The sequence below is a fragment of the Lygodium microphyllum genome, chromosome 23 (genome assembly GCF_053477565.2).
Source record: "Lygodium microphyllum isolate KBCC chromosome 23, Lygodium_microphyllum_v1.1.10, whole genome shotgun sequence".
In the NCBI taxonomy this organism is placed as follows: domain Eukaryota; kingdom Viridiplantae; phylum Streptophyta; class Polypodiopsida; order Schizaeales; family Lygodiaceae; genus Lygodium; species Lygodium microphyllum.
In genome coordinates, this window is record NC_141157.1 from 23,880,202 (window position 1) to 23,952,290 (window position 72,089).

At 40.4% G+C, this 72,089-nt stretch overlaps 1 protein-coding gene across 2 annotated transcripts; it reads right to left on the reverse strand.

Annotated features, from left to right (window-relative positions):
• Nucleotides 1-8,756: 8,756 nt before the first annotated feature.
• LOC148015973 (ETHYLENE INSENSITIVE 3-like 1 protein) lies at nt 8,757-12,320 on the reverse strand. 2 transcript variants are annotated; one of them, XM_087664051.1, is made up of 2 exons: nt 12,168-12,320; nt 8,757-11,794 (listed from the first exon to the last, which is right to left on the reverse strand). In XM_087664051.1, exon 2 carries the CDS (start codon nt 11,705-11,707, stop codon nt 9,731-9,733), a length of 1,977 nt encoding a protein of 658 aa, XP_087520177.1. In that variant the 5' UTR covers nt 11,708-11,794; nt 12,168-12,320; the 3' UTR covers nt 8,757-9,730. The 2 variants fall into 2 exon arrangements, with proteins under 2 accessions (XP_087520177.1, XP_087520178.1); XM_087664052.1 differs by lacking the exon at nt 12,168-12,320 and adding an exon at nt 11,921-12,138.
• Between the last annotated feature and the right edge of the window lie 59,769 nt (nt 12,321-72,089).

The following is a 72,089-nucleotide window of genomic DNA, read 5'->3' on the forward strand; positions in this document are numbered from 1 at the left end:
GAATCTATGAACGAGATGCATGGCAGTAGTAATTATCTTAGTTCAAAAGTGTTGTGGTAAGTCTATCTAACTAAGAATACTATGGATTCTTTCTTGAATAGTTCTATTCATGCACTCTACAATACCATTCTATGGTGGAGTGTATGGGTTGGTTAATATCCCTCTCATCACATAGCTACTAAAAAGCCTTAGACACATATCCACCCCCATTGTCAAACCATGGGCATTTCAACCTATACCTAGACTAGTTCTCAATCTTCACAAGAAAGCACCAAAATGTAGGCAAAACATTTGATTTTTGCTTAATGGGATAGGCCCAAAACTTATGCAAAGCATCTATGAATGTAACAAAATACTTCACACCACCCAAGAATTGACAAGGCATGGAGCCACAAACATCTTAATGCACAAAAGTCAAAGGCTCACCCATACATGTAGAACTAAATTCCTTATGCTTATTACGAGTCTTTTTGCCATACAAACAATGATCACATGAATCAAAACAAGAATAATCCAAGGACAAGAGATATTGCAAACACATTAATACTTTCATTCCTTTCAAAGACATGTATACAAGGAAATGATGCCATAAAGATACATGTGGAAGATCGATCATAGCCAAAAAAGTAGAAACATATGCTCAAAAAATGAATAAGATGGGAAGTGCCAAGGTTTGAGAATGCCCGGATCCCAAGAAATAATTTGAACAAAACCAAAAACAAGAAAATGATAGAGACTGCCAACATTGGCACCTCTAGCAAAACTAAGACTGGCACGTGTGATCTTCCATGAAGAATTGCCAAAAGATACATGGTACCTATCATCATCCAACAGTCTAGCTAAAATATGACTTTTGGTCAAAGTTGGGACATAACATACATCATGAAGCACAAATAGAGGACCAATACCAAACTACAGTAGTCTATCATCACATGTGCCAATGATATCCAATACAGTGTCATCTCCCACTCTAATAAAACCTGTAACAATATAGTAGCTATGAAACTAATAGTGATGTAGGGTAACATGGAATGAATCCTCAAATCAAGAAGCCAACATTGACAATAAGTAGATGGTGTATTGATCAACTAAGTAGTATCAAGAGATAAAGGTACAAGAATGTAGTAATCAAAACTATACTCCAATGTATTTTTCTCCTTTATCTTCACATTGGACTTATCCACAATCTTAGTGGATTTTCCATTTTTCTTGTACTTTTTTCCTTATCTTTCTTATTACACCTATCATTGCGCATTTTATGGCACTATATCCTAATGTGACCCTATTATCCACAATAATGGAATATCAAATAGGACATATGACTGTGGGACTTACATCACTGACAAATTGCTAATAAAGGTATACATCACTGACAAATTGCCAATATGCATGTATATATCACTGACAAATTGCTAATAAAGGTAAATGTCGATGTCCAAAGCATATAGAGTCAAATTAGCCCACAAGTGGAAGTAACTAAATCAAGTAGCATAGATGAGAGCATAGACATAAGTCAAAAGAGTTTGACTATCTCAAAGAACCAAGCTTTGCCAAATAAATACAAGTGTCTAGCATCCAAGAAGCCCAAGTACATCATAAATAGCTCAAGTCCTAGACATGATTGCTAAAGCTTGGCAACCTTATACTACTCAAACAAATTAGAATCAACCTACCTTCTCATTGGAATATTCACAAGACTTTCTACATTAGCCTTATTCGACCTTTTAAAGGCACTTTAGTTGTTCATCCTATTTATGAGTAGCCACCTTTATTAGAAGGGGACACTAAAATTTTAGAACATGAACCTATCATGGATACTAATCAAATGGCCACTTGGGCCGATAATACTTATTGTAGATAATTAGTAAAATTCAAGAGCCACCATGTTGAGGAATTCCAATGGATGACAACCCACACACATTGTGCTCTTATCATGCTTTGTTCTCTATACATCAAGTTACAAGCAATTAAGGATAATTGTTATGCCCACCCTAGAGATATATTGCTAGGAGACCCATTTATTAGCCTATGTGAGGCATATTTATTAGCCTATGTGAGGTGTATTTATTGGCCCATGTGAGGCATTTATTAGCTACAAGGTTCTCCTCTATGCACTAAGAAACATTATTAGTTAAGTACCTTTAGGTTATCCTTTGACTATTTGTTTTGGTAACAACAAATGTTAAAATAGATTAGTGTTGTAGAGAATGATTCATTTGTAATGATTCTTATACTGACTTTATTTGTTGCAAGACTTGATTGAAGTGTAGAGACAAGCGAGAATGCATCTGTGGTGTTAGAGTATGAGTAATTAGTCAATTTTGGACTAATCACTCTACATAGTGGCACCATCAAATTTATTTTATTAGTTTGGAGGCACATCAATGGACATATTTATTTTTATGACCTTATTTTTTATTATTATCTATAAGGTATAACAACATCAACATCAAACAATTATTTAAGCTTAGAGTTTGATTATTTATTTAATATGGAAAATGGTCAAAATACGTACTGCAAATTAAGCAAGCATAAATCTTGCTCTATTTTTGTAAAAATGGATATTTTTGGGAAAAATATAAATCAAATCACTAAATTATGTATTGACAAGAGCCCTCTCAATGCATGGCAAGAGATTGTACCCCATCTTGTGTCATGTACTCTCTCTTACTTTTTTCATGCTTCATGCTTTCTTGTGAATTTCCTTGGTGAGAGATTTCCAATAAATAAGAGACCAAGAAAATATAGTCTTGGAAACCTTGGCTTGGCTTTTTTATTGTGAATACATTTGTAACCTTTTCTTTTTGTAATACAATGTATTAACTATAGAGCATTGTATATTGCCTCTAATTAAGTTCTCAAGAGAGCTATATTGTAGTGAGCTTCACCTCTGTGAGAACAAGGTTTAAGTCTAATAGTAAATTAATTTAATCAACTTCTTGGAATTTTATGTTCATGATTTTTGAAATGATAATGATAATTAGATAGGTACTAAGAATCTTTAATTCATGCTTTTGATAAGCTTTGATGGCAAATGTACTACATACCAAGTAGGTGGTTGCATACTAATGAGAGCTTGAAACCTATAGGTATATTTTTTCATGGTTTTAATCTTGATTAGGAGTATTCTTGACAATCTCATGGCATCAAAGACTCTTTTTGATTATGGATCTTTAGAGAAAATGCTTTTCGGATGTTTGTGAGTGCTTGACTAATGGAAATTTTAGATAAGCTTTGATGGTGGCAAATGTACCACACACCAAGTAGATGGCTACATATTAATGTGATCTTTAAACTTATGGCATATTTTTTCATGGTTTTATCTTGATTAGGAACATTCTTGATCATCTCATGGCATCAAAAACTCTCTTTAACTATGGATCTTGAAAGAAAATGCTTTTGAGATGTGTGTGAGTGCTTGCTTATCGTTCTCGTCGTTGATACACAATGAGAATATGCAAGCTAGAATCATGGAAAAGTCCTTTCATTCTATTATCAAAGATGATGACAAGTACAAATACTAGAAAAGCATTAAAATCTTGAAGAGGATAGGTCTATTAGTATTTAGAGAGATCTTACTATGATCATTGATGAAAGCATACTTCCCTCCAAATGTGTTTATAGAACAACATGATATTTCTGTTTTGATGTGCATGCTAAGAAAAGTAAGGTGCTAGTAAGCATCCATAATGCAATCTTGATTTGTTTCTTGAAGAATTGTCTAGAAAGGAATTGAACATGGTAGTTAGTATGAGAAGGTCCATAAACAATTGATTTAATGGAATATACCTAGAGAAGACAAGTTTCAATTTCTTATAGAGGATCTTGGTAGTAAGCCTAAATTTATGAGTGTAGTGTGATGAACATGGAATGCCATAGACCATGGCCTATTAACCACTAACAATTAACTTACAATTTCTTGTTCAAATTCTTGAGAACCCATATTTTAGAAAGTTAAAAGCACACAAATGAAAATTTTATTATCAAATACTAGCGATCAAAGATTCAATCTTCACGAAAATAGGGCAGAGGACACTCGAGATGATGTTGATGATGTAGTCATCTTGCCTTCTACTAAGAAAATGAACACTTCCAATGTTTTTTATGAAGGTGACATTTAAAACACAAGATATTTCTAGTGGTCTAACTTTATAGGATTATTTCAACTTTTTGAAAGAATCATGTATGGAATAAACAATCCAACAAAATCTTTCTAAACATTTTTATGAGTGTGACGTATTGGAGGAGCAAGGTTTGAAGTTATTGAAGCAACCTTGAATCACTATATTGATCAAAGTCTAATGAGATTGGTGTGCAAAGATGATGGAAAAGGGCTATTTCTATGTCCATAAAGTTCAAGTCTACGAAACATCTGCCATAGCATATCAAGAAAAGGCTCACACCACTACCTTTAGTAAGAAAATGGCATAGTTTTCTCCAATGTTATCAAAATTTGTAGGTTAACTTAGAAAGAACTTTGACAAGGATCCATGGTAGCAATCATTAGGAAGATTTATTGAACCAAGAAAGGAGTTGAAAGAGGTGCAACCGAAATCTGGTGAAACAAAAGGCCTATGCAATCCTTTAGTGTAGTCATTCTTATCTTCCGCACATGAAGCTTATTTTTATTATATCATGCAATCATTATAAGGAAATTTCAAGTTAGTGTTTTTTGTATGAGATTATACAAATTGCCAGTGAGAAGAGAGGAGAAATGCAAATGGGTAAGGGAGACGAATGAATTGCCTTACAATTGAAGAGCTAAAAAATGTTGCAATTGGTTGTGAGAAACATTTGAATGGAAGCAAAAAGAAATTTGGGGTGGGCAAGAGCAAAAGTCTTTTTGTTCTTAGCATGGATTAGAACTTTGAAAGAGTCAAGTTTAGAACGTATCAATTGTAAAGATGTTCAATTCTTTTTGTAACAACATTATTGAAGCTCATACACAAGCAAGATTCCGTGGAAAATTAGCCTTGTGGGACTTCTTGTAGGAGATTGCACAAAATGGTTGTCGATTAAAGCAAGCAAAAGTTTTAACAAGTGCACAAAAACCATATTTGAAGTTACAAAGCTATTTGATAGCCCACCCTACATGACTTCTTGAGCATATGCTTTAGGGGACCATCTTTGTCTGCTCCAAAAAGTCAAGAAAGAAATGCGGCTTGATGTATTTGTGATGAGCAAGAATCTATATTTGATGTTAAGTGCATACATGTGGGTGCAAAGGAACGACATGGAGTTCTTTGTATGGTACCATCAAGCATTGCATAAGGTAATTTCATCTTTCTAAGCATTTAGCTTCAATTCGATCAACATCACCATCAACATGTTTGAATCATGAGAAACATAATGCACTCTCAAATCTTCTATACATGCAAAAAACATCCACAATCATAAATCAATCATTGTGATATTGATAACAACAACTACGTAAGAGCGTAATAAAACCCTCAAGTAGAATATAATGTCATAACTCACCAAATATACTCCTTTGTTATAACCTCCTACTTGTGATATCAATATCATATGGAAGTCAATATGCATTCATACTCCAATATCAATTGGACACAAATGATAAAAGAAGTTGAGCCCCAATATTTTCCTACTAAGGATTATACTTGTGATAACCTAAACATATTCCAAGTCTAAATGCTAAAAAAGCAATCAAATGTACTCTCTCCATCTCCATGGAGCCTCTCATTATCTTCTCCCAATTTCTAGGACTACTTAAACAACCCCAATGTAACCCCTATTTATGTATTTTATATATTCTACATTGAATATTTTATCAATAATTGTAATGCAAATTGTACTAAGATTGAAGTAATACAAATAGCCTTACATGAAGTCAAACTAGCATGTGTGCCTAGAGACCAAACAAAGAGCTTGCATGCTTTTTTTCCCCCTCCTACACTTGTCACTATCAATTGAGGAAGAGACTACCCTTAAGGATCTAGGGATAGCTCACAATCTACATTATTTTCATAGGAACCTAAAAAATCTTATATGTTTCCTTTTTTGACAAGCAAGAGCAAATCATGTATGACAAAACATACAACTTATGGCATTGCGTGATACATAACAACTAATATAATACACACAATATTGGAATTTCCATAAAGTTACTTTAATGGGCCGCAAATCTCAAATGCGCACTCATTAATAACCAGCTCTAATGTTCTATTCTAGATATTTATTTACTAAAAAAGAAACAAAGTTCAATAAGAACTAAATATGCAAATTCATAAATAGGATACAAGTTCTTCTCTTTTTGTTATCACAATCCAATCAACAAATCACAAGGATGAAGATTTAAAAATCCAAATATTGGTGTATTTCAATTTCCACAAGCCTTCTAGACTTATTGTTCTTTTCGTCCTCAAAATATGTTGGAGAACTATAGGGCATAATATCTTCAAAATGGCTTTTTGTAAAGTCTAGTCCACTACTTTTAATGTTCTCTTAGTCCTCAAAAGGTATATTGGAGGACTTAAAGAGTGTAGTCTTCTCAAGATGTGTTGTTACTTTGAGATATGCACTTTAATGAGAGCATAATATTTTTGTACCATCTAGTTTACTAAGTGCTAGGAAAATGTCATTTTAACAAGAATATGGAAGTATATTTTTCTCAATCTAACATTAATCTTATGTTCCAATAGTCTCCATTAACAAAGGCCTTCACTACGCTTTCTAGTTTGGAAAACAACACTATGTTTATGGACTACAAACAACTAGTTAAATGCTATGAAATTGGAGGGAATTGGGAGGTGAAAAGAGAAGTGATGCAACTAAGGAGAAAATCCCCTAGAGTTGATTTTCCAAGGCTTTGAGAAGGCTAATTAAAATATATATTGTCTAATGCTTACTTCTTTGTTCAGCTAAATGCATAATGGGGAGTTTTGGGCTTCTCTCTTATTTAAAGAAGCCACCTTTTTACACTTCAAAATTTCTTAACCAAGATTCCTTCTACATGTTTTGAAGTAGAAGAGTTGCAAAATTCATTACTAATCGAGCTAACAAATGTCATTCACCATATAGTCAACATAGGAGTCCATCACATTGGAAGAAATGAAAGTGTTTGCAAAGAAAAAGGAAGAAATAGTTACTACTTTTATTAGGAATACCAAACATAAATAGTAGGAAAAACTATTATTCTCCTCATGTGGCCAATTTATGATTTAACAAATTCTCAATTAACATGCATGTGGCAATAAACACAAATTTTCAAAAAACGGTTTTTTGGATGGATTGCTCCTAAAGGAAGTGCTACAATCTAAAAATTGTGGTGCCTTTTTCTATTGTGGACCATTGCATTTTAAAACTCCACATACCATTGAGAAAGGTTTCCAAACTATTACCATTGTGAAATGTTTTGTCATAGACGTGTGTAAATGTGCACATCCACACATTTTTTTCCATGATTATTATTTCCCCGTACCAAATATATTTGTGACATATGTATACTATATTGACTTTTTTTATGGAAAGAGAGACAAGATACACACTAACATTACTACAAACTCTACTATGTCGATCTATCTCTTGTCTCGCATCAAAGAGCATAGCATTCTCTCTCTCTCTCTCTCTCTCTCTCTCTCTCTCTCTCTCTCTCTCTCTCTCTCTCTCTCTCTCTCTCTCATATACACCTTTGAGGGATCTAGAGGGACGATACCACTCTCTCACACACACACACACTCTCTCTCTCTCGCAAAGGTGTTAGTAACGTATAGCCCTCAAGAGGAGGATCACAACCTTGCCTTTAGTAAGATCACTTGCAAGCTAGCAACATTTCACTTAGGTGGCACTATGATAGATTGGTGGATTTGGATCTTTCTCTCCCCCATGGCTTGATATGATTTCACTTTGGTGATACTATGATAAATTGGTGGATTTGGATATCTTTTCTCACCATGGCCTAGTCTCTTAGTGGCACATTGGGATTCAAAATCAACAACTAAAATATCAGAATAAGATTAGTACATGTTGGATCACTTCCACGAAATGGAGCAAAAAATCAATCAATTAACATCATAATCTAAGTATTTTGTCTTGTTTGATCTTAAATTGGAGCCAATTACCCTACTTCAAAAAATGCAAGGACAAGAATTGAAAAAAAGAAGTCTGACTGACACCCTAAGCTTAAAAGAGATGTCCAGCAAAAATTATACTTTTAACATCTTATTATGTGGTAGTGCTCCAAAGTTATTTTATAATGCGGTTTTCATTAATAAAGATAAGGTATAATGTTGTGACCAACAGGACTTAACAATCATAGCCAATGAAGGCACGGTGCTCCAAAGCTAACTCTCCTTGGCATTCATGAGAAAATGTACACAAGTGATCAACTGTAATGCTTTCTACTATAGGTTATAGAATTCACATTTGATTTTCCACGACTACAACCCTTACTCCTTGCCACCCAGCCTTGTTGCTAGAAAATATCAAGGGTACAATCATGGGGAATATGAATCCCCCTAGGTACCCCCTACCCTTGCTCATATAAAAGCACTATCTCCATGGATTAATAATCAACTTTGACAAGACCTCAAGAGAACTTGTGTGGTGCCAATTCCTACCAATCGTACTTAACCTCCAGTGCTCAAACATTGTTGGACGTAATTAGGAAAAGGTGGTAGAAATTTAACAGCCAAACCCAAGTACTTTGCAAGGCTTCCAAAGTAGGCGTATTTTTAGTAAGGAGGAAAAAGAGCGTGGCACATCATGTTCATTTCACTTGCGAGATTCTCACAATGTGGAAATTAAAAAGGGCTGTCCAAGGCACCTACCTTGGTAGGTTTAGCATTCACGGGCCCATTCAAGCATGCAGATCTTAGATATTTATATTTGTACTCACGGATACTAATCATACAAAGATTTATATTCTTACTCGTGGATACTAATCATGCATTTAATAGAACAATCACGAGGGTTGGCATGCATGGGTCCATGCAGGCATTGCAGATCTTGCGGGATGCAAAGTCAGTGAAGTCAGTAAGGACAAGATACATAAAAGCTTCTCAACGGGTATACAAGCCAATGTTGTGCCCCATGTCGATAGTAGACAGAGAACCTTAGTGGACAACACACAAGGATTTTACATGTGCGATGAAAATTGCACAGCCAGGTTAAACCTACTTAAGCTTTCATTGCTGCAAAAGCTACTTCAGCCTTACTTCAAGATGTGTACACAATTTCAGTGCTTCATGTTCGATTGAATAAAGCACAAAAGGTGTCTCTAAATCTTTCTCTACTATTGCACATATCAAGCATACAGTCTCCGATCACGGAAATGAGGATTTTGAACCGCGCCCAAAAAAGACAACGGTTCTCTTAAAAACCAGGGTGTTCTTGATGCTCAACAGCAACCAAGGCATTGATAAGGGTCACCAACATCAACAACTGGTGACCTGTTACCCCAGATAGTTTACGATCACTTTGTATGTTCTCACCCCCAAAAGCCTATCCAGGCCCCCTCAATGATGCGCAGAGTCGTTTTCCTGCTGTGACATCCACTGTTGTACGGATGGACAACTTCACTGGTAGGAACCAGTGACAAGCATCAGAAGCCTTATGAAGGCAAACCACATCCATAGTTTGTCTTCCTTTGTGCTGTCACTCTGCAGCCCAAGGGCCAATAGATGACTGATTTGTGTTCAATAATTACCCCTCGGTACCCATCGACATAGAAAGTACCAATGCTGATCAGAGAGACAGACAAACACTGTCAGATCTATGCTCCAAAGTACCAGATTGAGTCGTCTTCATGAGGATGACTGACAACAGGCCTGTCCACAGAATCAGCCATGTCCACACAATAATAGGAGCTGAGAGCAAACTCAGCACGAGTTCTAGAGTCAAAACCATCTAGCAACCTTCTAGGCATATCACCAACCTCCCTTTGACGTGGCTGGATGATAGTGTGATTGTTGCTGCTCCTCACATCCCTTTGACATGACTGGATAGTACCATGGTTGTTGCTCATCACATCCCTTTGACAAGGCCGGATGGTAGTGTGATTGTTGTTCATCATCAAACCTTGCCCAAAAGGCAGATTGTCCCCAATCAACACCTTTGATGTACCCTTGTCATAAAGATCCAGCCCTGCTGTCACGTTCACATGGTCATTCCCATTGGAAATGCCCACATTTGCCACATCTAACGGTTGTAGGTCCCCAGAATAGTTGAACACAAAATCAGATAATGGCTGTTGCCCCCCAGAAGTAAGCAGATTGGAGCTCTCTTTTGCTGGAATCTCCGCTCCCAACTGGACACAAGATGTAGTCTCCACATTTGAAAATGCCTGCTGCGAAGCACGCCCAAAGACAATGGAGTTTAATGTACCTTGAAAGTCTTCCAGGTTCTGGAAGACTGAACCTTTTGTTTCCTCCCTGTACACACATCCCATTTGATGCAGATTTCTGAGAGAGCAGTCCATGAACCCATTAGTCTTCTTGGAGAATGGACACTGCTCATAAGCACATGTATAAATAGGTGCTAAAGAACCTATGAAATCATCAGGACACTTTCTCTTGTTACTTAGCTGGGAGTTCTCAGCAGCAGTATGCAAGGCAACTGAGCCCCTATCTGAACTATAAGCAAGCACTTCATCATCTAAATCAGCTTCTTGCTTGGCAGCCCTCATAACAACAGGTTCAAGAACTTGAGCTTGCACATCCCAGCAATCCTTGGCAGTCGGCATACTTGGAACATCATCAAAACCTTCAACATCGTACTCACTAGTACTGCTGAGTGAGAAAACCCCTGAATTTGCAGCTGTTGACGCACCATCACTGTTGGTCAATACACCTGCTACATTGTTCTGCTGGCGTGCCAATGCCTCTTCTTGATTCAAGACAGCAAGCCATGTTGCAGTCTCTTTTGCCGTCATCTTGTCCTGGAGGCATTTAGACTGCCTAACGAGTTTGCGGATCTTGGCAACATCTGGAAATATGTGCTTGATGACAGCAGTGAGAACTCCTACTTTCCAGGCCTTCTTCAAATCATGGGGCTTCTTGTAAGGAGGAGGACCCTGCCCCTTCTGCAGACCCACGAGGGGCCACCAGTCTTCATCCCCAGTGGGCCACCATGGAGGTGGTACACCCTTCTCAAGGGGGTAGCGCCTCTGTGGAGGATCACAGTGTTGCATGAGAGCTGATAAAAGCGACCCCAACGTCGTGTCCTGAAGCTCCTGGAGGGTGTGGGGTGTTGAGACTGCACACATATTACCTTCAGCCTTGTCTGGCGCACCGTGCTCGGCTTGATACTTTGCAATGGCCGCGGGCCCGTTCCGGTCGAATCTGACTTTCTCCTTCCACCATGCCCTGATGTTGTCAGATGCACCACTTACAGGCTTTCCCTTCTCTGGAATGATTCCATATACAAAAGCCTGGGCCTTGCAAACTTCCATCATCTTCAGCATGTACTTGAGGATTCCGTCCTGAGCTCGGGACATCTTCTTTCTGCGTGCCTGCTCTTGCGACTGCTTCTGGAGCTTGGGCCTGTCGCCGTAACCCTTTAGCCTCTGTTGCTCCTTCATTCTCTTCAGCCGAATTCGATCCCTCCACATCCGCTTCTCGAGCTCATCCAGATCAATCTCATCGTCGCTGAGGTCGTCATCCGGGAGTCCATCTCCATCATTTTCCCCCATGAACTCTGGTTTCTCCATGTCGAGAGTCACAGGACATCCGGCATCAGCGAAGCAATCCATGGCCGGGGGAGGGAGGGCTTATTGGAAGTCCTCAAACCAGTCTCAGGGAGTTTTTAGCAGTTTGAAATGGAGCCAGCTTCAAAGAAACTGCAAGAAAGATCATTATTCTGTTAGATTGGCGGATATTCAAGTCCCTATAAAGACGCATCACAAAAACCCTATTTCCAGGAAAGGAAGGTAAAAGCAGCAGATGGCTATGTCGCTGGTTATTACTTCTGGGTTGCAAACCGAGCTCCGAGAAGTTAGTCAAATGCACAGGTTAGCAGGCATGTTAAGCCTCACAAATCATGGCGTGAGCACGACGAATAGATTTCAGGCATGGCTATAGGGAAATTGACAAAAATGGTGCTGAATATACAGTAATCTCTGAGAATTTAGTACAACTTTCAGACAAACCTAGCAGATAGACATGAAAGCAAGGACGAGGAAGACGGGAAGAAGAAGGAGAAGAAGAGCATACCTGGCGTGCACGAGGCTGGGAGGCTGTCACAGACCACGAGACTCAGACTGACACAGAAGGAAGGGAGAGAGACGGGAGGGGGAGAGAGAGAGAGAGAGAGAGAGAGAGAGACTGTTTGTGAAGGCAAGTGGAGCTCACGTAGGATAAGGTGGTTTAGCTTACAATTATTGTTTTAAAAAAACAAATGCCATCGCTATTATGTATTTCTTTATTATATTTTACTTCGATTGGTCTGGGCAGAAATATGTAAATGCAATGTGTGGCCGTGGGGCCCATGGGAACATGGAAACAATTTAACAAAGTCGACAAAAAAGCCACCAGGAAAAGGAGGAAAAAGAAAGGAGCCTCCCTTCTGCCGCTAAAAATAGCAGGTCGTTTCAAGGGTCCCGCCCTATCCAATCCCCATCGCTACAGGTGGAAGTGGCCTCCTTCCGACCCTGCCACGTTTACCCCGGGAAACGGCCTTCCCAGTTCCCACTGCGCCAATAGAAAACCGCCCTCGCAGAAATGGCGGGCGGTTTTGAGAATATATGCAGACTCTGCCACCGGCGTCCACCGGCTGTAGCCCGTCAGCCGACAAACCACCAGATTTTATCCTCTTGCAGCCGGGTGAAAAAGTGGCACGGGCGGTCCGCGCGCACATGGGGGCGAAAAAGACTGTGTGATGGGATGGGCACCTGCAACCGGGCCAGCCGGTAGCCACACCATTGAAGTTTGTGAAGTATTAGAGTTTCCATCTATGATCCACGATCACCTACGTGCAGGCTTTTTACACCGTCACGCCAGCACTGCATTTGCTTAACTTTCCTGGACTTGTGTTCCCCACCTTTAGTGCTACACTAGGACTTCGGTAGACTTTCATAAAGTCTGGCTGGTAAAGTCAGCTTGGACTTTTAAAATGAATGAAAGCCCTTGGATGTGCCTATTGAGGCTGAGTGCACTTGCAAGACTTACAGAAAGTCAAGTGAGCTCATACATGGCCCTATCGTTTCCAATCAGCAAGGCCTTACAGCGACGACTTCGCACAACTGATCAAGTAGCTCATGCTGAACTATGGACTAGTGAGTTTTGCAAGCATTTGCAAGTCCAACAATGGACACCATTCACGGGTCATAAACTGGCTCATGTCGAACTATGGAGTAGTGAGTTTTGCATTCATGTGCAAATCCAATAATGATGGACCCAATTAGCTACCAATGCTATGTGGAGGAGAGAGAGAGAGAGAGAGAGCCTTCAGTTTTTTGCCTCATTCGTCATGACTTCTATGTGAGAGATGAATCTATGAATAGCACTCTTCCATCTCTGCCAAACTTGCTAAAGTTGATGAAGTACCCTCACTTTTGGAGATCAACCAAAGATAAGCCTCAATCCCATGAATCTCAAAGTGAAAACCTCAATAGCACATCTCCACGTTGATGAAGTACCCTCACTTTTGAAGATCAACCAAAGATAAGCCTCAATCCCATGAATCTCGGAGTGAAAACCCCAGTGGCACATCTCCACGTTGATTCTTTGCGCCATCTAGACTCGCACAAGTCAATTCAACTTGCATTCTCCTTCCTCCTAGTGTGAGTGTTGTGGGTCACACCCAAGGTTACTAGGGGGGCCCATTAGAAAGGGGGGTGCTAGTAATGGGCTAGTAGTGTTAAGCACCTACGCAAGTCAAGCATGGCTTCCACCTGTAGGTGCAAAAATAGGAGGAGCCCACTAGAATGGTGTGCGTAGATGTGTGTGTGTGTGTGTGTGAGAGAGAGAGAGAGATGGAACATGTGGAGAAGAAAGAAATCTGTATTTATGTGAGAGAGGGGATTGCTATAATAAAGCATAAGTCACTTTAGTCTAGAGTAGGCTAGGGTTAAGTATAAAAGATGGAGATGTAACTTGTGAGGGATATTTTTGCCATTTCAAACAATACATACTTTGAGGTTCCTTTCTCCCACCAACTAAGAGGGTGCATGCTCTTAGCCACCGAGATATGGGATACATACCATGTCCCATCTTGACATGAGGTGAGTATTCATATTGCAGCTTACATATTTGATTCTCAGTCTTCCATGGCAATATTATTTCAAGCTTAGCTACCTTAGCTATACCTACCTTGCAAACATGGTGTATTTCTTTGCAAGAATGGTGTATTTCATGAATTTCCAATTATTTGATTTGCTGTGAGAACTGGTTTATTACATTGATATCAGAGCTTAGACTTTGATCCATGGGAATAGTCATTTTCTTGGGGAATTTAGTCACAGGGACATGAACCAATTAATTGAAGTACCAAGATTTGGTCACATGGTTGTATAGTTCAAACTGAGACTAGTCAGAGTTCTCTGCAACAAGTCGGGACTAGTTTTGGAGGTTTCTTGAAGAAGATCTTGAGGAAGATGAAGGTTCTTGGCCGAAATAGCAAGACATAGTCAAATGGAGGTCCATTTTGAAGGTTTTTGACCCTAATTGGAGTCTAATTGGGGCTACATAAGTTAAACTGAGATTACGTTTTGGGAACCAGTTTCTCTCTCTTCTTCTTCTCAAGCTTTTCTCCAAGAATCCATGGCTTCTACTACTTCAATCTTCTTCCAATGACCATTTCCCACTAAGGAGACATTAGAGCTTGACTCCTTGTGTTATGAGCTTCATGTAGAGTAGCCTATGACTTAACCTTGGTGAGCTTGATCTTCCAGGACAGGAGGAGCAACTAGTGCAATTTGTGCTGAATTTCCAGCCTCTCTTCCTCACGAAATCAGCCATGTCAGCAAGGCATAACAAGCTTAAGCAATCATTATTGAAGGTCTTCAACAAGCATACATGGTTTCTTCACACCTCCTTGATCATTCTTGAGCTTTCAAAACCCTAGCTATGGCAGATTCAGGACAGCAATGAGTTTTTTCTGAAATTTCTTCAAAATGTCGAAGGGCTTTTGTTCTAACAAGCATCCTTGAGCTTCTTCAGCACTCATTGAACCGACATTGAAGATTTCTTGCAAGATTAGAGCATTTCTACTTGAATTCTCATAATTTTTTATATTTGAAGCATGTTATCATGGGGCTTTTGGTTCTTTATGCATCCTAAAGCTTCTATGCACGTGATTATATCAATAATTCATGATCTTGCATCAATATTGCAAGAATAGGGCTTCTTCTTGGCATTGCAAGTGTATGGGCAACATATGCAAGTTTATGTGCTACAATGGAAGAGTTTTCTATCAAGGATTGAAGTCTTCCACCCCTTTTGATGCTTATCATTGACTCTCTTACAAATTTCCAGTCACATTTGGGCTACAAGGATTACTTCTATCAAGCTTTTGGATATTGGAGCTTCCTTAAAGAGAAATTGGAGTCTATGAACTACATATTCATCATGGGGATTGTACTTTGAGAATATTCTTGGCTACATCAAGCGAGAGTTCAAGAATTTCAAGTCTCATATGGGTATTGGAGCTTCCATAATTATCTCCTTCAACAATATAAGAGAATACTAGATCTGCCATGTATATTCCAACCGAGGAAAAAGGTTGAAGCCAGATGAGATAACAAGACAAAAGAGAGGTGATCCTCCCTTGCTATTTAAGACTCCATAGGGGTACACAACTTGGCCCGGAAGGAACTTTGTACACCTTCCAGAGTTTCAGAGCCCATTTAGGTACTCATCATACCGTTTTATACCTCACTATAGGTGGTGGACCACTAAAGACCACTTGGGAAAGAGTGGATGAAGATTTGAAGACTAGCGGTACCGAACAAGGCAGTTTGTGACAACCTTGGGCAGATTTACAGGTCTTTCCACACAGGTACCTATCAGTTGCAGGTGTTTTACTAGATACTTACAGGTGCCTTACAGGCCATCACAGGTCTATTAAATACTTTGAAGGTCTACACGTAATACAAGATTCATTTCAGGGTCAAACAGGACTCCTACAGGTTGTTAACAAGTTGTAGGAATTCTCTGGACAGGTACACAGTTCTTATCATAGAAAATTCTTTCATGATCTGATTTGGGATATTAATAGCTTGATTTGAAGAGGGGATGTTAAGCTTTCATTTGAATCAAAAATTTTAGTAATTGGACATCCGGAGCAAAAGTTATAGCCAATTTATTGACAAGGGGTCTAGTGGACTGCACCTAGACAGGCTGACATGGGTGCACTGTTTGAGTTCAATCTACCCATATACCCTATTGCAAGCTGAGATATTACTAAATCTAGAGTATCCCTGATATATAAGCTTTTTTTGGATCAATAAACCATTGGTATTGGTGCAATACTAAGCAGGTTATTGATAATTTTCTCTCCACAGTCATTTTGACAGCACCTATTTTTAATGGCCAAACACAAGAGAAAAGATCAAGTCATGGAGAGCATAAAGAAGATATCAAAGAATACATTAACGATCAAAACAACAGTAATGAAGCCCTCAATCATGACCAACAAGATGATGATGTAAGCGTTGGTAATGCCCATAGTGCACGATTGGGTAATGATGAAAATCCCTTGTCTCACGAACTTTTTGAAGAGCACATGTTTTCAAGAGAGATGCATATGTTGAACATTGGGATGCATGATCAATATGAGGAACTTTCCAAATCCTTGGGGAAGATTGAGAATACATCCAACAAAGTGGATGAAGGACTTGAGCGGTTAGTCAAGTTCATAAAGAGTGGATTTGAGGATATAGTAGTAGCTATCAAGGATTTGAAGACTCAGTCCACATTTTCTACACCAAATGAACCCACTATTCATATTGAAAATACTTCAGTCTAGCCCTCAGAAAGAAGGGGATGAATATAAAACATCCTTTAGGACTGAAAGAGGGTTATATCACTTCTTGGTTATGCCATTTGGGCTTTCAAATGTGCCGCTACTTTTCAAGCACTCATGAATAAGATATTGCAGCCTTTCTTGTTCAAAACAGTCCTTGTATTTTTTGATGATATCCTCATTTATAGTAAATCCAAGGTTGAGCATTTGATGCATGTTCGAGAGGTCTTTGACACATTAAGAAGACATACACTCTTTGCCAAAATGTCAAAGTATTCTTTCATGAAAGATGAAGTGAAATACTTGGGTCACATCGTGGGAGAGCAAGGCATTCGTGTGGATCCTAACAAGGTGAGATGTGTCAAAGAGTGGCCTACTCCTTCTAATTCTACTTCCTTGAGAGGTTTCCTTGGATTATCTTTATTTATAGGACATTTATAAAAAATTATGCTCATGTGGTAGCTCCTTTGACCGATAGGCTGAAGAAAGAAGTTTTCTTTTGGGACTCCATAGCCGACAAGAGTTTCAATGAGCTAAAGTCTCTATTAATTTCAGTACATATTCTTGTATGCTCGGATTTCTCTAAGGAATTCATTATATGTGCAGGTGCTAATGGAAGAGGAGTTGGGGTTGTTTTGTATCAAGGCCATGGAATTATAGCCTATGAAAGTCACAAGCTTGATAACAAGGAATGTCAACTACATGTCTATGAACAAGAGATGTTGGCAATTTTGCATGCTATCAAAAAGTGGCATCACTATATATATGGCAGCCATTTCAAGGTGAAGAGCGATCATCGTGTGCTGAAAACTTCTTTTTCCAACCAAATTTATTCCCTAAACAAAGGAGGTGGTTAGCTACTCTTCAAAGCTATGATTTTGAAATATCTTACATGGTTGGAAAATATAATGTTGTGGCAGATGCTTTATCATGTATGTGGGCATGTTCTTTATCTTCAATTTCAATCATACGCAAGGATTGGATTCATGACATCCAAGAAGAATATTTACTTGATGAGCAAGAACCAAAGATGATGAAAGAATTTTAGCAAGGAAAATGAGAAGAGTATCCCAATTTTAATTGACACAATGGTCTTTTATGGTATCATGGTAGAGTCTACTTGACACCACAATCCTCTTTCAAATACCGTATTTTGCATGAGATGCATTCTTCACCTTTAGCGGGTCATCATGGGTTGTTCAAAACATTTGACAACATCCATAAGAGCTTCTATTGGAATGGCATTTGGCGGGATGTTAAGGATTTTCAATGTCTTCCGTGTCAACAAAATAAAGGCTCATCTCTTCTACCCGGTGGCTTACTTCAGCCAGTTCCTATTTCTCAAAGAAAGTGGACTAATATCTCTATGGATTTTATTGTCGGATTGCCTACAACTAAGCATGGGTGGAATAGCATTTATGTAGTAGTTGATCGGTTAACTAAATTAGCTCATTTCATCCCTACTAAGGCCTAATTTACAGCAAAGCAAGTGGCTCAACAATTCATGGAATGTATTTTCAAGCTTCATGGTTTGCCAATGAAGATTGTGTCCGATCGCGACACTAAATTTATGGGTAGCTTTTGGAGGATTTTGTTATCTTCAATGGGGACTCTTTTGACTCCTAGTACCGTATATCACCTACAAACGGATGGGCAAACTGAAAGAGTTAACAAATGGCTAGAGGTTTATTTGAGGCACTTTTGCCATGAGACACAAAATGCATGGGACCAATGGCTCCATCTTGCGGAGTTTTGTTACAACAATACTTACCATATGAGCATTGGAATGTCTCCTTTTGAAGCTTTATATGGCTACAAAGTACAAGTACCCTCCGCATTGTTTCATGAAAATGTAAATCCACAAGCACGTGAGGAGTTGGAAAGGATGGAGGCCCTTATGAAGCAATGCAAGGACAACATTCATAAAGCTCAAGAGATAATGAAGGTCTATGCAAATGAGAAAAGAAGACATGTGGAGTTTGAGGAATATGAATGGGTATTTTTGAAGGTTCCCAAGTCACGTTATGCTTCTCTTTAAGGAGGACACAACAAACTTGCTCATAGGTTTTATGGTCCTTATTGTATTGTCAAGCGAGTTGGGGATCTTGCTTATCAACTAGACTTACCTTCAAACACAAGAATCCATAATGTCTTTCATGTGTCTCAGCTTAAAAAGTATGTGGGACCTCAAATTCAAGTTCTTGAAGTACTACCTCCCTTGGATGATGATGGTTTAATCATCTATGAGCCCGAGAAGATTATTGGCAAGCGAGAGAAGGTTCTAAGGAACCGTATTCTTGTTGAATACCTTATCAAATGGAAGGTTTTTCCTATTGAAGAATGTTCATGGCAACAAGCATCATATTTGGAACAATTTCCATGGCTTCAGCAAGAGGACAGTTCATTAACAGAGCAGTAAACAACTTGTTGTATTAAATTTCTGTGAGAAAGTAAATTGTCTTATTGGCTTCAAAATTTGATTTTGAAGGCATGGCTAGATACTACATGTTGTCCTTTATATTTCTATATCTCACACATGGAAATCAGCCACTTCTAGCTCAAGATATGGCCCATTTTGTACTTCAACCTGTTTTGGACAGTTTACAGCAGTCTGTTCCATTTATGTGGTCCATCTTCATCAACTTCTCTTATCTTCATTGACATGGAGCTTTATTTCAGCATGATTCCAAATACTTCAAGCTATCTTTGTAATCATCCTTGTAATTTGTTCCCAATTCAACTTTGAGAACAAAGCTCTTTTAGGCTGGGATAGCTTATAATAAAGCATAAGTTACCTTAGTATAGAGTAGGCTAGGGTTAAGTATAAAAGGTGGAGATGTAACTTGTGAGGGATCTTTTTGCCATTTCAAGCAATACATGCTTTGAGGTTGATGCCAGGAGGCATATTTCACAGTGGATTCCGTGCCACGGTGGATTTCGTGAGGTTTTACGGTGGATTCCGTAAACTTTGTTGACCGGGGCTCATACACAAAGTGGATTCTTTGTGCGAGAAGTTGATGGGGACGCTTATCTTTTTCAGGCGTTTCATTAATTTAGTGTGTACATGGGTGATTCTATAGTGGGTGATTCCGCAAAATACATATTAAATTAATAAACGTTTATGAGTTTAGAGTACGCACTCGTGATAAATTAAGGTTAGGATTGATTTCTAACCAGTTGATTTATTTATGTAGCTGAAGATTGCTAGGTATTCGCTTTCGTCAGTTTAATTGTATTATTTTACTAATGATTGTGAATGCTTCAGTTGATGTGTAGAGATAGCAGCAGTGGCGGAGGGAAGCATTGGAGGATAGCGTGTATTCGGGTTATCACTTATGTTTTGATGGGCGCATACCTTAGGAATGGTGCCTATATTTTTTCACGCCTATTTATTAAGGCGTTGGATATTTATTTAGTATTTTGTATGCGCATGGGCGCATGATTATGATATTTGTATTTGGACATTGTATTGGGTATGCCTGACTCTTTGGGCGCCCGCCCATTAGCTTTATTTCTATTTGGCACTAAAGCAAACTCAAAAGCCAAAAGCGTGCTATTTTGTAATTTGGGCTATTATTTGAGCTTGAAGATGATTAATACATAAAATACATACTTTGTGGAGCACTCACACAAGGCATGGGGGGAGATTGCACCTAATTGGTCTCTTGTTCATGTCGTGCATGCTTTCTATCTTGAGTTTTGTGCAAAAATTAGAGTTTTTTTATTCTTGGGGACCTTCCGGCATTCACTACGTGAGCATACAGCATCCGATCTGCGCACCAGAGGTTCCTTCCTCCCACCAACTAAGAGGGTGCACGCTCTTAGCCACCAAGATATGGGGTAATACCATGTCCCACCTTGACATGAGGTGAGTATTCATGTTGTAGCTTACATATTTGATTCTTAGCCTTCCATGGCAATATTATTTCAAGCTTATCTACCTTGGCTATGGCTACCTTGCACATATGGTGTATTTCTTGTATTTATTTGCAAGAATGGTGTATTTCATGAATTTCTAATTATTTGATTTGCTGTGAGAACTAGTTTATTACAATTGCACGACCTGTTCTTGACTACCACATCACACTAACTTGTGAAGGTACTTCATAAACTTCACGAAGAACCTATCTTTTCAATGTTAAACTCAATAAGCATAGGACACACACAACTAATCAATAACTTTGATGACTTGTGGAATTCAATTAGCTTGTATGTGTCTTGGCCCTAATTAGTTTTTGTTGGTCCACTAAATCCTTGCTGCATCATCCAATTAGAATCCACTAATTAACAAAATAAATGTGCTTGCATTTCAAAGCTTTCTCCTATACATGTCTCTACCACTAGACCGACCACCTCACCCACATAGTCATGGCCCAACCCCACTAGCTTGGCTTGTCCTAAGTGCAATGGGGATTTTTAAAAAATGAAGAATATTTTTGCCTTGACTACAAGAAGTATGAACTTTAAAAAACAAAGGGGTATGTTTTTATTGGTTAGAATTGAGTGTAATATATGGTCATGGGACCATCCCTCTCTCTTCCTTTAATGTGAAACCATCTTTGCATATTTCATTAAACAAACAAGGGCCTTCTTTTTTGTTTCTTATTATTAGACTCTCTCTCTCTCTCTCTCTCTCTCTCTCTCTCTCTCTCTCTCTCTCACATAGGTGACATGAAGTGTACTTATATAAATGCTTATACATATATCCATTTTCTCTCAAAATCCCAAGCTTACAAAATTATATTTTAGGACTATAGATAGTTTGGCTAATCAAAAAGGGTAAAATCCAAGAATTGATGGCTTATCGATGAACTTTATAAATAGTTCTTTGATTTCTAAATCTCCTCGTTATTGAGTCAATAGATTTGTCATGGACTCCATTATCTCTTATTGGGAAAGAATGGACTACGCTCAAAAAACCAACCAAGTCTTTGTCTTCATGAAGATTGACTTTGATAAAGCCTTGGATAGATTAGCTTAGGATTTCATGTTTCGATCACTATTTGATATGGGCTTTGTAAAGAATTTCATTAAGTATGTCATGGTTTTATTTGGAGATGCAAGAGCCAAAGTGGAAATTAATGGCTCTCTTACAAATTCTTTTATTTTGAGAAGATTCGTAAAACAAGAGTGCCCCCTAACTCCCCTTCTCTTTGCACTTTGTGTGTATGCCCTTGGACGGCTTATGACCAAGTTAAGAAAGGTGTGATGCAAGTTATTTCCCACTAATGAACAAATGGTTCTCAACCAATTTGTTGACACCAACAACACAATCAAGAATAAAGAAGGCTCCCTTAGAGGTTTTTGGGAATGCCTAAAAGACTTCTATCTAGCTTTAGGTTCCAAGTCAAACACAACAAGATTATATTTAGAAGTCTCATCAAGGCAATTCCAAATCGTCTACCTTTATGAGGTTACCAAATTATCAAGGAGGAATAGACCCCAAAAGTATTGGAATTCTTATGGGACGTGATGTTACTCTAAGTCAAAGGTGCAACTAGATCATCAAGGAAATTAGAACCAAAGTGGAGAGAATCAATGGCCTCCAACTTAATGTGGATGGCAAAGTTTGCTGTCATTAAACATATTGTTATCTCTTATGCTATTTAATTTTTGGTAAGTTCGGGGTCTACCAAGAGGGGCTATTAATCAATCGAATACTCTTTGCAAGAACTATCTTTAAAGTGGGGATGACCAACACTTTAAAATCCTAAAGTGGTCTAGGATGGCATGTGAAATCCCCAAATCTAAAGATGTAATGAATATTCATCTATTTAATTGGTTATTGATTTAAAGTGACTAGAATTTTTACATATTCTTATGTGGAATTTTTTATTTTTTGACAATTCACTGCATAATTGTAACTTGTTGCATGTGAACATGTGGCACTGATCGTATTGTGCAAGGTAGATGTCAAGAGGATGAAGGGCTAGATATTTTATTATATGATTCAAAGCATTATACATTTTATTGTGTGCTTGTAAGGTTGGACAATATAGTTATTTTTGAGCCCAAGAATTCAAGACATTGTATAAAGTTTTTGGATATTAACTAGATATTAGGAAGAAGGGAGCCGTTCATAAAAAGAGAGAAAATGATGGATGCAATTTGTTATTTTGGGCACAAGAATAATACAAATCTATAAATACATGAATTGGGGAGAGCCCTCTCAATGCATAAGGGGATGATTGTACCCAATTTGTGTTCTGCTCTTGTCTCTTCATTCTGTTTATGCTCTATTCCAATTTCATTTAGTCTATGAATTTGTGGATTAAGGTGGTTTGTTAACAACATTGATATAAGAGCTCAGTACTTATGAGAGGATGTGTCAACATCAAGCATGGTTCTTTAATGTGCATGACGCCCTCTATCATCACCTTCATCCCCAGCTTCAAGGCTTTACCCTATTGTCCACCATGTAATTTGTCTACGTCCATTGGTTAAAACCGTGCCTCCTTTTTCCTCTTTGTTTGAACCATGTACTACAGCCTCTCTTTTCCTCTTGTACACAAGTCCCAAGCTTCCCCTCTTTCTAAACGTTCTAAGGGGGGAGAGGGAGATAGAGAGATGTAATTTGTCCAACAAGATGTTTGCCCAAAGGCTAAAATCACAAAAAGGGCTTAATGCTTACTTCCCACAAAAAATCAGGTTGTAATAGAGGGAAAATGAGAGAATACTACATCTCTCAAGAGAAGTACATGCATCTTTATCTCCCTTTCCAAAGGAGGAGAGAGAGAGGGTTGACCTTGTATTCTTCTTCTTACATTTTCCCTCTCCTATGGCGGCCTACCTGAAATATCTGGTGGTAGTTCAATTTACATCCTTAAAAATAGCCTGGATCTAGCTGTTGTTATTGCTACATCTCTCAAGAGAAGTACATACATCTTTATCTCCCTTTCCAAAGGAGGAGAGAGAGAGGGTTGACCTTCTATTCTTCTTCTTACATTTTCCCTCTCCTATGGCCTACTCGAAATATCTAGCGGTAGTTCAATTTACATCCTTAAAAATAGCCCGCATCTAATTGTTGTTGTTCCCAATAATTGCATCAAGCAAGATAGGCTCTTCCCATTGAGAAAATCACACTGTTAATCTAGATCAACCATATCAAGTTGACCACGGGGGGAGGGAAAACAAGGACTATAAGTACACTCTCATCTTCTAACATGTGGGCATGCTATATAAGGCTTATAAAATGATTATCTAGGGCCTTCTTAAGCCTTCACAACTGCATTCTCTTACTGTCATAAGTCGTTTGCAAATTTACTATATAGTTACTCTTAGACATTTCTCAAGGCTTGTAATCATCTTTACTTGTGGCAAGACCTTTGTAAATTCACTCAGTCATTCTCCAAAGGTTTCCAATCTCCATTGCTTGTGGCATTTGACACTCCAACATCAGCCCTATAGTTGTTAGAATATGAGTGGCTTTGAGAGCTTGCATATTGCTCTTCTCCTTTAGTAACACAAGATTTTATCTTCATATCATATTGTTGCTATGCTACTTCTCTGAGCCTTTCAAGTAAATCTCATTAGTAAGTGTTTATATTCCTCACTCCAAGTTATGGAACCTAAAGCTACTAAAGACTATTCACCTTTGCCCAAGATTACCCTCCACAACAAGCGGATCTTCTTCAACACAATCTAACAAAGGTCACACTCATGCTACAAGAGCGCAACAATGAGCCAAGCAACCCAAGATAAAGATGATCACATCACATGCATCATTCGTGGTGTTTTTGATGAGTAACAAGCACAAAAGGATAAAAGAATTTGCCAGAAGTGCTTCCGGTTTATGAAATAAGATGATCACAATAATGGTAAAGCTATTTTAGCTTGGCTCTGTCAATTGATAATTATTTTTCCAAATCATCTTTAACTAAAAAGGATAAAAATTAAATGTGCCACTAACTAATTGTCTAATAAAGCTTCCCTTTGGTGAAATGTGCTTCATCAATAGCAAGCCAAATACATGGGATAACTTCTAGTCTGCAATAAAAAAATCATTCTTGCCTCCACAATTTCATCAACAAGCTAGACACAATTGAGCCAATCTCTCATGACAAGAAGCAAATATTGTAGCGACATACACTGAGAGATTTTGGCGGCATCTCCTTCTTCTACACATGTTAATGATGTGACGGAACTACCTTACCACAAAAGTATGAAGATGGTTAGCTAATTATTCAAGCAAAGTTAAATACACTTCAACCTTCTTTGCTTTATGAAGTTATTTATTATTCTCACAACATAGAGAAAGAATTCCACACCAATGACAAGTCACTAGATTGTTCAATAAAGGCCTCCTTAGACCAAGCTCTTCACCCTTTGGATCACCTATATTTTTGGTAGAAAAGAAAAATAAAACATACAAAATGTATAGTGACTATCATGCACTTAATAAAGTAATGATAAAAAATAGATACCCCATTTTGCATTGACGATTTACTAGACAAACTAAAAGGAGCTAAAGTTTTTAGCAAAATTGATTTAAAATCCGAATATCATCATATTGGAATGGACTCAATTGTTCATTTAAAAAAAAATTGTATGCAATTTTATAATTACAAGTTTATTGTAATGTCTTTTGGTTTAATTAATGCACCTAAAACTTTTACTCAATTAAGGAATATAATTTTTATTGATTATCAACATTTTGTTATTGTGCTTTTTGATTATATATTCGTGTTTAATGAATTAAAATTTGAACATGACGAATATCTTTTAAAAATTTTGATTTATTGTATCATAACCACCTTTATGCTAACCCTTTTAAGAGCAACTTCTTCAAATTGAATATTTGGATCACATCATCTCTATCAAATGTATATGTGTTTATCCAAATAAACGAAATACTATTAGTGAGTGACTACACCCAAGACTATCCATGAAGTTCTTTTTTTTGGGGGGGGGGGGGATTAGTTAGTTTTTATAAAAAATTTGTGTGCTTATTTTTCCCTAATAAATCTATTGCTAACTCATCTATTGCATAAAAATGTTATCTTTCATTAGGAGCTAGCCAGCAAAAATCTTTTGATATACTAAAGTACTTCTTGACCCATGCTCATGTACTTCGATTACCCAATTTTAACCAGCCTTTGTTTCTAGTGTTAACAGAGGCTAGTGGATTTGGCATAGGTGTCGTACTCATGCAAAATGACCATCCTATTGCATACAAGATCTATAAGTTGATACCTTTTGAACAAAACTATAGTACCTATGATAAAGAACTACTAGTTGTAGTGCTTGCATTAGATATATGGAAAGACTATCTTATGGAATATTGATACTTATTAAAACATTTAATAAACTAATAGGCTATTAAACACTTTACTTTCTCAATCTCTAATCCTTGAGTCACATATTAAATGGGCTTCTTTTATTCAAAACTTTCATTCTATGATCCAATATCAATGAGGATATATTAATGTTGTTGAAAACACATTTTTGCTATAGAAATCCAAAATTTTGACTCTGATTTTTATGTATTCATTTAATACTGCTTTTGGTAATGTATAGCAACAACTTTAGAATGCAACAACTATTGTTTTCAATGACTACAGATATGTACATGGATTATTGTATTACCAATCAAGTTGTGTGTGATTGTACCATATAGGACCATAGTTATTGAAGAAATGCATGCATCGTGATACATGGGACATCAAGGAATCCAATATGCATTCGCTATGCATGTAAAGAACATCTTTATTGGCTAGATTTAAAGCATAATTTTTCTAAGTATATATCTGATTGTATTCCCTATCATTGCAAATCTTATTGTTTACTTATGCCTTCACCTATACCTAATGCACCATGGAAACATATCTCTATGGTTTTTATAACTCATTTTCCTGCTATATCTTCCCATAATGGCATGATTTGGACTATTCTAGATAGATTTAGTAAATAAGAATATTTTATATCATGTAAGAAGACGCTATATGTACCTCAAGTTGCAAAATTATTTATTCATACCATTTTTCTTGATCATGGCTTTCCTAAAGTTACCATTATTAATTGAGATGGCCATTTCTATAATCAGTTTTTGGAAGCTCTCTTTAAAAATTTAAATACCAAAATGGATTTTACTTCTACCTTTCACTCTAAGAGTAATGGCCAAATTGAAGCAACCAATAGCACTATGCTTGATCTTCTTAGGTCTTATATTGTTGGCCTTCTAGTAGTTCACCCTTTGATGTTGTCTATGGTAAGAAATTGCATATACCCATCTCTACCATATCCAAAGATCAAATTCTTGTGCTGATTCTATAGCCACCACTAATCATATAAAAATATTTAATGACAATTGTGGTATATGGCACAAGCTAACAAACATCATAAATCTATGACATTTAAAGAAAATTATTTGTATGGCCTTGAAGTGAGAAAAACCTATAGTTGATGATCCACCAACTTGAGGAAGCATTAGGAAAAAAATTAACTCACAAATGGGCCCTTAAAAATATATTATAGTTTAATATGTGGGCCTTTTGGATTGTCCAATAGAAAGGCTAGATGTTGACATCCATGGAGGGTGAATCTTCTCTCTCCACATCTTGGGTTTTTATTAAAAAAAAGGGGTAGTAGGGGATATTTAAAAAAGGGAGAATGAATAGTACTCAAAATTTGAGTTTCTCTCACCTTGAATCCTTCACCCTTTTTTTGTGGAGAATTTTTAGTTTTGGTTTTTTTCCCTCTCACGAAATCAGTTTGATCCAAAAGTTGAGCAATAGACCACATTTCCTCTCTTCTCTATACTAGTGAATTTTCGTCTCCATTGAAGCGCCTAGTGAGAGTAATTAGGGTTTTGAGCGTTCAGCTTACCTCTGCACTTTCTTCTCCGTGCAGCTCCAAATTTCAGGCAAAACACAGGTGCCCATCTCTCTTTGCATTTTCTCTTGTTTGCTATATTTTTCAATAGGGTTTGATGTCATTTCTTATACTGTTATTGTTGTTTTATTGCAGAGGTTGTTTTGGGCAAGAGGCACAAGTGCTCATCTCTCTCTCTCTCTCTCTCTCTCTCTCTCTCTCTCTATGTCGTTTCTCTTTTATGTTGTGTTTTCAATAGAATTTGATGTTGGTTCTAATTGTTGTTTTCTTGTAGAGTTTATTGGAGCAAGAGGAAAATGTGTTAATCTCTCTATCCTTGTTTGTTTTTTTTTTTGTTGCTATCTTTTCAATACAGCATGCTGTTAGTTCTAACCCTTTTTGTTGTTTTATTGCATAGATAATTTTGGGTGACATTGCATAAGTGATCATCTCTCTCTCCCTCTCTCTTTCTCTCTCTATGTTTCCTCTTTTCTACTGTTTTTTTAGTATACATTCATGTAAATACTAACTCTTGCTATTGTCTTTTGCAGATATCAATTTGGGCAAGGTTAAATAGGTGCTCATTTCTTTCTCTCTCCTGTGTACTCACACACTCTCTCTTTCTTCCTCTCTGTGTTTTTCCTTTTTTACTATCTTTACAATAGGGTTTGATGCTAGTTCTAACTTAAGGATCAATTATTGTTGCAACACTTAATACAAGGTAGAGCAAAGATTCTGTACCTCAATTTACATGTAAATCTGCCATATCTTACGATACCAAAATTTATTCATTTGATTGGTGAATTTTATGTTTGATGGGATTGATGTTTTCTTTTGTCCATCATTTGCAATGGGTTTTGATTAGCAACAATTCAATCTTATCTTCAGTAGATCAGCTTATAGGTAAATTGGCCCTATTTTGTGTTGCTTCTATTCATGCAGTTATCTAGATATTTTTTGTGAAAAGGGATTCATGCAGGTATTTTTGTTAAAAGGGATCCATGCAGGTATTTTTTTGTACATGCAGGTATTGTACAAGGTTTAGATGAAAGACATAATTCTCGATCAACTATTTTGATGTGGTGAGTGATTCCTTTGTGTTGGATTACATGGATATGCTAGAAGTTTATGATTCAAAAATCCTTTGCTTTATTGGTCCTATGTGTCCATTCGGATCTACATGCCAATTGACAATGATCCATGAAACTCTTGTATCATATCATCCATACAACGCACAATGTGTTGAGTCATAGAATATCTTAGGTGTCAATCCAATGTGCCTATTAAGATTTGCATGCCATGTGGTTGCTATCCTTGTAACAACTACTCTGTAATACCCACGTTTCATACAATGTTTTGAGTCAAATCAGACTCCTATTCATTATAATGAAATTTATTTTGGCAAATTTCTCCAAGTATTCTTATGCTATTCTTTCCATTATATTTCATGTAAATGATATGATTAAAGTGATGCCTTGAAATTGAATTTAATACTTTGTGTTGATATCCACATGTGTTTTGATATCGATGTTTATGTCTAATTACAAAAGTGTAAACATCTCTTAATGCCATGTTGATTTGTATGGCATATTGGTGATTACTAGACAGACTTAAAATGCTTATTGTTTAGGGATTAATACATACTTATTTACATCTAATGTCTAGATTATAATGGATGAGAAAAGAACAAGCATTCTCTTGATAGAAGCATGTAACAAAAAATATGAAGAAGGAAATTGGATCACTTGTACATATCATTGCTCGTATTGGGTACATATGCATCCAAGCATGAAGGGAGCTTTCAGGGTGAAAGCATCCACAATTGTAGATATATCAAAGCACTAGAAGGGTAAAATTTTAGATCTCAGACAAAGGAATGTTGATTCTCACCTTGTAAAATAGAGGCGTTGGTACAACATGTATTCATGCAAAAACAAATACATATTGCGCCCACTGTGTCCTTTCAACAAAACATTGCAAACAATAGGTATTTCCAACTCATTGAGAATGAGAAATTTCATGTTATCTATATGCACATACCGAATCTCAATAGCATAGAATGGCCATTGTGTAGTAGCCACATTTTACACATGTGTAGCACAAAAATTTCAGCAGACATATTGAACTCTATGAAGCTAAGAACTATCTCAAAGAATATACATCTAAGCCAGTTCATACCCATTGCAATTTTTGCACATATGTTCAAGGAATGTAAGGGTTTGAGGCATACCAAAAGCACATATGTCATAAAAAGTACATTGGAGGATTATGTAACAAGGTTTCTAGGCAAAACTTGGACATAAAAAATGACTCACAGTCCTGACACAGTGGAATGTCGAGTCACAACAAGGGACATGGCTTTCAGGTAAAAAATTTCTCTCTTAGTTGACTATTATCTTACTTCGGGATGGATCAACTAACTTTCCTTTCCAATTATAGGTACTTTATCACACGATAGACTTTATGACTAGTGTTGAAGTATCGTAGATGGAGGATGCTCAAGGGTGAATGGTTGTGCCTTGATCAAGACATGCACGAAAGTGTAGCTGTAGATGTTACTATCATTTGTGAGGGCCGCGAGCCCCAAGTGTTGCAAATGGAGGATGATTGGCCCTTGAGTATAATGCACCAAGAAATTACAATGTTAATGCTGAATCCACTTGCTAGCTTTTATTTTAAACTGGATGGTAGGAAAATTCAAAGTCGAGGTGAGGGTACTATTACTAGTGGAAAAGTGTGTGGCTCCACATATTTTAGAAATTGTAGAGTCTCCCTAAAAATCCCAACACCACAATTTGTAATATCCAACACTTGTAAATTTTTTAAAAAATTTGGCCAAAGGAATATTGTCGCTTGCAAACTTGCAATATTTAAAAATTATGGTATTTATGCAAAATCATACACTTGCTATACACTTTTCACATCGACACATTTACATATGCATGTGAACTTTACAAAGACATTAAGTAAATTCATTATTAAATATCATATGCAAATAGTTCTTAATGGTTTAAAACTTAAAGTTTTTAAGGTAGGACTAGTTTGCTTCTTGTTTCATTTCACACTTTCTCTTTTCATCTCCTTACATCCACCACGTCCCTCCTACATGCTACGATGGATGCTCACGCACACTTTGACAAGTGGATCCATGAGATTGCCTTTGCTAACCAAGATGACGAGATATTTTAGGTTTTCTCTAAGAACTTCAACCTTGAAAGTGCGCTCTCATCAATGGATTCCCCCCTTCACATTTTGGAAGACTTTGTGAGCACCATAGTTTACTGCAAGCAAAGGAAGCAAAAAATGAGGCATTAAGAGGAAAAGCGCAAGGTAGAAAAAAGGAAAGGCGCCCTACAAAAGAGTGGGCCCGGAAGAAATCTAAAAGCATGGGAACAACCACCAGGAGTCCAAGATACAACCATGGAAGCTACAAGAAGCGAAAAGTAAGAAGACACAACTTAAATATAAAGGTGCAACCAAAACTTCTGTAAAAGAGCACTAGTTGTGCAATTTATAACCATGAATGGGCATGAGGACCAAGCTAGGAAGAGAGAAGGACAAATGGGAAAAAGGGCCTAGCCGGCCATGTAAAAAAGGGGATAAGGGGATGACCACCCAAAGGGATTAATTTCAAAAAGTGAACGAGATCTCATTCTTTGGTGTGTGACCAAGGGGATTCTTCTTCTTCTTTTCTTCTTCTCTTCTCTTGCTTGCTTGTGAGTGCTTGAGGGAGGGAGTGTGAGTGAGTGAGGGAGTGTGTGTGTGAGGGTGAGGGATCTTGGAGGTGAAGCCCTCCACCATCTCCTCTCTTCTTCTTCTCCTCTTCTTTTCTCTCGTCTTGTGCATGGCTATGGAGGATGGAGCTTGAAAGAAGAGGCTTGAGGATGCTTGAGCATACATCACGAATCGTGGAGCTATCGGAGTGCTTGAGAGAGGAAGCAATTCAATCAGGCATAAAGGTAAGCTCACTACACTCATAGAGAGGGATAGCGCATCGGCTATGTGAGAGGTAGCCATTAGTGCTTGCTTGAAACACTTGACCAATAAGCGGTCCGTGGGTCTTGACAGTTGAGCTTGAGCTTGCCTCTACATTTTGGTTCCATTTGCCGGGACCAATGGATTCAAGCTTGAGCACTTGCGCGCTTCAAATCGAGCATCGAAGTAAGGGTTTCATCCCCAAATCGGAGCTTGAGATAGATAGAAGGTTTTTGGTTTTTAATCCATGCTACAAGTAAGTCTTTTTGGTTTTTGATTATTAGTTGAGTAGGAGAAATCAATTCAATACTTTGCTTTTGATTTTTGTCACATTTAGAGTAGGATATGAGGGAGAAATTGGAGTGGGAAGCTTAAGGTTCACTGATGTAAAACAGTCATGAATAGGGAAAGAACAAGGAAAAATGGGGGAAAAAGAGTGCTCAGATGTCTTGGAATCGCAAGTGGAGTGATTGGGAAGGCTAAGGTGCTGGCCAACAAGGGTTTAAGGTCCTGGGTGACAACGGAAAACCTCATTTGCAGTCCTGGTTTTGTGTGTGTGTGTGTGATATTTCCAGAATTGGACTCGGACAAGGCCAACTGTCTCATCGGACATACTCGTTCGATTTTGAAAATCAGACATTTTGGAAATCTGACATTTTGAAAATTAGACCGAGTCCAAATTTGACCACTTTCTAATCGGACACACCACTTTCGTCTGATTTTGAGAATCGGATGAGAAGGAATCGGACATAACCTAATCAGACCAACTCAAGCTGTCCGATCGGACATACCTTGCTTGATTGTGATAATCGGGCCCGACCTTATCTAATTCCTAGAATCGAACACTGGTAAATTGGAAATCTGGTTTTCAAAATCGGACACTGGTAAATCGGACACAGCTTGAGAAAGAAAATCTAGAAATTTGGCAAACCTCGACCAATGAGAAGTGTGATCTGCACCGAAAGAACCCACTGAACGCCTCACATGTAGTTATAGACCTAGAAATCGTGGCCGAATAGTTTGGAATTGTGTCTGGTGTTGTGGGCTGATTGTAAGACCCTGACTTGACCCTGATTGACCTGAATAGAACCGTGCAAGGAAAAACCCTAGAAGTCAACGAGGACAGCTAGAAACCAAAAATACGACCCTATCAAGCCAACCCATAGACAAGAGCACCGAAGCTACACACACTTTGTTTTCTCACTCACACTGACTTCTAGCACTTGAAATGCACTTAAGGAGAGCAAAGAGCCTAGTTGTGCACAATGCACAGAAAAGAATACACCCACATGCACACGCATGGAGTGAGGTTAAGTTGAGGACTGGTTGTAATTAACAAGGAATTCACTCAGACATAAAACCTTGAACGAACCCACCAATAGGAGAAGATCCCAAGCTCAAATCCTTGAAAGTAGGACCAGGCAAATAACGTGACCAAAGAGCCAGACATAGCAAGGACTAACCCCATTGGAGAAGTGGATCTACATTACCTCATTCACCTAATCGACAACTTGGTGCAACAAGAAGCCCTAGACATGGAAGAGGGCATCTCAGGCTGAAGAGGCTACGAGGAGCTTGTCCTAGGAGACCTTCCTCAAGCTATCCAATAACAGTTGGTGAACAAATACGATGCTCAAACCCGGCTAGAACACTGTGGTAGACCTATAGAGGATGTTATAATAGACCTCAAAGAAGAGAGGAAGCTGGCTCACAGGGCTCTGCAAGGCCTAGCTAGGAGCTTGCGCCAAAGCTTGGAAATGCAAGAGATTTAGAGAGTGCTAGCCTTAGTAGGCAATAATCAATTGGAGTGCAAGAGAGCACTAGAAGGGGACCTCACACTGAGCGATCTTTTTACGAAGTGGCTACTAGATAATACGGTAAACAGAGCAAAGCACTGCAGCATTAGCAACATCACTACTAGCGAGGTTAGGGGTAACCAAGGCTCTAAGAGCCAATTGAAAATTCCTATGGTGGCAAAGTAGCTAGACAAATACCAAGTAAACGATGACCTGTACAGCTTTGTGGAACAGTTTGAGTATGTTTGCGAGGCCAACGACCTCACCGATCTTACTCAACACTCCCAAGATCCCAAGCTTTCGGACTATGCTTAGGTGACAAGGGCCGGACTTGGTACACGAGTTTGGATGCTACAAAGCATGCCAATTTCAATGGCTTAAAAAATCTCTTCATTAAGATATTTTCCAAACTGGGGTACTCCAATAACCTGCTAGTGCGACTCATGAACTTCAAGCAGAGTGAGAAATAGGATATTCGAGATTATGTAACCCATGTGAGGAGTCTCTTCAAGAGAATCCCCATGGACAAGAGACCAACCGAAAGAGCTATATCCACGATATTCATTAATGGAATACGAAGCGAAGAGCTCTACAAGGCCTTGGGCGAGAACTCAAGCTTACAGCGAGATGCACTGGCAAGGGTCTTTGAAGAAGCTATTAGAGTGGATGACTAGCTCAAGGAAAGAGGCTCCAGAGGCTTGGATCGAGAAGAGTCTAGTGCCAGGAGTTCCAAGAGGGCCTCAACGCCGAGTGAGAGAGCAGACCCAAGCACATAGGAAAAAGGGAAGGGCACTAATTTGGGACAAGAGCTAGTAGAGATTAAGATGGACATAGCCAAAACTACAGGAGTTGATGAGACGACCAACATGCCCACACGTCCAATGCGCGCACTGTGGTGGAAACCCTAGGTCACAACTGAGTGTCAAGTCCCTAGGTCACGACCTTGCACTAATTATGGTAGGTTTGGCCATGACAGCATTCATTGTTGATTATCTCGGAGGCTTACAGTCAACCCAACCTTGCGAACAGGCCACCGAACTTCTTTGGAAAGGGAGCCCCATTGGCTCTCCCGACACTTAGTGATGCCAAGCCATCCATCCCTAGGTTGGAAATAAATCCTATAAGTATCCCTAGACCACCTGGACCCTACGTGACCCACTCACCAAGTGATGCTCCAGCCCACTATGTGGACGAGCCTAGCAGCAACAAGCTGTATGTTAACCCATATGTGTCGTACGATGAGGAAGGCAATGCAATCCTTATGGACTACTGACCAGTACTGGTGATGGTGTTAGGAAGAGGGAGAGGTAGAGGCCTAGGAGCATAGACCCAAGAGCCAATTGTGTGTTGGACTTGTGGTCACCCAGGACACATTTCTTCACGCTATCGTGAGAGGGAGCAAGCAAATAGAGATAACGTTGACTTGAGATGCGCAGAGTGTGGAATCACTCATCTCTTTGTTGATTGCCCTAGAGGGAGGCCATCTTCTGGTTCTTCAAACAAGCCATCGATTCCATTGGGGTTGTTCGGTGTCGAGACACTCGATGGGGAGGCCATGTCTATCCCATTGCATCTCATGACATGTGTGCAGGTGAAGCAAGCCGACATATCATTACTAGGGCCTAGCAACCTTGATGTAACCTCAGTTGGGAAAAAGTGCCGGAGACGAAGGAAGAAAAGACCAGATGCTAAGTTCACACTCTACCCCAACCTGAAGCACCAACTCGAAACCATCAAGAAGGTGAAAGAGTGGGTGAAGGAGGCCCAAGAGCAGCTAAAGGATGTTGAGCCTACACTAGAAGACGAGATTGATGATCTCTCAAGCATAAGCATGTCAATCTCTCTCTCACGACCTAGATCAAGGGAGGCGATGGCACCACAAGCTGGGCCGCCTAGATAAAGTCTAAATGCTCCAGGTTAGCAAACTGATCAGGGCCATTGGCCAATAATCGCAGAATTAGGAGAGAGGCAAGTGACTAGCAACCTCCTCAATACACTGGTGACCACCCCTATAACTCTAAGCTTAGGCGACCTACTTAGGCAACATCCAATGCTATGGCTAGAGCTGAAACAATGGGTTGAAGAACCAAATGAGCCAATTACCAAAGACTTTCCTGAGCATGATGTAGAAACTCAAATACCGAGTTTGACGCTGCACTCCATACCTAAATCCTTGCACATTAATGCCTTTTTGGGAAGGCACGAAAATGCATGCAATTCTGCTAGTCTTAGCACTGGGGGACGTCACTAGAAAGGGAATTGTGGACATGGGGGTACGAGTGAGTGTGCTAAGCCATGTAGTACTCCAACTTGGGGTAACCCACCGGTCGAGATTGCTAGGTTCAACATCACATTGGCTAACGGAATGAAGGTGAAACCATTCAAAGTGTTAAAAAATTTGACAGTGAAGATAGCAGGAATCCAAATCTCTGTTGACTTCATAGTCATGAAGGGAGTGGACTACGACATCCTACTAGGTCGACCCTAGATGCACAACACGAGAGTCATAAAGAGTTGGGGCAATGGTCTTATCTACCTGAGCAATCAAATGAAGGCCATAATATTGGAGATGGACACATGGAAGATTGTACATGTTGACCTGGATGCCATCTCCTCCATGCTGAAGGGCGATGGACAAACTAGGAGATCTTATGGGACCCTTACCAAGTATATCTCGTGCCTTGAGGACGAGCGAGACTAGATGCATGTTCTTACTACCATTGACCTACCGTTCTCAAACACTGAGGAGTACAAACAAGCCATCAAGGCAACCGGAAAAATCAAGGACAATCCCTCAGTGCCAGTCTGCATGATGACCGAAAGCCTATACAGAAGACCACACCCGGTCATGTTCCGAGTCCTGAACAATAAATGAGAGCTCTTGGAGATCTTAGGATATCTGGCAGTCAAATTGAATGGCAATCCATCCACAAATCTCAAGCCACTCCAAGACCTCTTAGACGAGCCTGAATGGTGATGGTCTAAGGTGCACGATTTAAACTTGAGGTACAATTGGCCCTTAATCCTCGGCTAGCAAAAAGAGAAATGTCAAAACCTGGAGAATGATGAGCAAACCGAAAAAAGACAATTCTGACAACGAATATGAGGATTGTTGTTCCTTCAGTGATGAGAGCGAAAGGGAAATGATACCATAGAATATGATACCGAGGGATGTGTAATCGAATAAATATGGGTAGACTCCAGACCACGCAGGCAAAATGCCCTTAGAGTAGAGAAAGGAGTCAGACATAACACTGTGATTGAACTTGGTTGAAGCACACAGGTGCAATTGACTATGAGCAAGCAAGCCTAACCCAACCGACTGGCATACCATTGTTGCGAATGGACTCACCTTCTAAGCTACGATCACCAGGAGAGAGCCCCCTCTTCTAGCAAAGACGGGGAGTTTGATTATGAGTCAGAAGTTAGCTCAGATAGTGACCCTGAAATACCTCGCCCCCCCAAGACTAGATGCACCAAGGGGGACCTACCCGTCCACCTAAGATGCCGACGGTTAAGGGAGGAATGACAAAAGCTACCTAAAGAAATGCAAACAGAAGAACAATGAAAACTGCAAGACTTGCCAATACGATTTACGAAGTTCAAAAAGGGAGATAGGGTGGTGATCTTGTTGGGAGCCAAATGACATGGGCAAGCAAGCGAACCAATCAAGGGACCCACCAAGGTCAAGGAGGTCAATTTAGCCAGGGAAGGGGAGACCCCACGATCTATCTTTATAGCAGATGACTTGACTAAGGAAGAGGAAGCAGGCCTCATTGCTCTCTTGCAGGAGTATATAGATGTCTTTGCTTGGTCCCTAGAAGAGCTCAAAGGGGTAGATCAGAGTGTGGTAACTCACAACATACCCATGACACCTAATGCAACATCGGTCAAAGCAGCGACTGTATCCCATGAATCCAAAGCATGCCCATGCTGTCAAGGAAGAAATCGACAAGCTAATGAGAGTAGGATTCATCTACGAAATTGAATGCATGGACTGGGTTTCCCCCATAGTCATCATATTAAAGAAAAATGGAAAGATTAGAGTGTGTGTCAATTACAAGAAGGTAAACGCAGCTACAAAGAGAGATAATTACCCACTGTCGTACACCGAGCACATGCTTGAGAGAGTGGTTGGCAAAGAGGCCTACAGCTTCCTGGACGGCTTCTCTGGATATAATCAGGTGCAAGTACATCCTAATGATAGGCATAAAACCGCATTCGCCACTGAATGGGGCATCTTTGCCTCCATAGTCATGCCTTTTGGGTTGACTAATGCGCGAGCCACCTTCTAACGACTGATGTGTACAATATTCAAAGACATGCTGAGGAACGAGTTAGAGGTCTTCGTGGACAACTTGTGTGTTCACTCTACTTGGCAAGAACACTTAAACAGACTCCGAACGATCTTTGGATGATGTTGACTATACCGTCTTTCACTGAACCCCTTGAAGTGCCCATTTTGGGTGAAACATGGATGTATCCTAGGACACATGGTATCAAAGTTTGGCATTGCCACAAATTTCTTGAAGATCAAGATCAATGTCAATCTCCCACCCCAACTGATTTCAAGGATGTTCAATGCTTCTTAGGACACATAGGGTATTATTGACGGTTGGTGTTGAGCTATGCATTGATTGCTAGACCTTTATACAAGCTGTTGATCATATTTGAATGGATCGAGGAATGCCAACGTGTGTATGAGGAACTAAAAAAGACTCTGACCATAGCACCAATTCTACGAGCCCCAGATTGGACACTCACGTTTCATGTGCACATTGACGCTTCGAAATTCACTGTAGGAGCTGTGTTGTGCCAACCTGGTGAACACAAGCTGGATTACCCAGAGAGCTTTACTAGTAGACAACTCATTGAGACCAAAATATATTACTCGGAAAAGGAGAGAGAGGGCTTGGCCATGGTGTTTGCTGTAAAGAAATTTCAACATTAACTTTTGGCTACACCTTTTACTTTCTTTGTTGACCATCAAGCCTTGTTGTATCTTGTTAACAAACCATGCAATACAGGACTCATCACTAGATGGCTTCTTCTACTTTTGGAGTTTGACTTCTCCATGGTGGTGTGTAAAGGGAAGCATCATTACATGGCCGACCATCTATCTCGTGTTCCCATGGGAGAGGCGGCTAGACAAGGCATTGTGGATGAACTGCCGGACATGCATCTATTCCGCTTATCTAGCAAAAAAGATTTTTTTAGAGCTAACATAACACTGTATTGGGCAGATGACATAGTTCAAGTGCTTGAGCACGAACTGTCGGAATGACCAATAGAAAAAACCCAACTTAGGCCAATGGGTGCCAAGGGAGGGCTGAAGTAAAAAACAAATCTTTTGCAGGTCTTCAAGCTATCACAAACTGATTTGGGGCCTGTGGAAGGACTGGGCAAGGTCAAGGAAAGGTTGGGGGAGTAGTCAAGGACCCCCGGGAGCTCCCTCTTGAAGGGCAAAGTCACCGATAGAGAGTAGGCATCATAAGAAGCAAGAGGACATGGCTACATCAATGCTAAGTCACCTTGTTCAAAGTTGAGCTGCTTGACATGCTTGTCAAACCAACGTTTGCATCTTTCCTTTTCGCATATTAGTGCATGGGTGGCTAGAAGTCAGGATTCTGATAAGCATTCGAGTTCAATCAAGTGTGTTGTCCATGCCTCCTTCCCATCCCATCTCTCTTGAAGGGTTATCCTGAGGCTTGGTACAAAGAATTCCAAGGGGAGGATTGCCTCTATATCATATGTCAATCTAAAGGGAGTCTATCCTACAACCATAAGCTATGCGGTAGGCCCACAAGGCCGCCATCAGCTTGTTGTCCCAATCACTACGTGAAGCAAAGATGACTTTGGTCAGGACATTTATTAAAATTTTATTTGTGGATTCGGCTTGACTATTTGCTTAAGGGTAATAAGGTGAGGACTTTTGATGGATGATTAGAAAGGAGGACAGGAGGTGAGCTATCACTTCATTGATGAAGTGTGTACCTTGGTCGCTAACTAGTTTCAGGGGACACCCGAGAATCATGAGATCACTTGCCCCCATAGGAACTTAGCAGTGGTCCTAGTGTCATTCTTGCTTGAGCTTGTGCTTCTGCCCATTTTGTTAGATAATCGGTGGCCACAATGATGTATTTGGCTTGTGAATATTGTGCCGCAGGACTAATTGGTCCGATGAAGTCAATCCCCCATTTTCTCGAAGGGTTGTCATGCAATAATTGGGGTTAGATCCATGTGATCCTTACAAATCAGATCTTTAGTCTGTTGGCACTCATCACAATGCTTCACAAATTGTGTCGCATCTCGGAAGAGGGTAGGCCACCACAACTGGGACTATAGCACTTTGCAGGTTGTCGCATCTCCACTAAAATGTCCTCATGCGATTCCATCATGTGCCTCTATCAATATGTCATGCATCTCATGCTCACACATGCATCTCCACAGTAACCCATCTTGCCCCAGCCTGTAAAGGTTGGCATGTTATCAAATGATATGGTTGGATCTTCAAGATGAGCCAGACTCTCCAAAGAGGGAGGCAGTTGTACCCTCACAACCTAGCGAGGCTATTCAGCAAGCCATGGCTATGTCCCATGAGGACACACTAGAGAAAGAAAATGCTGAGGCCCAACCAAGCACATCAATGGTTGACCTAGTCCAGGGTCCTGGGTTGTTGAGAGATGCACCTTCACTGACCAAGAAAAAGAGGAGAAAACAACGAAAACAACAGCAATTGCAAGTGGTTGTGGACCCCAAGAACATTGAGACGAAGAGCACTGGAGAGCTGAGGAATAAAGCATCAAGTCCATCCACCACTAAACCAATTGATGCCTCTCCTAATAGCGGTGAAACCTCAAACACATCTGTGTGCTCTGGAAAATCAAAGTAGCCGTTGCCATCAATGGCTGCTTGTAACACTCAATCCACCGACAACAGAACTCGCATTGACCAATTAAGAGTGGATACAATGCTGTCACAATGGGGTGACAAATTTATACCAGTCACATCCAAGGAGAACCATGACGCAATGACAAAGCCTCAAGAGAAACATGAAAACCTCAAGAGCATAAGAAATCCTAGTGTTGGCCAAACTTGCTCGTCTAGGCCTGAGCCCCCAGCTATGCTAAAGCCCAAGCAAACTCCTAGAACCTTGCATGAGATAGCAACCGAGAAAGCCCTTGTTGAACATAGAAGTGTCACAGAATGCTTAACCGAGTTGGATGCTAAGCTCAAAGTGCTCGCATGTGTTTATGTCGTGGCAGACATGGGTGCATTCCCTAAAGAGCAGCTTGAAGAATACGTGCCATTTCCCTTATCCTGGGAAGAGCAAGAACATCTTGACGAGTACTATAATAGGCTCCTGTATAAATGCATGCGACTCATCTCTGACGAGGAAGCCGACAAACTACGCTTGATTGTAACATTCAATGATGTGCTCTGCCAACCAAATCTCTTAGAGATAGAGCAACTAAAGCGACTGTCAGAGGGTCGAAGTCAATTTGAACAATGTTGGTGTGAAAACCGTATTGCAATGGCCAAACTAGGAGCCCAGATCATGACAGAGTCTTAGAGGAGCGATTGGCCAAATGGCGGTCTCAAAGAGACCCAACCTATGTGGCATCAACTTCCCTTCGAGTGCTAACTGCCATTCGGGGTACGGACTTAGCTGAAACTAGCCAAGTGAACTCTCTATTTGATAAGGTTCTCACTGAGGAGGAGTTACATGTTGCCAGTAGATTCGGACAAGGTTCCATGCTACTCGATGTTGCAAAATATCTATCGGTATTGAGTAAGCTGCCACAAGTACTAGATGCATGTGCCACGCTCCAGTACAATCCGGAGCTCTACAATTGGCTTTTACCCTCATGATGTGACAAGGATTCATAAATATGTATGTAAATAAACAATAAATTTTGTGACCCTGTATCGACAATATCAACACACACAAGCAATGATAGTCAAGTGCAGGGAAGAGAGTTGGGTTCAACTGGCTAAGCTCCTCAGGTCCTCCTCTCACCACACATTTAGAAGTTGGGTGACCATTCTCGTCTCCAGGTGGAAGGCATGCAACCCTCATTACCACCATAGGATGCCCTGACCAACATCTCTGAGGGTGTAGATAGGGTACTATCCCTTTCTGTACACCTTTCCCCCTTTCTGATCTATCCTTCTGAGGACAAGTCCTGCCCCACTCCATGACAACTAGTCCACGCAACTTAGCATAAGGCCAAACGAACATCATCACAGGGGCCATCCCTCTACCATAAACACTGCATGCCTCACCCCTCCCCTTCTCGTCATATGCACTTGATAACCCACACTATAATCCCTTCCATGCGAATGGTTTTATCTTGAATCAAGGCCTAATCCTTGGTTCGCATTTTGCAAGTCCCCCTACTACGAGGAAGACATGGAGTACCTAGGGCATTTGGCTTTCAAAGACACTCTCCGTTGTCGAAGGGAACATGTAGCACAAGCTCCTCTGCCGGTGCGCTATGTGCCTACCCTCAAAAGGTATGCAAAGAAATGAGGTCCCAAGCAACACTGCCTCAGACATAGGCCGAAGAATCCCCAAGCCAGGGGGGTAGAAGCTCAAAGAAGCACACAAGGTATGGCAACACCAATTGTGCAAGCCCCCAACAGATGCTCAGGCACCAGGTGCTCAAAGGCAGAAAGGGCAGCTCGAGACAAGGAAGAATTTGATGCATTGTTCAAAAGCATTTTGGAAACAGTTGCGGCCAAAGACTACACCATTCAAGTCCCGGTCGACATCTTCCCTGCCCAACCTCACAGGAGCCCCTCACCAAGCAGAGCCTTAGTCTCCTGACCACTCGAACTCACCTTGCCTCGTGCAAATCAAGTAGCCTTATGATATACAAGCAACTTAGCAAAGGCCATCCTGCCATAACTTTTTGTCTTTTGATGGTTAAGGGGACATGCTCCCCACTTGTACACACTCTCCTAACCTATTGCTAATATATGCCGAGTCTTTAACAAGCACTGGAATAGGTATCGCAATCAGCATCATAGGATTTTTAAAAAGCAATATCTTGACATGATTGCATTTGTTCGTTGTACTTGACGTATGCAACTTGCATATAATCTCATGAAGTGACAAGTGGATGCAAGATAACACAGGTCTTCGTGTGAACGTGTTCAATGCCCAAGTCACTGCAAGACCACCAACCTCACAAAGAATCGCGACAAAACCATGCTGCCGAACGCAAAGAATCACCCTTACGAGTGCCCACATCGCATGACCCAAAGCATAGTCATGGGCTACGCTCTCTTTCTGAGTCAAGCTCTACAGTTGGCTCATGACAGTGGTTACCTCAATTATACTGACATCTCGTGTCGCAAAGAGGTTTGCAAGATCTCAAGTGTATCTCCCCATCTCAACAACTGCTTCTCTGACAACGAGGCTAGGGCACAATCATCACTGTAATATACATTTCCTGAGCCTTTGAAGCTTGACATTTCCCAACCCATTGAAAGGCTGATAGCCTCAACATATTGCAATGGTTGTACTCAAGCAAGTAAAAAAAAAAATCATAAGAAAAAGAAATTAAAAAAAAAGAAAACAGAAAAGGAAAAAAGAAAGAAAAGAAAAGAAAAAAAAGAAAAGAAAAAGATAACAAGCACCCACGATCATAGCACAGCACCTAGGGGTCCTCAAATTAGGTGCGTCCAGTGACCTTGGTCGGCTGGCTCCGTCCCTAGTCCCCTAGACCCTTAACATCACCCACAATTGTTCAGGGCACACCAAGGGTAGGACATACCTAGGGAGCTTGTCTCGCCTATGATTAGACCTGTCACCGTGACCCATTCACACGATTCCCTCTTGCACTCTGCCTTAATACCATTGCAATCAATTGTGGTAAGCACCGCAGGATGGCCATGAGAAGTACATTATCCTCATCACGCAGGTCCAATAGCTACCAGCTACCGATCATGCAGTGTCCCTGTGTTCAATGATGTTACATTGTGCAGTCACATTGCAAAGGATGTCGCATACACCTTCATGTATACTTCTTCTCAACATGGACAACTTTGCTTCATCCACACATCGTTATGAGAAACCAGTCCGCGGTCTTCTAACTACGTAATATCTAAGTATGCACGAGCACTCACATAATATCTGCACCAAAATATATACACAGTTTGGGTCCTCAAGTGCAGGACAATACTCTCAGCTTGCTTAGAGTTCGACCTGTCTCCCAAACTAATTAAACTATGTATTGTGCACGATAGAGAAGACTAGCACTACCCCTAGGGAGAGACCACTTAGGAGAGGTTTTCAATTGCAGGTATTGAAGACTCCAACGAAAGGGTTGTTCGCTCTTCATCGACACTCAGATTTGAATTCCTATCCTTTATCATCCTGCAAGCCCGCCAAGAATCGTCATGTGCAGAATCCCCAACAAACTGCCATTTGTACTCCATCAGTGCAATCCCCACAAAGAACAGCCCTACCACCAACTCCAATAGCCCTACCACCAGCCATATAGGCCCCCAACGACCTTCCTCCCCACCACTACCAACACTCCTCCATGGCAACCACAGACGTCCTTGCCACCCACGTCTTCGGTGCACGCTAAAGCCTGCTACCTACGACGGTGAGTGCCATGGGACTAGCACTCGTCTAGGAGGGGGGTAATGTTAACCCTAAGACAAACTAGGTGGAAAATCTGGAAAAGCTAAAGTAGAAGACAGAGGCCAAGGCAAAGTGAAATGGAAGACAAAGACGCACAAGGAGAAGAGTCCTAAATAAGGGAGAAAGGTGCACAAGGAAAAGCGCAAGTTGCTACTTTTGTAAAAGAGCGCAAGCGCATCATGATTTAATTTAAGGAGTAACGGGCTCTCACCCGTACAATTTGTAAATGTAGATGGGCAGTGGAAAGGAAGCTAGGAAGATAAAAGGACAATGGGAAAAAGGGCCTAGGCCATGGCCGGCCATGTAAAAAAGGGGACAAGGGGATGACCACCCAAAAGGGATTTAGGGTTTTGTATATAAAGTTGAAAAGTGAATGAGAAGCTCATTCTTGTGTGTGGCAAAAAGTGGCTCTCCTCTTCTTCTTCTTCTTCTTCTTCTTCTTCTTGCTTGCTTGAGCTTGTGCTTGAGAGAGGGAGTGTGAGAGTGTGAGGGAGTGAGTGTCCGAGGGTGAGGGACCAGGGAGGAGAATATCTCCATCTTCTCCTCTCTTCTTCTCTTCTCTTGTCTTGATCGCGGCAATGGAGCTTGGTGCATGGAGCTTGAGGATGGAGCTTGCTTGAAGCTTGCACTTGGATCGTGGAGCTACCGGAGTGCGCGGGAGAGGAGGTAACTCGATCGGCATGGAGGTAAGCTCACTACACCCTTAGATATGGATGGCGCATCTGCTATGTCAGAGGTAGCCATTAGTGCTCGACTTGGAACGCTTAAAACAATAAGCGATCTGAGGGTCTTGGCGATTGAGCGAAATCTCCCACATATGCTTAGCCATGCAGGCCTACCACAGAGCTTTTGGGCTGAGGCAGTTAGTACAGTTGTGCATATCATAAACATATCACCCTCTAGTGGTTTGGATTTCCAGGTTGTAGAGGAGGTATGGACTGGAAAACCTCCCTCTTATGCGCATCTCCGTGTCTTTGGATGTGAGGCATTTTGCCATGTGCCCAGGGACAAGAAAAGTAAGTTGGATCCCAAGAGTGTCAAATGCATTTTCCTTGGCTATGGGGATGCAGGCGAGATGGGTTATCGTCTCTGGGATTCGCAGGCGCGGAAAGTCATCCGCAGTCATGATGTAGTCTTCCATGAAGATAAAATGCATAGGCAGCCTGAGAGAGTTATTGAGATCCGCATGGTCATATTTCAGGAGGAGTCGAGAGCTCCCACACAATCAGTTGGATAGCCTACAGCTGCAGCAGATGCTCATGGTCAGGGTGTTGGATAGGCAGTTGGGCAGGCAGGAGAGCCTGCCATGAGACGGTCTACTAGAGATAGACGTCCACCTGAAAGATTTCAGCCCTTGATGCATTGTGTCTTGGTTACAGATGCAGAAGAGCCTTTCACCTATGATGAGGCTATACGCAGGGGTGACAATCCCTCTTGGGAGAGGGCTATGCAGTCTGAGATAGACTCCCTACATAAGAATGACACTTGGGATTTGGTTTCATTGCCTATGGGCAAGAAGGCTTTGCCATGCAAGTGGGTGTACAAGCTAAAAAGTACCCCTGGACACCCCAAGCCGGCATACAAGGCTAGATTGGTAGCAAAGGGTTTTAGGCAGGAGCATGGTGTGGACTTTGATGAGGTCTTTTCTCCTGTGGTTAAGATGACCACCCTGCGCTTAGTCTTGGCTTTGGTTGCTCAGCTTGACTTGGATTTATACCAAATGGATGTCAAGACGGCTTTCTTACATGGGGACTTGCATGATGAGATTTATATGGAGTAGCCTAAGGGCTTTGCTGAACCTGGCAGGCAACACCTAGTGTGCAAATTGAAGAAAAGTCTTTATGGCTTGAAACAGGCACCTAGGGAGTGGTATCATAAGTTTGATGCCTTTATGCAATCACAGGGCTACAACCAGAGTGCTATGGATCCGTGACTTTACACGAAGAAAGCCCGTGATGGTTCTTTATTGATTTTGGTACTCTATGTGGATGATATGCTGATAGCAGGGAAAGTTCATGATGAGCTAGATGCTCTTAAGGCTCAACTCAAGAAGGGCTTTGAGATGAAAGATCTGGGATAGGCCGCTCACATACTTGGTATGCACATTAGACGCGACAGGCATTAAGGACTCCTCTACTTATCAGAGAGAGAGTACATTCATAAAGTCCTTGAGCACTTCCGCATCCAGGACGTAAAGCCTATTGGCTGTCCATTGCCTTCTTATGTGAAGGTATCACAGGCTGATTGTCCGCAGACAGATGAGTAGAGGGCCGAGATGGCCATGATTCCCTATGCATCTGCAGTGGGCAGTCTTATGTATGCCATGATAGCCACTCGTCCAGATATTGCCTTTGCAGTTGGTGTTGTGGCACGCTATATGGCTACACCTGGCAAGAAGCATTGGGATGTTGTGAAGGGTGTCATGAGGTACCTAAAGGGCACTGCAGATATGTGCATATGCTATGGCAGCTAGGATATAAGAGTCATGGGGTACACTGACTCTGATTATGCAGGACATGCAAATAGTAGGAAGTCCACTTCTGGCTATGTATTCATCTATGCTGGAGGTGTTGTTTCTTGGATGTCCAGGGTGTAGAAATGCACGGCCCTTTCTACTACAGAGGCCGAGTATGTTGCAGCCCCACTGAGGCTTGCAAGGAGGCCATTTGGTTGGGTCATTTAGTTGCTGACCTTGGTATTGATGCTATCCCTACACTGCATTCAGATTCTATGAGTGCTATCAGTTAGCCAAGAATCCGGTCTTCCATGTGAAGATGAAACACATTGAGGTGAGGTATCACTTCATACGTGGGGTCATTGAGGACAAGTCTGTTGATCTTGTCAAGATCTCGACTGACCAGAATCCTGCAGATCTGCTCAAGAAAAGCCTCTCTATAGAGCGCTTTGCCTTCCTCAGGAGACTGATGGGCGTGGGATTAGATGATGTCTTTCATCATCCTGTTGTACATGTGTACATGTTGTACTATCTTTTTTTTTTCTTTCACTCCTCACTGGGGCAGATTCGCCTTTAAGTGGGAGGTTGTTGGGGGTAAGGGCGCCTCTGCCTAGCTGCCCGTGTATTACTACATTGACAGTCACTGCCACTACACACTGCAGGTGGCGGGCGGCCGTCACCATCACTTTATTATTTATTCTTTTAGTGACAGTTTGAATAAAGGGGGTAAAGGCGCCTCTACCTAGCCGCCCGTGTATTACTACACTGACAGTCACTGCCACTGCACATTGCAGGTGGTGGGCGCCTGTCTCACTGTCACTTTATTCTTTATTCTTTTAGTGACAGTTTGAATAAAGGAAGGCCCGATCACACATTGTGACTGTTGGAGTTCCCATTTCTAGACTCTCCCTTTCTTGCTCTTGCTCTCCCACCATAGCTCTCGAGTCCAACCTTCGAATTGTCACTCCCTTTCAACAATTGCATCCCATGAATGCTAAGCTCAACCCTTATGGAGACCAACACTACACATTTTTGGGAAAGTGCAAGGCTGCAATTTCTATCAAGTCTGAAAGCATGACGATAATCTTCTATGTGCTACTGCCCAACACTAAGAATGCTGGCACACTATTGGGATGAACCTTCAAGAAGCAAGTTCATTGCACTGTCAACTACGAGTCGCAACGTATCCACCTAGCCATAGGCGATGTCCAAATAGTTGCATCTTTCAACAAGGGCATCGTGACTCCTTCCAAGTCCGCAAAGCCACTAGTAGAGAACCCCACTGTCAAGCTTAAGGAGGGGGTCATGAGTCGGCACAACCCGCCAGACCTCAAAGCTGGCAACTTGTTGACGAACCCAACGCTATGACAGAGAAACCCCAGTTCAAATGGGTACTTAAGAATCAAGGACTACCACCTCAAAGTAGACACCCACGCCCTCGCGGTGCTAAGGGCCCATGCTTGAAACCTAGGAAGCCAAGACGAAACTGTCAACAATGACACACAATCAAACCATGATGGGTCTCCAAAATCTTGTTGCAAGCGCAAGGCTACTATGAGGGTAATCCCTAGATTTGGCTACCTAAAGCCAAAACAATCGAAACTGCTACTCCAATGCAACCCTCGAGGTTGGCCACAAGAAATTGTGAGTTGGTGACACTTAGTTCACAAGAGAAGTGGGTCACTAAGTCCATAGGACTGCTAAAACCTAGCTCAGCAATGCCTAAACTAATCTATCACCCAAAATCACAGCCTGCTACTAATAAAATGCCCAAATCTTGCGTTGATGATACCCCTCAAATCTCATACACATCTAGTAGCACAACAACTGCAACAACAATCCAACCCATCGAACATGAAGCCAAGCTACAATCTAAGGACCAAACCAAACTGTGACCGTTAGTTGCTGAACTCTCTAGTCTTGTCAAACCTCAACCACCTCTGTCGGGGTTTAGACCCTCTTATGAGAGCGGCAATCAATTCTAACCTTGGCCATGGACTTAGCTGAAAATACTAGGGATGACTTAGTTGATTGCCCAAGACGCTTGGACGCTACTTTCATGGCATTGGCTAAGAGCTATGATTGACTAGACTTAGGTATCTTGGAAGAACCTATAGCAATGAAAGTATGAACACTCCCTTGCTCTTGGGAGGAGTCAGAATTTGCATTCATTAAGGCTTTTGAAGCCGCAGTGGAGTTAATTGCAACTAAGATATCCAAGGATCAAGCAATCAAATAGTGTTTCATTACATCATATAGTAAGGACACGATCATGGCCACAAACCAAGAAATCACGAAGTTGAAATAGCTTGCTAACAATGACTCCTCCTTCTTGTAGAAATGGTACGCTCTACGACTGCAATGGGAGCTAGAGGGATGCCAAATAATGACCAATGCTGAGCAACGACATGCAATCAAGGCATCGAAATACGACCCAACCTATGTAGCTCCAACTTCATATAGGGTGTTGACTACCCTTTGTAATTGACCCCTCAAAGAACACATTAAGGGACACCATTATTTAGATCGCATCCTCACTGAGGAGGAGTTGCATGTTGCTAGCCGAGTGCGACACTCCTGTGGAGCCGTCATGGGGTAGGAAAGTTTCCTATTGCTTGTAATTATTCTAAAAAACACTAATGGTGAATATGGCTTCATGACATGAACCCATCATGGCAGGCCAAGAAAAGGTTGGAAATTTCTCTTTTTTAGAAGAAGAACAAGTAAAATATGGACTTTCAATGGAAACATGAGCCTTCAACCAATTCAAGTTCTAGCATATCTTCAACCTAGAAGACATGTCCATTGAAGAGCGAGCTGTGCGGCATATCATCGAGCAATGCAATCTGTAGAAATATGTGGAAGCAATAAGCCAGGGGTGGACTACTTCCACTATGCAAAGTTCCTGTGGACTTTCCACAGGAACCGTGGCATGGTAACTGTGCATGAGGGAGAGGGAACTCATCAGGTGCAAATTGAGTTGACCCCAAAGCTGGTGGAAAAGGCGTTGGGCTTGGTGAATAAAGTAGAGAGAAAGTTGAATAGAGATGTATATGCCTTCCTAGGAATGAATAAGGTAAAGGTCCACACCAGTGACAGCATCATCTTGGCGGATATCCCAGGTCTCAAAGTCCAACTCCAAGCCAAGATGGTGCACACGTTGTTTTCTAGTCTGAGATACAACACCATCATGAGATGCATCAATGTCCCCCTGCTAGAGAGCATCGTAGCAAGGTCGTTGGATGAGGTGAATCTCAACGGTTTTGTGAGGAAGACCATTGAGACCTTAGCAAAAGCTTTGGCAACGAGAGGATAGCCTACCGGAGAAGAATCTCCTGCCACCAAGGCTAAAAGAAAAGCTTCATCTTCAAAGGTTGCAACCATAGGATTTGGTGGGCTCCTCATCACGATCATCAGGGAAGCCTTAGGACAAGGGCAGGAAGAAGCAGGAGGAGTAGATGAGACACCAAGAAGGTTTCCACTTCACCAAGAACAAGAGGCACAATCCAGTGAAAGAGAACTGAGTGAGGAAGAAGAAGATAGGGAATAAGAAGAGCAAACTAGCCGGGGGAAGGCTAAGAAGATAAATAAGAAAATTCCGCTAAGAAAGCAGGAAGAGGAGAGGAGAAAACAAGAGAAGGTTCATAGGGAGTCCAAAAAGGCCGAGGAGGAAATAATGAGAAAGCAGGAAGAGGAGTTGAGAAAAAAGGAGGAGGAAAACATGGCCCTCGGCACGCGCAGGTCCATTGAGCAGCAGTCTAGGCAAGACAAAGAGCTGGAGCTTGCAAGCCCAAAAGGACCGAGTTCAAGTGTCCATGTGCTAGAGTTCACGCCACATGCAGTGCAAGAAGGGAAGGGCAAGGCCCCAATCACCCCCATTCCCACTCTTCTGACGCCTACCACCACCATCTCCATCTCCACCCCTAGTTCTATGACCTAGGTGGACACTAGAAACTTAATGGCTTGGGTCATAGTACTTCGTGAATAAGGAAGTGGGCCAAGGAGCAAGAGAAGGAACCCCCCTGGTAGGAACCAAAAATCCAGCTGTGGCAGACGCCGAGTCAAGGCAAAACCCTAAGAGGCAAAAGGTGGCGGGCTCCACAACCTCCATCCCTGCAACAGAGAGGCCATCCGAAGAATACGATGAGTATGTTAAGGAGCTCCTTTCTCAATTAGAGAAAGCCTAGGAGGAGAAAAATCACGATAGAAGAGCTTGAAGCTGAAAAAGAGGCCATGGCTGCATCCCAATTGGAGAAAACACACCAAATAACCATGTCCCAAAGGGAAGTTCATGAGCTGAAGGAGCAGCTACAAGCTAAGGAGGAGACAGAAGCGGAATGGTAGGCGCAAGTGAATGAAGAAATCAAGGCCATACGATGCCTACAATGACACAATGAAGAGATTGTGGCATGCTACGAATATCTACAAGTTGAAGTTTTGGAGAAAATCACTAAAGCCACATAAGAACAGGAGGAGTTGAGGGAGGAAAGAGCTCGTAGGTATGAAAGAGAGGTGGAGAAACTAACCCAAGAGGCTGCCTTAGCACAAAAAGAGCAACCAAAGCTAAGGACAGAAATGGAAGATCAAGAATAAAGGCTCACAGTGCTAGCGGAGAGGTAGGGGGAAAGCCTTGAAGATATGAACAAGAGGGCAGAAGAATGGGGAAATCAGAACGAAAAAAGAGTCAAAGCCTTGGCACGCCATCTTGCTCAAGTCAAAAAAGAAAAGATACTTATTGAAAGTAGAGCGAAAGCCACCCAAGTGAGCTTCCAAACCTAGCAACGTGCCCTCCTAGATACCCTATTGGACGTCACCCAGGCAGAGGAGGGAGAGTCCATAGAGGCAATGAAAAAGAAACTGGGAATGGCTCACAGGGCACTGAAAGCAAGACTGTAGATGCCACCATAACCTAGTGGAGCTGGCCCAAGCCTAGAAGAGCAATGCCATTATCTCCTATTGGCAGGCCTAACCTCGTAGGAAGTGGATGCACTCGGGTTCCTCGAAAAAGAGTAGCACGAACCAAGCTAGGAGAGGGAGGTGGATGTGAACTTTGAAATGAGACCACATGAAGAAGAGCTTGTCCCACTGCCTCCTTCCCTATGGCCTGAAGAGTAGCAACATGCAAACACCTTCACAAAAAGAAAGGTGGCACTGAGGAAAAGAAGAAAATAAATGGTGGAGGACACAAGGAGAAAATGGAATGCCAAGGGAGTGAGGGCACCCTAGGCACCTATCCCACCATGCGAGGATGATGCCCCAGTGAGCTTCCACGCCGACTGGGTAATCTAGGAGAGGCAAGAAATGTCCAAGAGCCCCTTCAACTTTAACTTCTAGTTCCCCACCACCTTGAGTAGGGTCTTTCCCATCAAGGTGGTGGAGGAGGTGATTAACATCGGAAGCAGGCTCGAATAGAAACGGTTGGAGGAGAGAGAGTAGAATCCCACCTTGTGGGCCTCTAAACATGCTGAGTTTTGGCTGAATAAGGTTTTCTAAGTGCCTAGGTTTGTGGCTGGAGGTCTGTGATACAAATGTCAACCTAAATGGAGAAGAAGGGTATGCGACTCCAACCTGGACACTTGGATGGCCTTTTTCAACACTCAACCCTCCGAGCGGAATGACCCAAGCTTTATGCCTTACCCTCGAAGGGTGGGAGTGGATTTTGACTCCAGTGTCCATGACTGCTATGACTTTCCTGTAATCTATAATCCTCATTGTACTACATATGATGAGGCCCTCGTCTTCACATCAGAGAACTTGTGTGATACCAATTCACTAAGGAATTCTCTTCATGCCCTGACCCCACCTTTATTACCACTTGTAATTACTTTAGACTGCTTAGGATACTCCTTAGGCAAGACCTCACTCTGCAGGAGCGCAGCCTTCCAATACTCCATTTTGATCCTAATGCTATATATAGTTGCGTGATGGCTTGACTAATGATGCGAGCTACTCAATTACCTTCATTTTGCTCAGCTCTTCTAGAGGACATGAATAATAGTCACTTCTCCCACTACAATCATCTATTCCTCTCCACCAGCACCCTTCAAGTCCACCTAAACCTCAACGGGTATCTCCAAAGCCACCAATTTCTTAACAAATCTATTAAGCCCCATTCTCCACCTCACTCCGATGATGAAGATTAACTTCTGTCATGACTGTAACTTGGGCCAAAAAAAAAATAGACATTGTAAGCTGCACATCGATCATAGTCACTGCACCTAGGGGTCCTCAAGTTAGGTACATCCAGTGGCATATCAAGGCCACGACACTTTCTTAGGGCATATCAAGGTACTCCCTAACCCTTTGGATCCCCCACGACACTTTCTTAGGGCATATCAAGGCCAGGACATACCTAGAAAGGCAATTCCTGCTTAAGGTTAGACTTGTTACCCTAAGCCCCCTGCACTGCACCTCCCTTATGCACAAATTGGGTTCCACAAGCATGGGCACCACACACTCCATGGTAAGGCAGAAACACCCACAGGTAGTTCACCTTTCTTTTCTTTTTGGGTACAAACAAAGGCCGTGCCACCAGCTCCAGAGGCCCCATTATCCATGCAATGCACTCCCCATCTTATGTAACATGTCACCATGGAGGCACAACAAAGCACGGGGCAGACGCAACAACCCCAGTCAAAAAGTGAATGAAGAAGCTCATTTGGAACAAAATAGGAGAAGGTAGTCAGGGAGGGCCAAACGACAGATCTATCAAGTACACATTTCAAACATCATGACTCCTGTTTAAAAGGTAATTCTTTCTCATAGATAAGCATACATTCCATGTGTATATATGTAGAAATATGTAGAATATCTCACAAAATGTAAAGACACAAGCATGAGAAGAGAAGCTTGTTGGTGGGCTTGTGACAAAAACCTGCCGGCACAAACCTATCTCGATATCCTAGAAAGCATGAGAACAAGAAGTATAATAAGGTAGGTCAAAGGTACCTTGAATGCAAAATAACCCACATGTATCCTAACTCTCTAGGAAGAAATCTTCAACATCAAGGCCATAGTAGCTTCTCAGTAGCTTCTTCTCTGATCAATTTCTCCATTTACCATTGATATCACTAGAGCCCAATGTAAGGTGGAATAAGTAAGCCTCCTTGATCTATTCTTGGTGGTCAACTCGACCATAGGTAAGAAGAATGCCAATAAGAGAGCTCAAAGAAAGTTATCCAACAATATCAACTTAAACTTTGGGTATATCCATACATGACATGTACATTTGTACATATAAGCTAAAAGCCTATGAGACCTATTGACCCTCCATTACCTTGAGTACATTTGTCTTAAAATTAGTTTCAACACTAAAGTAGCATCAAAATTCACCGTTTTTCTAACTTTGAAAGACACACATGAAATGCAAAACATATACATATCATACATGTGCAAATGTATACACATCTAACTAATGGAGTAAATGTCTATCGGCTTAGCTAAACACATATTATTCAATATAGCATTATGGATTTAACTTTAATTTTAATAAAATGATATTTTTTGACTACTATAACCTAGACTCAATTCCTCAAATTAAAAAATCTATGTATGTAATTTTGTTATATTTGTTTTGGAACTCCATTCCAAGGTAATATTTGTTGCTTGAAATACTCATTACACTCAAAAATGGCGAAGATGTTTATATGTCACTTGGCATTTGTAATAGGTTCTAAGAATAATATGTTAGTATATTTATGACTTGCTTTTCTCCATGATTAGATCACTTTGTCACCTTAGGTAAGTCATTAAACCTTGCTCTTCTCTTACGTTGGCAAGCCCTTATCACAACATCACCTTGTTCATTTTAAATGGAGCATGATATGTCAAATGTAAATGGTAAATTTATAAATCATTGCTTAATAGCACACAAGCTCAAACTAGGCTAACAATCTTCACATATGTGGCTTTAGCACAATTGTTCCAATAGTTTGACTAATTACCCATGGGTTGACATGCAACCAAAGAATTGACTTCAAAATTTCATGGTTCTGAGCATCCCAAATGCAATCATAACAAGAACTATAAAAATGTTTAGATGTAAAAAGTGGGGTTCATGCTCCCCTCTATATTAATAAAAGTTCACTTCAAATATTTTTTCATGAACTCATTGATTTGGTTATTCGTCCATGAGGTCATGCTTTATTTAGCCATTTCACAAGTTATTCCAACTTTCAAAGTAAAAAGAAATTCAATTCCTTTTCCACGTGACAAAAGGGGAAACTTGAAGGAATTAATGCCCATTTTATCTGCATATCCCAAGCTCCTAATTTCAACATTGCAACCTCCCCTGACACTAATGAAGTGGCCCTCTACATATTTATAATAAGTACTACAACCCGTTCTTGGAAAGTTGGCATAAAAAATCCCCTAGTATTTATCGGCTTTCCATATTGAATTCTCATGCTTACATTTGCTCCTGGATATCACAATTTATTAGCATTACCATTAAGAGCATTAGGGGGGATCTAGCCTATTCTTAAGGGGGAAACTATCCTTAGTTAACAACCACTTTGTAGTTTTTTCCCCTTATTCTTTTTGTAAAGCCTTGATAAGGATGACTTTATAGGAAGCATTTATATTTCAAAAATTTCAATATAAATATGCTTGGCTCATTTAACACATTCAATAATTAAAATAGGTAGCATGCATAAATCAAAGTAATACACAATGTTTTAAGCAAATGCCTAAAATATCCAAAATGATTTGGCAAGCTTAACATCCAATTTATGAATATTCAACTTGCAAATTAACTTTGTTGAAAAATGGATTTTGCTTATAATTGGAGAGATGTTTCATGCTTAAACCCATGTTGCACTTAGCTTCGAGTTTATTAAAGGAAGTCAAGTAAAATACTACTAGGATGTACGTGAAACTCTAGTGCTCAATTTCTTTGTAAGATGGAGGGACATAAATTAAGAAACCATTGAATTTGTTGTCCCAAAAGTAAACCATGACTTAAGATAACACACACCATTCTAGTACTTTACACTTGTTTTTTTTTTGGATTGCTCTTGCAAGATTCAAGTCTTCTAAGGGAACAAACAAATATTTTATTTATGTAGTGGCCTTTTGGTTCACCTTCCTCTCAATAATAATATGCCTTATTCACATGTATCATGTGCTAACATGTTCAAAAAGGACTAAACCCATTGCATGTAAGAGCTTCACATGGCTATACAATTGTGTCATGTCATGATATGCATTTATTCATGACTTGTAAGTGTGACATGACATGCTAATAATAACATTGCATGCAAAGTTTAGAGAACAACCCTTACTCTATTAATTGTTTGGAGAGTTTCTTCCAAATATTCAAATGGAGGTGGAACACCACCTCTACATATATATTCAAATATAAATTAGACATCGATATGCAAAAGGCATGTTACAATCTTCCCTTGATGAAAAGCCTCACAAGGAAGTGAATACTCATTAAATCCTATATTAGCCAACATGATGTGTGATAGGAAAAATCCCATGATCTTCCTACTAAGGATTATACTTGCAAAATGGAAAAACAATGCAAGTTTGCATGTTATAAAATCAATGATATGTGCTCTCTCAATCTCCCAATAAATCATAATTGTCTTTCTCTTGAGGGAGACGCCTACATGTTACCAAACCAATATGTGCATGTGCACACACATACACACATGCATACATATGAAACTCAAGATCTAGTAGAGCTCTTCAAATCACCATTGACATGTCTAGTCATATGGAGACATTTTGGGTTGGGTCTTAAGGTCATTTAGTTCATAGGTATGAATAATGCAAGCAACATTAACAAGTTTGCCTTTCCAAAATGAATTCATAGTAAAGCACTTTTCTTGCTTAAAATGTAATGTATTCCTACTTCATGTGACCATGGTTCATATAGAGTGTCTGAGTTGTAGCACAACGAGTAATGGAATATTCAAGGTGAAAAGAAACATGATGTTTGCTTCTTTATTGATGAGAAGATGTGAAAACATGTTTTATCTACAATTGGTAATTCAAAATTTCACACCTCAATAAGTCTCTGCATGTGTGCATGTGCACACTAGCATGTATGTGTTTTTGTGTGTGTGTGTGTATGGGGGGGGGGGGGGGTGCTGGCACGAGTGCATGCATGCATGCACACATATGTGTGCATGGATGAAACCCCTCATAATGGTATTTTCTATGGAGATTTTAAGAGGGGTGTGGGCAATGAAAGACTAGGGTAAAGTAGAGGAATATAGTAGTATCTCCATCACACACTAGATTTTTCTAGGATGTAATAACTCCTTTTCACACAAACTATATCAGGATGCAAAACTCTCTCTCTCTCTCTCTCTCTCTCTCTCTCTCTCTCTCTCTCTCTCTCTCTCTCTCTCTCTCTCTCTCTCTCTCTCTCTCTCTCTCTCTCTCTCTCTCTCTCTCTCTCTCTCTCTCTCTCTCTCTCTCTCTCTCTCTCTCTCTCTCTCTCTCTCTCTCTCTCTCTCTCTCTCTCTCTCTCTCTCTCTCACACACACACACACACACACACACACACACACACATGACAATTCTCTAAGATACCTAGGCTTATGGTCTCAACAATAATGCAAATGGAATGAAGTCTTGATAAGATTGTATATCAATAAGATTTTTGTGCGGGGTTTTTGTTTTCTAATGATGGCTTCACGTTGTGCACAAGACCATGAAAAATACATAGATATTAGACGTGAATTTGGTTAGAGGTTTAGTGTGCTAATGATCATGAAAACAAAGGCATAAACTAGCCTACATACCTCATCTTTACTTTTTCTACATCTTTATTTTGACATTAGATAGGAAATTAGTTAGAGGTTCAGTATACTTATGAACATGAAAACAAAGGCATAAGCTAGAGATACCATAAAAAATAGTGCAGCATAAAGTGTTGCCTACTAGTTGTTCCTCCTACATGCTTGTTTTTTGTTTTTGCTACACCAAAGAAAGCAACTTATTGCAACTTCAAATTGTCTTTAAGTGCTACCATCTAATGAGAGGTCATGTAAATTGAGGGTGGCACCTTATGCATTGAAAGAACTATTGGAATAAAAAAGTGAAAAATACGGTCTAAGATTTCCTTAATGTTGAGATATTAGGGTATCAGCTTGAGTTTGGCATTGCCCTATTGTCATATTGAGGTACTCAAGTCCATACTTGTCTAGTATTTGTTCCCATGGCCTTCAAACATGGACCTATTTTATTAACTATGGTGGAAACTTCAATATGTTGTTGAGCTTGATATTCCCATACAACTTGAATGTCATGTGATATGTTGAAGCATGTGATGTTCTCACACCTTACATGTGGTGTGCTCTTGCACATGGCTTTTTGAAGATGTGGTTTTGTGCATCCAAATCCCCTCATGGATCAAGTGCCCTTGGGATAAAACTTAAATAGTAAGCTAGTTTCATTTAAAGAACTTAAAAAATCATCAATTTACAATAGCACAATGCTTAAACTAATCCCATTAAACTGATGCTAGGTGGAGAACTATACAATTCTTTGCTAAGGTTTTTCTTCATAGTACAAATGTTTGTGATATTCAAGAGAGCTAAACTTCAAGAAGGAAATGTGTAAGGTGGCTTGCAATAGAACTTTGGTGTACATATTGATATACTTGCCCTACTATGAAGGCCCCTATTCACGTGTGAAATCATCTTCAACCTTGAATGAAAGGTAGAACCTTAATGTGATTTTTACTATGAATTGGTGTAATCTTTGAAGAAAGGTTCATTTCACAATTTTTAATTACATGAAGATATGAATCTCAATCAAAAATGTTTAATTATGAGCTTTTCACAGTGCAAAAATGTACACAATACATTCCTCAACATAAACTCTGGAGCCATGAAGAATGTGCACTTATATGTTATTAACAACTATCACATGTTAAGCTTTATTTTGGAAAATGTGTTACAATTCACCATTTTTCCTTTCATGCAATTTTACATGAGGAAGGATCATTACACACCTTCCCACATGCATTACTTTTTCTCGAGCATGTGAATAATGATTTTATGATAACATTGGAATGAGGTTCCCACAAAAGTATTCCAAATGCTTATGCACAATATTAAATATCACTATGGTGGAAGTTCCAAAGATTTGTGCACATGCACAAATAGCATCACTCACTTGTTTGATACTAACTTTGTTGATTGTTTTACCACCGTTAATCACATGTAGCCAATTCATCTTTGGGAACTTGTATGTTCATTAGAAGAAGTAGTAAAACATTATTCTAGATGGTATTTAGCTTTGTAGATTCATAAAAGAAGTATCAAGTAGCAAGACATTCTAAATGGTATTTAGCTTTCTAAGCCCTCCTTCACACAAAAGTTAACTATCACCTATAGCAACCTCCACAAATAAGAACAATTGAGACAAACTGATAAGTCCACTTTTATGTAAAAATGAACTTCTATAACTTAAGCACATGTATTAATCTTGTACATTTTTATTGGACTCCAAATGATTGCTCCAAAAGAGACAACTTGTAATAACATATTCGCATACTTTTGATACTACTTTTGTTGGCATTCATCAACATTGACTTAAGTTATATTCCCTAAGTGCACTGATAAATATGTAGTCATGTCTTGCACCTATTAACACTATGTATCCATAAACCCTATTTAGCACTATGGTTGTTCCCCACTAAAGAAAGGCTGCATAATTTTTCTACTACTCATGCTACAATTTAGATGCATAAACTTGACAAGACACTTTGCCAAATGCTTTGTAGATTGGAATAATGGTTTTTTCCATGGTCACAATCATACCCTTCCCTCAACAAGAGCACTCTTTTTGTTGGAAAGGAAGATGATGTCCTATGGTCATGCTTTACATGGGGCCATGTAATATTAAACTAGCATCATCATCATCACATTGCCATATCTCTATCATGAAATCAAAAATGTAGAAATCTAAAGCTCCACAAAATATCATGGAAGCACAAGTTTCACTCACTATTCTATTGGCGTAAGTCAATGAGGTCTTCTTTCAACATCTTTAATCTCCTCCACTAGTCTTGTTACACATGGTTTGCTGAAATAATTTGGTTTCTATATAATAAATTAAAATTTGGTGTGCAATATCTTACCTTCTACTCTATTATGCTAGTTATTTGCCAACTTGAATCAAGGCCTCACCTATTGCCACATTATTCATCTTTACCAATTCAACCACAATTTTACTAATTTGGATCCATTATGATGTGAGGCACCTTCTCATTGTCCCTAGAGGGTTCATCAAGTAGTTGACTAAAGCTCATGGTTCCATGAGCATCACCATCCACTTCCCTTTCAAGAATTGCAAATTTAGTATTGGGAGTTCTTGTTGTACTTTGTAAGTAAGGGAATCATCAAGAGTGTAACCATAAAACAAGAGTGTAAGGGAATCATCAAGAGTGTAACCATAAAGAGTGTAACCATAAAACAAGAGTGTAAGGGAATCATCAAGAGTGTAACCATAAAACAATCACACATCAAAGATGGTTGTTTCATAAGTAATTAGGAACAATAGTAACTAGCGCTATATTGTTCAAGGACAATGTGAAACAAGGGGAAGATGAGCATCAACCCCTTTATAATAGCATAGTCACACTTTATCACCTTAAAACAAATGTTAGGTTGGGTCTTACCATATCAAAGGTAATCATGTTCTAGCATATCTTCTTATTTAATCTATTTGAAAAGCTACACAACTTCTCAGGTCCACATGTCTATAGAATTCAATCATAGGGATTGAATTTTTACACTTTTCATGTAGGTACCCAAGTGTCCTTTAGTTTCCCAAAATGTTTATGCTATTATAATGTGTAACACTTTAAAAAAACTTCATTTTATTACCCCTCATATACGCTTCCTTTCAATCCCTTGGCACATAACAATTTATCCACAAAGTTCTTATTTATTCAAAAAGAAGATCCCTCCCTCCCTCCCTCCCTCCCTCCCTCCCTCCCTCCCTCCCTCCCTCCCTCCCTCTCTCTCTCTCTCTCTCTCTCTCTCTCTCTCTCTCTCTCTCTCTCTCTCTCTCTCTCTCTCTCTCTCTCTCTCTCTCTCTCTCTCTCTCTCTCTCTCTCAAGTGTGGAAAATTGTCCAACCTAAGATGGGACCTTCTAATCTCACGAGGCCATGCATGATCACATACTCATCCTTGGATATAGGGATGCTTACTCTCATAATCTACTAAGCTTCCCTGCACCTAGAAAGCCATCCTATGCCATGGAGATGCTACCAACTTTGTCACTTGCCTTAAAGGTACTCAACTAGTCTCACACACCTCGCACAAGGTAGAGTAACTTATCACCTAAGAAGGTGGAGTAACTTATCCCCTAATAAGATTTTAGTCTACTGTAATATTTTCAAAAATTTAAAAGTTAGTTAGTTAATCATAAGTTAGTAAGGTTAGTTACAAGCTAGTTAGTTAAGTTAGCCTATACATTAGTAATTTAGTTAAGAGTTAGTAAGTAAGTTAGAGTTAGTAAATTAGTTACTAACTAAGTAAAAAAGATAACAACTAACTAAAAACTAATGAATAGAAACTAACCTTAATTAAACTAACTAAATGTTAATTAGTAATGTTATTAAAAAGAAGAAAAAGATGATGACCGGGCTGCCAAAAAGCAAGCCAGCTATTTCATCATCAACGCCATTGCCATCATCATCTTCATCAATGCCGTTGTCGTCATCATCATCTTCCTCAATGTTATCATCATCCCCATCAGCGTCATCATAATCTTCTTCATCATCCTCAAAATCCTCTTTACACAAAAATATCTCCTTTAATCTCCATAATCAAGCATCGACATCCTCCTACCTCACGACATCCCTTCAAACAAAACTAAATAATAAAAGAGGAGAGAAAGAAGCTCCCCACTCTAAATGGAGGAGTTGTCTTTGCTCAAAGAAGGGTAGAAAGAGAGGGGAAGGGAGAGGTAGCTTGCACTCCCTTCAGCCTATAAAAAGGCACGCCCTCTACTTCGTCTAAAAGGCACAAGAGACTCGAAAGGCTATGAAGGAGTCCACAGAGAGAGAGAGAGAGAGAGAGAGAGAGAGAGAGAGAGAGAGAGAGAGAGAGAGAGAGAGAGAGAGAGAGAGAGAGAGAGAGAGAGAGAGAGAGAGAGAGAGAGAGAGGCTGCAAGGAATAGAGTTAGCTCAACCCGCTATCTTGGTAAGCCATCTTCTCTTACGCTCTTCTCTTACACTTTTCCATCCCAAATTCATTCCTCCTTCTCTATCTCTCGAATCCACTTGCGAACGATGGCTCCAAAGTGACGAGATGGAAAGACCATGGGAACCACCGGAATTGATCAAGGAACGGGTATTGCCAGAGATACAAGAGTGCTTGAGGTTGCTGGATTTGCCACTACTAATGGAACATTAGGTGTGATGAACGCAAGTGCAAGCAAAGACGTGATTCCGAATGATGTTGTGCCAAACCATGTTATTCACTACTAGGCTACTATTTCGCCACATAAAATAATAAGGTTTCTAGCGACTTTTTACAAAAAATATTAGCCTTTTCATCAAATGGTACAAGAGCTGCTTGTTAGATTGCATTGGCAGCATCCATATAAGAATTAATTACATAAAATATTAGCTTCCATACTTTACACTTATATGAATTGATAGTTTCATCTAGAAGGCGTACTAATATATGCATAAACGATTAACCACTATGATTTGTAGTTAGATTAATTGAGATTATAAATCATAGAATCATGATGGAAATAGTTGCAATAGGTTATTGCACATATGACTTTATGCACACTTAAGACCAGTAAAATAACTCGATATAATTATTGTCAAACATGACAAGGTTAAGTGTTGATTAACTCGTAAAAAGTGAAACTCTATTTAAAGGTCTTGTAAGTCATCTCGTTAAGTTATTGTCATAATATATTTCTTTAAGGAATTTTGCTTATGTTGGCTAAGATAGCCCTAAACAAGAAATTCATGCCTTACTTAACAAGTTGAAAGAAAATGTACTTAACACTTCTCGTTGGGGAGGAGAATCCTCATTAGATTGTAAGGTTACCTTAGGTTAAGGTGTACCTTGGCTATGCAAAGTTGTGAGCTGCACAATGGTGTGATTGTCATTGCATCATTTGATATATGTTTGAAAGGATTGTTTGTATTTGCTAGGATCTAGATCTCTGATTAAAAACATTGACAAACACGATAAAAAGAAAGATTGTGCTAGGCTACCCCCAAGCTAGTTGTGAGACCCTACTCCAAGGAGGTCATGGTTATCGCTTCAAGAGGCTTAGACCGAATTCGAAGCAAAAAGGTCTATTTGTAGGGATAGCCTCGGGTAGTAGGAGATGTGGGTGCCATGGGAGAATTGGTTGTAAATCCCGCATTACTCCTAGAATATCTGGCAAGCCCCTTCATGACCCAGGATGGGATCATGGAACCCTAACACTAGTTACAACTGTGGAAATCTTGGTGGGTAGAATACCCTCGTGGAATTCTGTATATCTTCTGCACGGTCAAAAAGATGGAAATTGTAATAAACTTCCAATATAATAAAGAAATTTGTTTTACTCAAGGGTTGTTTGAATTGTATGCATATCCTGAGATAAATTATGTGAAGGAACCTGTGATTTAATAAACTAATTAAGAAAATTAGTTGTATATGTTCCAATAAATGTGTTCTAGGTAATTAAAAAAACTAAAGATGATTCCATCATCAAAGGAAAGCAGGTGGGCATGACCCTTGACAGGTCCATCCAATAGTAGGGTGGTCCCGATTACTTGGGAGCTTTTCTAAATCAGCGATAGAAATAGAAAGACAATAAATTGACCAAGTAGCCATTAGGTAGAATCGACTTGCATTGTTTTAGGGGACCAGAATGGGATTTTGCCTTATGGGAAAGAGTATTGATATACTGCACTCCCCTTCGTCTCCTTCTTTTTGAACCAAGTACAATGGAAAGTCTGCTTCAGATCGAGTAATCCTGTAGAAGTGGAAACTCAAAATTACTGATGCTAGCTAGTTGTTAAGAGGCCCATCTGATTTTAGGAACCCAAAAATTCAGGTCGATCTCAGTGGGTTCGGTCGAAACACTTCTATTGCGATGTACACTCAACAGGGTCTAAGTGACAAACCCCATGATGCTCCAAGGGAGCGCTAGGCGGCATCATTTGGAAAACCTTTTGATGGATCACTACAAAAAGGTGCACCTTGGAATGAGCTTGGTGGACACCTCACAGTTGGTATCAGAGTGCACGTTAGTATAGAATACGATGTAAGCTTAAGAAAAGTATTTTTTTAATACAACTTAGGAAATGTTTTCTTCTCTTTGTGATTTTATGTTTTTGAATTATGGCAGAATAACGAATCTTGGAAACAATTATTGATCTTTTGAATAATGTTTATGTCAGCTATGCATTCATCCAATTTTTCCTAGAGAAATCAGATCATGCGGATACTAGATTAGTTGTACAACCCCTTGCCTCTATATCGTGAAAGACAGTGGATGATTAGCAGAGGATACTGCTATATCGATGCAATTCATCTAGCTTATCTTCAGAATAATCTGAAAAGTGTAGAATGGATGGAAGATCTTAAAGTTGTTAAGATCTATCTATTTTATAAAGCCAGTGTAAGCTCAACCATGTATACTAGAGGCAAGAAGATCAAACTAAACCAGTATATCTATGAGGAAGTTACAAAGATCCTTCCAGTCAATAGAGTAAAAGTCAAAGGTCGCTCTAGTCACTGCAACTACAAAAAGAACAGATTTTCTAAACTCCCTCAAAAATATAGATTCCTAGATATCTACTCTCGGAATCCAAGTTACTTCATCAGGGATGTATCAGAATGTCATGCTTAGATTGTAGTAGGGAATCCCTTTCTATTTAAAAAAAGATGAACTTGTGAGCTATCTAATTACATTGTAAATCTGTTGTAATAAACATTGATTGAGACTTTATCAATCAGATAAATAATGGAAACTTATTTTCCCTTGGAACATCTAAAATTGCAGTTTAACTTTAGCAATGGGAAAATTAGTTTTATTTGAAATTGTTTCAAAAATAGGGCACAAACAAGGGAAAAATGGGAAAAAAGAGCGCTTAAATGTGTTAATACCACAAGGGGAGTGATCGAAGACGTCAAGGCTGAGCAGAACAAGGGTTTAAGACCCCAAAGAGCAAGGGAAAAGCTCATTTTCACTTTCAACATTGAGAGAGAGAGAGAGACCTTGATCCTCGAGCAAATCGATCAACTTCCACATGAGTTTTTTGTGCATATACCATGTATATAGAGACCTTCCTCTGTGTCCATTCTTGTATTCTGGAGCTTGTTGCATGTTTGTGTGATCAAAACCGTTGCGACAATTCAATTTTTTAACATCATTGATTTCGCGTGTCATATTCGGACATGGCTCGCAAAGTTTGATTCCTAGAATATTGGACACTCAGACATCCAATTCTCAAAAATCAAACGCTCCGACTACCTTGACCTGTCCAATTCTGAAAATCAAACCAACTAGGATCGGGACAATCAGATGGCTACAAACAATAATTGGACTAGTCCAAATTGGACTCATCACAATCGGATGCCAAAATTGGACAAGTCTGAATTAGACACATGAAAATTGGATGGTTGAAAATGGAACGTCTGATTCTGGGGATTGGACACTACAAAGTAGGACCAAAAATTTGACAAGAAAAACTGACAAATTTAGCGCATCCCAAACAAAGCAAAACACCTCCTGCAACCCGGAAAGGCTTTGAAAGCCTTACAAGTGCAATTGACCTTAGAAATTAGAGTCAGACATCTAGATACGACAGTTGATAGTAGTCATGTCATGTTTTAGTCCCTTTTAGAGCCATAAACTCTGACCTGCAAGCTCCAATTGAACTTGATCGAGTGGAATAACATAGCACACACTCTAGAGACTAGTGAGGGCAGCAAGTGTGACACTGAGCCTCAATCCCTATTCAGCTAAGAACTTAGACCAGAGTAGTGCATAAGCTGCATTTATCATCTTGTCTTTGCACCCACATTGTTTTCAACACTTAAAGTGCACTTCAAAAATCTGAAAGCCTGATTTCGCATAGTGCACGGAAAAGAACACCATGCACACATTGAGTGAACATAAATTGAGGATTGTCTATAAATAAGAACGAACACACTCGGACTTAATGAACAAAACAAACCCACCAATAGGACATGACCCTCAAACCTAGACAAGTGATTAAGAACGCCAATTGGTAGGACCAAGTGAGAGATGCAACATGGAAAGCCAGACACATAGGAGCGACACCATTGGGGGCGCGACAGTGCCTGACTTGATCAACCTCATCGACAACTGGGTGGAGCAAGAGACTGCAGATATGGTAAAACCCACCAATATAAACCACGAAAACGAAAAGCTTAACCTAGGGGATTTACCAATCAAAGTCCAACACATGATGAATGAAAATGACACACAAACCAGGCTAGACCACCATGGCAAACCGTCAGAAGACATCATAACAGACCTCGAGGAGGAAAGAAAGCTGACACGGAAAGCTTTGCAAAGCATAGTGGCATACAACCAACAACAGCATCAGACTAGGAGATTGTGGTAGGGCATAGAAATGTCAAAAGTCGCATGCTAGCTCTAGCAAATAGAAATCGAATAAGACTGAACACAGAGAGGGAAAGAGTGCTAGAGGCAGATTTAATGCTAAGCATGTTGGTAGAACAAAATGCAGCAGTACTAGCAATGTCATTGCTTGTAGGATTAGGAGTTACCCAGGGCTCCAAGAGCCAATCGAGAAACCTCGAAGTTGCAAAATAACTAGACAAATACCAGTCGAGCAACAACCCGTATAGTTTTTTAGAGTAGTTCAAGCAAGTCTACGAGGCTAACGACCTCATCAATCTTGCTCAATGCTCACAAGATTTCAACCTATGCTTGGGCGATAAGGGTAGGACATGGTACACAAGCTTAGATGCTGTGGAGTGCAACAATTTCAATGACCTCAAGAGTCTCTTCATTAAGAGATTCTCATAGGTTGGGTACTCTGATAATCTTATATTGTAGCTAGTGAATGTCAAGCAAAGGGACAAAGATGACATTAGGGACTACATTACTCATGTGCAGAGTCTTTATAAGAGAATCCCAACTATCAAATGACCCAGTGAGAGAGTAGTGCCCATCATGTTTATTAACGGAATACGCAGTGAGGAACCCTATAAGGCCTTGGCAGGCAACTCAAGCTTGCAAAGAGACACACTAGCTAGGGTATTTAAAGAGGTGATACGAGTGAACAACCAACTCAAGGAGAGAAGCTCTAGGAGCTCAAATCAAGATGAAGCTAACTCTAGAACCTCAAAAAGGGCAATAACATCTAGCGAACGATCAAGCCCAAGCAACCAAGAGAAAGGGAAGGATGCTAACACAAGCCAAGAGCTAGCATAAATTAAAATGGAGCAAGCTAGACTATAAGAAATGATGAGAAGACCTATGCGCCCACATGTCCAATGCATGTATTATGGTGGAAACCAACTTCCAACTGAGTGTCAAGACCCCAGGTCTTGACCTTGTGCCAACTATGAAAGGTTCGGCCACAATTCCATGCACTGAAAAAACTACCGAGGAGTCTCCCATACTCACAGCCTTACAACCAACCTTACCTAGGGAATAGGCCTCTGAATTTCTTTGGGGGAGGAGCTCGATTGGCCCTTCCAGTACCTAATGATGCAAAGCAACTTATCCCTAGGATGGAGATCAATCCCATAGGCATACCTAGGCCACCTGGACCTTACATAACCCATCCATCGAGCGATGCTCTAGTCCACTATATGGAGGAGCCAAATGATGAGGAGCCTTATATGAACCCTTATGTCTCATACGACAAAGAGGGAAATCCAATTCTCATAGACTATCAACCAGTGTGCCAGTGATGGCCTTAGGAAGAGGAAGAGGTAGAGGCTTAGTTGGGCAAACCTAAGAGCCGATTTCTTGTTGGACTTGCAATCACCCAGGACTCATCTCTTCACACTACCGTGAGAGGGAGCAAGCCAATCAAGACAAGGCTGAGTTGAGTGTGGAATCATCCACCTCTTTGCCGATTGCCCTAGCCAGAAACCATCCTCTAGTTTGACAATTGCACCATCAATTCCATTGGGTTTGTTCAGTGTCGAAACACTTGACGGGGAGGCCACAGCCATCCCATTGCAAGTTATGACCTGTGCGGATGAAGCAGGTCGGCATATCATTGCTAGGGCCTAGTAACCTGGACACAGCCTCAATCGAAAAGAAAAGTCATAGGTGAAGAAAGAAGAAAAGCAAAGCAAAGTTCATGCTGAAAACGGAGAGCGTAATGACACTACCTATTGGAAAGAAAGTCATGGATGCTGAGGCAAAAACATCCACTCCAAAGACTGCTGAGAAAGGGAGTGCTAAGGTAGGGGAGTACCCCAACCCAAAATGCCAATCAAATCCATAGAAAAAAAGGTCAAGGAGTGGGTGAAAGGAGCCTAAGAACACCTCAAGGATGCAAAGCCCATATTGGAGGACAAGATTGAAGATCTCTCTAGCATAAGCATGCCAGCCTCTCCCACATGATTGAGAGACACATCTGCACTTGAAATTGTGCCGCCTAGATAAAGCTTGAATGCCACACACTAGAAAACTAATCGAGTCCATTGGCCAAGGAGTGCAATATTAGGAGAGAAGCAAGCAGCTAGCAATCTCCTCACAATGCTAGTGACCACCCTTGTGACTCTGAGCCTAGGAGATCTGCTTAGGCAGCATCTGACGCTATGGCAGGAGCTAAAGCAATGGGTGGAAGGATCACTAGAGCAAATGGAAGTTGACTTGCAAGACCAGGACGTAGTAACACAAATACCAATCCTGACACTACACTCAGTGCTGCCCAAGCCCTTACATGTTAATGCTTTTTGGGAAGGTACAAAGATGCCCACGGTCTTGCCAGTCCTAGCTCTAGGTGATACCATGAGGAAAGTGATTATAGACATAGGGGCAAGAGTCAATGTGCTTAGCCATGCAGTACTCTAGGCTTGGGGTAACCCACCTGTCGAGGATGCTAGGTTCAATGTCACACTAGCTAACAAAACAAAAGTAAAGCCATCTGGAGTGTTGAAAATTTAGCCATTGAAGATCGCAAGAGTCCGGTTCTCTGTGAACTTCATAGTCATGAAAGAAGTGGATTATGATATCATGTTAGGCTGACCCTGGATGCGCAATGCACGGGTCATAGAAGATTGGGAGAACGGTCTAATCTTCTTAGGCAACCGGACGGAAGCAGTATGAGTGGAGGTGGATACTTAGAAGACTACACCATTCAACCTAGACACCATCTCAACTATGCTGAAAGGCGATGCTCAGATTAGAAAATCTTACAGGCTACCGACCAAGTATATCCCTTGCCTTGAGGATGAGCAAGATTGGATGCATGTGCTATCCACAATCGATTATCCATTCTCGAATAACAAGAAATATAAGCAAGCTGCTAAGGCAATTGGTGAGCCTAGAGACACACCCTCAGTAGTACTAGTCTGTGTGATGGCTAGAAGATTGCATGGGCGACCCACCTCTATCACATTCCATGTCCCAAACAACAAACAAGACCTCCATGAGATCTTAGAGCACCTGATGGACAAATTAGCTAGTAAACCAACCACAAATCTTAAACCACTCAAGGATCTCTTAGACGAACCAAAGTGGCGATGGACCAAGGTGCACGATCTAAACTTGATGTACAATTGGGCCTTAGTCCACTAATGATAAGGAAATGCAGTATCAAGACTTAGGAGATGACGAGCAGTCAAACGAGAACAGTTCAAATGATGAGTACAAATACTATTGTTCCTCCAATGACAAGAGCAAAGAGGAGATCGACAAGATAGAGTATGACACTGAGGGGCATGTGATTGAATAAATACGGGCAAACTCCAAACTGCAAAAGAAGAGCATCTTTAGAATCAAGAAAGGAGTCATGCAAATGGATTGCGATTGCACCTAGTTGGAGCACATAGGAGTGATTGATTATGAACGAGCGGGTCTTGCCCAACCAAATGCCGCACTAGTACTCAGATAGAACGAATCACCATCGGAGCTACGATCTCCAAGAGAGACTCCCTATTCTAGCAAAGACGGAGATTTGTATTCCGAGTCAGAAGTAAGCTCGAACACCGATCCTATGATACCTCGACCACCTAAGACCAAACGCACCAAAGGAGACCTTCCAATCCACCTAAGATGCTGAAGGTTGAAGGAGGAAAAAAGGAAATAGCCTAGGGATCCACAAGCTAAGGAGCAGAGGAAGCCGCAAGACCGGCCAAAACAATTCATCAAGAGATTTAAGAAAGCCAAAAGGGTAGTGGCCTTGCTAGGAGCCAAAAGACAAGGGCAAGTGTGTGAGCCTATAGAAGGACCTGCCAAATTCAAGGAGGTCAATCTGGCTAAGGAAGGGGAGATGCCTCGAACTATTTTCATGGCCAACAACTTGATCAAGGAAGAGGAGGTGACTCTTATTACTCTCTTGTGAGAGTACATGGATGTATTTGCTTGGTCCATCGATGAGCTGAAAGGGGTAGATCTGAGTGTAGTGACTCATAACATCCCGATGACACCTGATGCAATGTTGGTCAACCAGCGGCTGTATCCAATGAATCCCAAACATACTCACACTGTCAAAGACAAAATCAATAAGTTGCTAAGAGCAAGATTCATTTATGAAATCGAGCACATCGACTAGATGTCACCCATAGTGATCGTAATGAAGAAGAATGGAAATATCAGAGTGTGTGTCAATTACAAGAAAGTCAACACTGTCATGAAGAGAGACAATTATCCATTGTCGTACACTGAGCATATGATCAAGAGGGTGGCTGGTAAAGAGGCCTACAGTTTCCTAGACAACTTCTCAAGATACAATTAGGTGCAAGTGCATCCTGATGATAGGCACAAGATTGCATTCACTACCGAGTGGGCCCTCTTTACCTACATAGTCATGCCCTTCGGGTTGACGAACGCACCAGTCACATTGTAGAGGCTCATGTGTGCCATTTTCAAAGACATGATTAGGCAAGAGTTATAGGTATTCATTGACAATTTATGAGTTCACTCTAATTGGAAGGAACACTGAAACAAGCTCTGAGTTGTCTTTGAAAGATGTAGATTGTATCATCTCTTGTTGAACCCCTTGAAGTGCCAGTTCTGGGTAAAGTATGGATGCATCCTAGGGCACATGGTGTCATCCTAGTCCAATCAAGAAGTTGAGATAGCCTTGGTGAGGATAATAACGAGGATCTTACTAGTTGCATCTACTTCACCATTTGGTTGAGGGTAGTAAGGACTAGACTTGTGGTGCAAGAGTAAAAATATGGACATGAGATATTCGATGACTTCATTTAAGAAATGGGTTCCTTGGACACATTAACAATCTCAACGGTGTAGCCAAATCATAAGATAACTTGCTCCCATAAGAAGCATCATTCTTTTGCATGGCCCTATCCTCTCCTCACTTCGTCATGTAATTAGTAGCCATTATAATGTAGTGTGCTTGAGAACACTAGGCAACAATACTGATAGGTTCCATGAAGTCTATTCCCCACTTCTCGAAAGATTGGTAGGGCGATAGGATTGGGTCTTGATCAAGAGGTAAGTGAGAAGTGATTTTTTGATGGGTCACTTTGACATGTTATTTTCTAAAATGTAAATGATATCATCTGCCTAATAGGGTATAATGTTTACTTAAATAATTGGGCTTCTTGTTGAATATGTAACAAAAGGACATCAGGAGATTATCATCAACTCCACTTGCTTCCTCACAACCACTATTAATATGAGACATATGGTCACTAAAAATGGTTTTTTTTTTTCACATGACCATAGAAAAATCAAACTCTAATAGGGGTAGAAGCCATCAATTAATGTGTTCTGTAGCATAGGGTTTGTTCATCAAATAGAAATGTGTGTGATTGTCTACAAAAACTATGAACACTGTAGCCAATAAGTAGTGGAAAAACTTCTTGATGGAATACGCCATTGCTAGTCCTTTCCCTTCCATCATTAAATAGTTCATCTCTACTTTAGTGACTTGTCTACATGTAAAACTCATAGGGAGTCCATATTATGTTCATTGAGTTGCCACAACACATCTCCAATTGCAATTTTTAAAGCATTGATATCCACATGAAAGGTTATCATTCAACCCAAGCATCATAAAACTAGTGCAATCATTATAGCCTTTTTCAGTGCTTCGTACAAAGCTTGCCATTCATTTTTTGATTCCCAAATAACCACAGCTTGTAGAGTAATCACATTATTGAAGCATAGTTCAACACAAAGGAGTTGTAATATCTAGTATGTCCAAGAAAACATTGAATGTCCTTATGGTTAGTAGGTGGTGGGAGATCCATTAGCAACTTGATTTTAGCAATATCAATCCACTACAATGACATTCTTAGTAGATTATGGCCCAAGATGATATCATATTTAATCTAGAAC

Bases quoted from the DNA above. Each gene is read 5' to 3' on its own strand.
- LOC148015973 (XM_087664051.1), bottom strand. From the start codon at position 11,707: ATGGATTGCTTCGCTGATGCCGGATGTCCTGTGACTCTCGACATGGAG.